This window comes from Dunckerocampus dactyliophorus, chromosome 11, assembly GCF_027744805.1.
Source record: "Dunckerocampus dactyliophorus isolate RoL2022-P2 chromosome 11, RoL_Ddac_1.1, whole genome shotgun sequence".
Lineage (NCBI taxonomy): Eukaryota > Metazoa > Chordata > Actinopteri > Syngnathiformes > Syngnathidae > Dunckerocampus > Dunckerocampus dactyliophorus.
Window position 1 is genome coordinate 7491364 of NC_072829.1, and position 72089 is coordinate 7563452.

Sequence of the window (72089 nt, forward strand, 5' to 3'; positions counted from 1 at the left end):
AGTCCTTGTGGCATCCTGTTGTATTCATACAAGCCGACAGGTGTTGTAAAGGCTGTGTACTTTTTGTCTTCTTCACACATGGGGACATTATAGAAGCCAGAGGTCAGGTCCATTGTGCTGAAGAAAGCATTGCCTCCGAGTGCAGCGAGACAGTCAGCTTGGTGCGGCAATGGATGGGCATCTTTCAAAGTTCGTGCATTCAGCCATCTGAAATCAGTACAAATTCTCAGTCCGCCATCCTTCTTCCAAACCAAGACGAGAGGGGACGCATAATCACTCATGGACTTGCGGATTATGCCCTTTTCCTCCATTTCTGTGAGCACCTGTCTGAGTTTGTCATAGTGAGCCGGGGGCACTCTCCTGTATGGCATGCGGAATGGACGGCTGTCAGTCAAGTGGATGCGATGCACAAAATCCCTAGCCTCGCCACAATCAAGCGAGCGTCTAGAAAAAATGTCCTCAAACTCCTCAACAAGTCTTACAAGTTGAGTCTTACACTGTGGACTGGCATGGCATGAGTCAATGTCAAGGTCGCCCAACCCAAGGTCAGAAAGTCTGGAACTCAAGTCAACGTCAGTGATAGTTGATCCAATAGGCTCACGCGGCACCTCGTTCTGCACCTGACAGGAATCCTGCTGAATGTTAAAATCCTCAACTGCAATACACGGCGAAACATCAGCCAACTTAGAGTAACGTTTCAAGGTGACTGACTTAGAAGACAGATTGGTTACCTTAAGGGGGACCCACCGGTCACCCCACATGGGTGTGACAAGACGACCAACAAGGATGTCTCTCGGCCTGGACCTAGACTGGCAAGGCTCCACAATAACAGTGCTTCCGGGAGACATCGGAGCATGCGTAGGCAGCCTGCCCCACAGCAAGTGTTCACTCCGAGGCAAAAGTGTGACAGCCCGCTGCAGCTTCACAGTGCCGATTCTGTCTGGAACATCACCGCCCTTCCATCTGGTGGTGCAAGACATCATATCCAAGAAGTGTTCACAGTCAACAGGCTGCTCACAACCTGCAGACACGAGCTTCCAATAGCCCACATCATTTTTCATGACACGCATCAAATACTTCAAGACATTGGAGCCAACAATAAGTTCGTCACGCTGACCAGGTATCACCAACACTGGGACACAACATGTGACCCCATAGACGGACAGTGCCACATTGTGCACACACTTGGGTCGAGTCTGTTTACCGCCACAACCAACTAACAAAATCCGATCTGCTGGTTGAGGTTCACCAACTAAAGCATCAGCTACCCTAAGCAACCGCTCAGCCTCCACACTCATAGTGCAGGCCATGGACCCAGAGTCAATCATGCCCTTCAGCTCTACCTTGTCATTCACTCGGACCTGAGTATAGAACAGCTCGCTGAAAGCCGGCACCCCTGGTGAACCCTGAACAACAACTTCACAGTCATCAGGTACAGCTGAACAGGTGTTGACATAAAGAAGTTCGAGATCTGGCTCATCAACACAGAGGGTGTTTCTGTCACAACCCACGCGGCCCCTCTCCAAGCGTGGGCGCGTTAGTTTTCCTGGTGGCTTTGGCTGGAATTGGGTTGGCTGGCAGGATTGTGTCCAAATCTTCGACAGTCTTTTTTCCAATGGCCAGGGGAGTAACATGCCAGACACAGATGCTCCCTTCTACAGTGCATGAGGGTAGAATGATCGGTTCCATTACACACTCGACAAACCTTCTTCTGAAAGGGTCTTGGGGCATACGAAGGTGGTGGGACGGGTGCAGGAGCAGCCGCTTGCACATTTTGACGTGCCATCAGACGATCCAAAAGACCAATTAATGCATGCACACCTTGAACGTCGCTAGTTGGAATTGGGCCTGGTGGTGGAGGGCCACAAGTTAGCTGCAGCGACTGTGGTGAGGTGTCAGTAGTTGAGGACGGAATGAATGGAGCTGCTGTAGCAGACAGTTGGGGTGCTGCATCAGCGGGCAAAGACGCCTGCGCCGGCAAAATCTGTTCTAGTGAAGAATCTATAGCCTGTGACACAAGTGACTGGGCGTGGCTAACTGTCCGCCCCTGTGGAACATGAAAACTGGGCTGAGTACCTGCTTTGCGTTCGGACTGGAACTTAACGATGCGATCCTGGACCTCACTTGATGTCCACTCTTCAGACGACTTAAAACTGAGCCTGTTGGCAAGTACAGGATCTGGGCAATACTTAATGAACATCATGGCTACCTCACTCCCTGGGTCCTCAACACAGCGTCCCTTCCTCTTCAAGCACTCATCTGCCACGTCAATAGCATTGTTTAGTCTGATCCAATACTCCATCACGCCATCATGTGGCAATGGTTTGGTGTTGTAAAAGTCAGCCATGGGCATGGAGGAGTAAGTCTGTCCACCAAAGTGTTGCTTTAGGATGTCAAAGATCAAGTCTGGAGTCTGAGTGTGGTCAAGAAATGGGTCATGGCGCAAAGTAACCTTAACAATGTCTTTAGCCCTCCCCATTAGCCTAGCTAATATTTCCTGGGAACGTAGGCTCAGCGGAATGTTACCTTTCACAAAATACAGGTCCATCATTTCCACCCACTCACGGACCGTGAGCTTGTCACTAAGATCACCCCTAAAAACAGGTGGCTCCCTCACATTTGAATGCACCACAAGTTTCACATCAGATAAATTCAAGTCCGCCTTCGGCGCTGTATGTGCAACTTCTGTCAATACGGCCTCGCCCTCCCTCCTGTCAACCTTCAGATGAGCAGCAATAGACTGGCCAATCTGGTTAGCCAAATCAGTGATGAGGGTACTCAGTTCAACATTACAGGTGCTCTGCTGGTCACGAGGGCAACTTTGAACAGGTGTGGAACTAAATCCCGGGGCACTCAACCCACCCACTTCAGGAGACTGGATATCACCCCTTAGAAACCACCCTCTTCCAAATCCCATATCAGAGCAATTTACATTCCCTCTCATTGACTCGCCCCTTAGCACAGACATGTCTATGGTTATTATCACACTTATGAGACAGGGCAACCAAGAAGAAAAAAAATATATAAATATTCTTATGTCACAGCAAATGAACAGAAAAGTAGCCGACTATGGTGAGCATCCCACGGCGATCAAGACGGCATAGATCTCAAGATGTATCCGGGTCACGGCACCAGTGTAACCCGCCTTACTTTTCTCTGCGTTGTGTTCTGGTGGGTTATGAAGGAAGGAGACTTGATGGTCTTTGAGGTCTTTTATTTCTGTGCGAAACATACAATGAGTGAGCTGTGTGCTCCTCCATGCCAGAAACAGGTATCGAATACTCATTGGAACACAGCACATGGCACACAATACAAGACAACTTTGAAATAATACAAATGTACAACGGGTGCAATGACATACCTGTGCGAAACATACAATGAGTGAGCTGTGTGCTCCTCCATGCATTCCCTGGTTCCCCTGGGAATCAAAAAGGAGATACTAAATGGATTGCACATGTGCAGACATGAAAAGACGGCCGCTAGCCGACCTGTGCTAGCAAAGCTAGCCTCCACCTTGTCAGCAATTAAAGTTCCAAAGTACACGAAAACAACCAGCGAAAACTCTCACTCAACATCCATGATACTACACACAACACAGCACAGTCTGCGACGACACAGTACACCAACTTCTCACAACTCTCGGGGAAAGAGCACATTTTACGTCTCACCTCGTCCATGCCAGAAACAGGTATGGACGAGAGCGCACACGCACCGTGACGTGATGACGTCACCACGCTCCAGCACATACTGACGCAACACTCGCACCACACAAAACCAGTACACTAACATATTTATACATACAATATAACAATGATGCTCTAAGTGTTTTGGTGAAATTAACAATGCTTTAAACTCGTTACACATGCCAAAATGTTGTGTTGCTGCTGGGACGCCCTCCTCGAGTTCTGTCCTTTGCAGTGAACATTTCACTGATGACTGCTTTGAAGGAACACCTTTAGAAGAAGCTTTTGGCTTTAAAGTACAGTATAAAGGCATTTGGAACTATTCCGCCGGTACACGGGAAACAAACAAGACAAAGAAGAACGACCACTACGTCAAAGTTGGCACAGGAGAGTAAGTCATGTCTTGTTTACATAATGTCTTCTAAACACTATTCCACGATAGCGATAAGGCTGCAAAGCATACATGTTGTATAAACATCTTTTCACTGCGATATGCTTACTGTGGGGGCGGCGGTACACATTCATCCTCGACATGCAGCCACATATACAAACAAACAGGCTATAAAAAACCCTTTACGTTCATTAGGAAGCCAATTTAAAACAATAATTGAAGGATAAGCAACTCCAGTCCAGAATGTCTCCATGTCTTAAGGCTTAAGTCCCTGCAAGTTCTCTATGTCATCTCCGAATGTTTCTTCCTCCTAGTTAACTATTGACACATCGCTCAAATCTCAAGCTCAAGTCTCGTACGCCGCCATGTTTGTTTACCTGAGCGATAGTTCCCCGATGGGGTCCCTTCCGGAAATGACGCTGAGCTGCAAGCTCGCTCGTTATGGCTGGCGCCATGAGCTATAAATGTAATTTCTGTGAATTTACCGTTCACTTTCAAAAATAACACATTTAAGCAAAGTTGATGAATCATGTCAGGGACCCTTTGCAATGACTGACTAGCTAAACAATGGTGCCACATGTAATGATTGACATAAAGAGTGACATAAACATCTAAACAATCATGGTGCGGGTAATGATTGACAAGTAGACCCATCAACTACCTGTGCAAATTTTGAATGGGCCTGTCATCAGTTGCTAACCTCTGACTCAAATTCTCTTGTTCTGCTCTTTTGATCGTAAATGCCTGATATTTGATTGATTTCAGAATTTTAAGCCTTATTATCAGGACTGAAGATGGAAAACATATTATTATGATTTTTGTAGAGGACATATTTGTCTCTTAATGGCAGCAATGAAACTATCTAGGTTACACTGCGTAAAATCAAATACTGTAATTTGTAGGGGTGTCACAAGACAAGACATGATACACGAGATTGGGTCGATGAGAACGAGACAGGACGAGATTTTAACATTACTTTTAAGAATATATATATGGCAATACGTTGCAGTCTACTAATTTAATTTCTATGACGTTACACTCTTCTGTACTCTGTGTGTATGCTAGCGGGCCCCGCCTCCACCCACCAAGACAAATAGGCTATACGACTGACAAAAGAGGGCTCAATCCATTCATGCTGTTGTTCTATGGAACAAACGTGCAGAGGTGCTGAAACCAATCCACAGAGTGAACTCACGTCCTGCCTGTTTGGAGGCGAGAGATGATGGCCCGTATTTGCCATGTGTTTTATTGGGGGGGGGGGGATGCACAAAGTATCGGCGTCTGTAAAAAAAGTGGTCTTTTAAACCCTATGCCCCTCCCACCAGAGCACAAATGACCTAAAATCATGAAACAACAACAAATGTATGACAAAATACACACCTCATTTTGCTTCAAACAAAATATTCAAAAATTCTGAAAAATATAGCAAAATTAATATAAAAGTACAGCAACCAAAACGTGTCCTTTTAAAAGTTTAATACAAAAAAGAAAAACAGAACTGGCGATGACAATGACATCACCCAAATGCGCCCACCGATGGCACCATTTAAGCTGTGATGACGGCAACGTGCGTTCTCTTCGACCATGGACACCACGTTAATAATAAGGTAAGTTTCGTTCACTTGTTGTTGGCACCAAAAACCAGGCAGACACCGACTGCACCTTTGTCGTCTTCCCGGTCACGTATGCTTTAGCTTCCATGAAGGCTAAATGATTTAGCTCTTAGCGCCAACCAAGTAGTGATGCTTCATGAAGCATCCAAGCGTTCCAGCCAATTGGTTTGCTCATGGTTCAAAGCTTCATGGTGCTTCGTATGCTCTATGGCGCCATCAAGTGGTCAAGACAGAACCAGTCAGTAGTTTGGAGAATTTTAATATTAGTAATTTGATTAAGAAAATGATATGACTGTGCTTGTGTTACTAGGAACAAAATGCAACAAGTACAATAAGGACCATTTTCTATCCAATAAGAAAACAACACTTGACAAAGGCATGAAAAATAAATGCATTGTGAGGCGTCTCACATATGCTACGTCAAAACAAAAAACCCAGTAAAGCACGGGACAAAGGCAAAAGGGGACGAAGGCTCTTGTCACACAAGTGTAAAAAGGAGTTAACCTGAAATGTCGAAATGTTGCGCGTATGCTACGGTGCCTAAATCCCGCCCTCAAAAGAAACAAAAATAAAAAAAAACTAGGTCTGTCAAAAATAACAAATAATTTATTTCATTAATAAGGTTACATTTTTTAGTGTAATTAACACTTGTGCACCAGAGCAAGCACGCCTCTCTGTTATGACGACAGACGGAAGCACAGTGGAGCGTCCCCACAGAGTCACACAGAGTCTGACGCTCTTTTATAACTTCATTCTGACCCGAACACATCAACAGCAGTACAATTCCAACACCATACACTGTACGGGTCTCCAACTCACACACGTCTCTAGTCCGTTCCTGCTGGGAACGACACTTCCTCATTCTCATTACAAGAACACGAGATACATTCACGGACACTCCGAAAATCACAAAAATTGCTTTATAATGTGTCTGTGTAAATAAACAGGAAGATAAAGAAAAAAATCACTCACTTTGTAACTCTTAATTCGGATGTACACTATGCTACATTTAAGTATGCTGGAAAATACAGTAGTACCTCGCATAACGTAAACCTCATTTTACGTAAATTCCACTGAACGTAAAGAATTTATGTAATGTTTTTGCATCGTAAATTGCATCATTCAATCGCGCGTGCGACAGAGAGAGGAAAAAATTTTCCATGACTAACACTTTCCCCACACTTTTCCATGAGTACACTTGGAGACGCCTTCTGACAATCCACGCACTCATTGGCTGATTATCGGGGCACCGCCTACACTCTCATCTCATTGGCTGACTTATACAGTGCGTACGTGACTTTGTGTGAGAGACAGGCTTCTCCCTTCAACCTCCCTTCCTCTTCGTAGTCGCCCTTAAACTAGTTGATTGTTTTTGTTTTTCAGTTTTATTCATTTACAGTTTATTACCTTATTTTATATTGGAATGTTACTCTACTATGTTTATGCTAACGTTTTCTTATATTTTCCCACCATATTTGGTGGACTTAGAATATTTTGAAGGCCCAAGGGTGTGAGTTTGGGAAGATCTTGGAACGGATTAGGCTATTTACATGTATTTTACGCTTCGTATAACATAAAATCCCCGTAACATAAAGGTTCTTGGAACGGATTATTTACGTTGTAGGGGCGTCTACTGTAAAGTAAAAAACTTGACAAAAAGCAAAATTGGACAAACATTCTTGTCACACATCCTCCATGGCATATGACACTTTATCACGGTGTTGGATGAGAGAGTGTGACGCTTTCTTCATGGTGTTGTATAAGAAGGTGTATTGAAACTTTTGAGTGGTAGGGTAGGGTAGGCTACTTCTTCTGCTGTATACGCCTGTCATTTGCATGGTCACACCCAAAGCAGCCACCCCCAGCCAGTCCTTTCTCATTCGTCCTCACTTACTACACTACACCACACCACACTATTTGTTCGTGTGCACAGGGCTTGGACCGCTTTCTCTGCAAAAATGTCATCCGGCAAGAATGTGGAGCTGGGAGAGGTGTCGACACGCGATGACTCTTTGCCAAAACGGGCACCCCGCCACTTTCCGTGAAGTCCAGTGGCGTTCAATGACGTCGGCATTGGCAAGATGAGTTTGGGAGGCTGCGAAGCAAAAAGTGACGAGAGGTCAGGGCTGAGAATTCTTACATAAAAGCAATCAATAAGAAGAAAAATAACAAGTCACAATTATATTGCACATTTCTAGGCACTTCTACTGTAGATGCTGGTTCGTTATGATAATTAGCACAATTACAGCAGATACCAGTGGCTATTTGTCCACCAGATGGTGCTATTTTTTTCCCATTCAAAGCTTGCAGTAAACCAGTGGTGTGCAATCAGTGCCAGCCTGTATGACGGAGTATTAGGGCCACATTGAAAAAAAAAAATAACAAACAGAGATTTTGAGAATAAAGTCGTGAATTTACGAGAACAAAAGTTGTAAATTTATGAGAATAAAGTCACAAGTTTACGAGAAAAAAGTTTACAATTTATGAGAATTAAGTCGTAAATTTATGAGAATTTAGTCGTAAATTTACAAAAAAAAGTCATAAATTTACAATAATAAAGTTGGAAATTTATGACAAAACAAGTTTAACACTTGTGAGAATTAAGTTGTAAATTTATGTGAATTAAGTTGTAAATTAATGAGAATAAGAGTCATACATTTATGAGAAAAAAAGTTGTAATACTATGAGAATTAAGTCGTAAATTAATGAGAATCTAGTCATAAATTTACAAGAAAAAAGTCGTAAATTAACAAGAGTAAAGTCGTAATATTACAAGAATAAAGTTGTAAATTTACGAGAAAAAAAGTTGAAAATTTATGAGAATTAAGTCGCAATATTATGTGTCATACGTGTCAGAGGCAAAATAGAGCACAGCTCTTCAGGAAGGAAGGAAACTTTCCTCTTGTTTCAGGCAAGATTTTATTTATAACGTGACAGCAAAACAGAGCAGCTGAGCACAAACAGATTAGCATGTCTAGGCCTTGCTCACTTCCACCTTCCTTACCCCGCCCCCTCTACGTGCCAAAAGGTCAAAGGTCACATAAGTCCCCCCTTTTCATAGCTGTCTCAGGCAATGCCTGTTATGACGGAGTATTAAAATAATACTCAATTAAGAATAAAGTCGTAAAGCTACGAGAAAAAAACATGTAATATTACAAGAACAAAGTCGTAAGAAAAAACTCCTAACTTTGTTAGTCATTTTTTCCTCATACATTTACGACTTTCTCGTAAATTGCTGACTTTTTTTCTCGTAAATTTACGACTATTCTGGAAATCTCAAAATATAAATTCTTGCAATTTTTCAATTAGTCTAAACATTTTCAGCAGGAGTGCATACAACTCTAACCGTTCGCTCTTTCAAGTTAAGTTCTTAACGTACTATAATGAAACAGCGTCCTCGTGGCTCTTCCGCCCCGCCCCTCCCCTCCTTCCGCCACTTCCGCCGTGTTGACCAACAAGTCTTCAATAGAGCGAAAAGGAATTTTAAATGTTCATTTATCCATTTCATTTCTCATTTATATTGTAGCAAGCCGGACGTTATGCCTAATGTTGTGTGTTCTGTGTTGTGTGACTGTTTTGGCTTGCCATGAGCCCACCACGGGTGGGGCGTGGGTGTTAGCATTAGTGGAGAAAAAACACTGTTGTTGTGCTGATGTGCGTTGGGGTGGTTACGGCTGACAGTAGCCATTTATCTGCAAAAAAGAGCATGTTTATGAACCTCCTCCTCGTTACTGCAAGTGTCTGTGAAGATGCTACACTGGTGTCAGAAGTGGGATGGTGGTGCAGCGAGGTAAATACGGCGGCCGCCCAAGAGTCAAGAAGGCGGTATATAGGGTCCAGCTGCCACCTAGGGGGTGACGCTTGGCCCATATCGGGATGATGCACGCCCAGAGCAGCTCACTCGGCCTCTGACACCTTCCCAGAAGAACTCAATAGCCACACCCTCACAGCCAACGTCAGTTTCCCCTACCGACTCCCCACATTCTTCCTCCATTTATAGGACTTTTACATGCGGAGTAAATCAACAAGGTAATCAACAAAATAATCTGTAGAAAAAAAATTGCCAAGGGAGCCTTCTTTTGCATGTGTTAGATAATTAATCCTGACCTAAAAATACAACAAAAGCACGTATTTCTTTTAGCCTTCTTGTCATTCTGGAGTAATTCTTTCAGGGAAAAAGTTGTTGAAGTGACAGATAACTAAAGAGATGACGTGATGTACAACAACAGTGTGTCTTGAAATAAAACAGTGATACTACTGACAGTGTGAAAGTCCACAACAGATAGTGCACATGACAGCCCCCAGTAAAAATAACCACAGGTCGTGACTCTTTACTTCCTGGACAGTGATGTCATTGGGAAGAGACAAGGCTGACGTTCTTTTGACTTAAAAAAAAATGTAAATAAGGTGATGTAGTAATGTAAACATCCTAATTCATTTTCCAAAATGAAAAAAAAAAAGCAAAAAAGTATATTGGTAAACAAAATCATCTGTAAAACATTAAATCTGATAAAAATAACTTGAAATTATTATTTTTTTTAAAGTTAGGTTAGGCAAAAAATAAATTAACAAAAAAATTGTATAACAAACTAAACTGCATTACACGATGATGACTAATGACTAATAACAATAAATAATATTATACTCATAAATTATTGTCTAAAAAAAACTAAAAAATAAATAAATTAGTAACAAAAAATATTACCACTAAACAAAACATTTCTGGCTAAATGAAATAAAATCTAAATAAAATAAAATGTTTAAAATAAATACAATAAATCAAAAATAATTTATTTTGAACCAATTGAACATTTGTCAACTCTCACTGTAAATTACATTTTTTTTTAACACAGTTGGTCAGTTCAAAGAAAAAGTAGCCTTTTCAAATTATGCTTTGCAAGTTTATAAACTTAATTCTGAGTGTAACACACACACACACACACACACACACACAAACACACATATCATATGTTTAGCTTTAAATATAGGGATTTCTACAGCACAATTTGAAAAGATGAACCAAACCATAAAATCCAGACCGTAATGCAACTAACACAAATACTGCAAATTGCAAACTAATGTCCCTGATAACGAAGCTCTTTAAATGATTGACGAAGGTTGAATGCTACTAGCTACTAGAACAAATACTATTACAGCCTATTACCATAAATGTGTCACCCTCGCACATGCGCATGTGTCTGTGGAGAGGAAGGAAGCCGGTAATAAATCCAAAAGAAACAGTAAAAGAGATTTAGCCTCATAAAGAATCTGATATGAGCTTGTCTGTGGGTGCTGTGGGAAACGGGGGAAGCCCATTCCGGCCCCCGTTTTCCTCCATCCTCACCCTCGTGACTCATGGAGGAGGAGAGCTGCACATGGGGTTTACATAATCTTGGTCCTCCCTTGTTTAAGCTCAGGTCAATCACCCACCAACTCCCTTTTTTTCTTTAAGCAAAAACATCTGGAAGTGAAGAAAAAGAATTCACAGGCAAGAACTTCTGTGTGCTCGTAACTCAAACTAAAGTTGAACACTTTTGGATACGATTCAATAAAGAGTGGAACCTCTAAGGTGGAGGAACACACTCCTGGAGGAAGGGATAAAGATGTTGGGAACAACCCTGAAAAAGGAAGCAAAGACTTCCTGAGTCTAGACACAAGCAAAAAAAACAACAACAAAAAACCCAACAACAAAGGAAGGCTTGAAAAGAAGCTGCACAAAAGACAAGAAACAACCCCCTAACTTGCGCAACGTGGCTGGACGTAACGTAGAGGGGCCCCACGCGAGGTAACTTCTCAGAGGGAAGTCAGGGGTGAAGCTGCAGGCCGCGTTCTCCACCAGGACACAGTAGAGCGCTTTAAGCAAGCACCGTTTTTGTACATAAGACTGCTGAACATTTGGATACAACTCGGGGTGGGCAACCTACAGCCCATGGGCCGTATACAGCCTGCGAGTGGAGTCTGCATGTTCTCCCCGTGCATGCGTGGGTTTTCTCTGGGTACTCCGGTTTCCTCCCACATTCCAAAAGCATGCATGTTAGGTTCATTGGCGCCTATAAATTGTCCATAGGTATGAATGTGAGTGTGAATGGGTGGTGTACCCCGCCTCTTGCCCAAAGTCAGCTAGGATAGGCTCCAGCACACCACCGCGACCTAATGAGGATTAAGTGGCATAGAAAACGAATGAATGACTGGATTATTTTAAGATCAATTTATATATTTCATGTCTGGCATTTATGAGATGGCATTTTTATTTATGAAATAAAAGGTATATATTTCTATATAGCTTTTATATTATATTATATTATATTATATTATATTATATTATATTAATTATATTTATTTAAAATATGTATATATTTTTTCTAATATTTATTATTTATATTAACATAAAAAAGAATGATGTATGGATATACAGTATATATATTCTATTTTATTATCTAAGAAATTAAATATATACAGTGGTGTGACTAAGTGTTTGACCCCTTCCTGATTTCTTATTTATTTGCATGTTTGTCACACTTAAATGTTTCAGATCATCAAACAAATGTAAATGTTAGTCAATGACAACACAACTGAACACAAAATGCGGTTTTAAAATGAAAGCTTTGGGACTCCAGCGAACCACCGTGAGAGCCATTATCCACAAATGGCAAAAACATGGAACAGTGGTGAACTGTCCCAGGAGTGGCTGACCAACCAAAATTATCCCAGGATCGCAGCGAGGACTCATCCAAAAGGTCACAAAAGACCCCACAACAACATCCAAAGAACTGCAGGCCTCACTTGCCTCACTTAAGGTCAGTGTTCATGACTCCACCATAAGAAAGACACTGGGCAAAAACGGCCTGCAAGGCAGAGTTCCAAGACAAAAACCACTGCTAAACAAAAAGAACATTAAGGCTCATCTCAATTTTGCCAGAAAACACCTTGATGATGGCAAAGGGAAAGTACTGTGATCTGAAGAGAAAAAGTGGAACTTTTTGGAAGGTGTGTGTCCCATTACATCTGACGTAAAAGTAACTCCACATTTTAGAAAAAGAACATCATACCAACAATAAAATATGGTGGTGGTAGTGTGATGGTCTGGGGCTGTTTTGCTGCTTCAGGACCCGGAAGACTTGCTGTGATAAATGGAACCATGAATTCTGATGTCTACCAAAAAATCCTGAAGGAGAATATCCGGCCATTTGTTTGTGACTTCAAGCTGAAACCAATTTGGGTTCTGCAGCAGGACAATGATCCAAAACACACCAGCAAGTCCACTTCTGAATGGCTGAAGAAAACAAAATGAAGACTTTGGAGTGGCCTAGTCAAAGTCCTGACATGAATCCTATTGAGATGCTGTGGTATGACCTTAAAAAGGCGCTTCATGTTGGAAAAACCTCCTATGTGGCTGAATTACAACAATTCTGCAAAGATGAGTGGGCCAAAATTCCTCCACAGCACAGTAAGAGACTCATTGCAAGTTATCGCAAACACTTGATTGCAGTTGTTGCTGCTAAGGGTGGCCCACCGGTTATTAAGTTTAGGGGGCAATCACTTTTTCACACAGGGCCATGTAGGTTTGGATTTCTTTTCTCCCTTAATAATAAAAAGTTTCATTTAAAAACTACATTTTGTGTTCCGTTGTGTTGTCATTGACTAATATTTACATTTGTTTGATGATCTGAAACATTTAAGTGCGGCAAAACAAATAAGAAGTCAGGAAAGGGGCAAACACTTTTTCACACCACTGTACATGTTCATTTTATAGTCTAAATAAAAACGCCATCAAATAATGTAAGAAATTAAATATATACATTGTTTATAAAATATTTTTACATTATATACTGTATATATTTATTTAATGGTCTTTTATTACATTACAGCACATTTGTGTAAACAGAATTTATTTCATGACCAATATAGTTATTACTTATGACAATTTTCTGTTTAGTTACTTTTATATTTGTCATTTTTATTTATATTCTTTTGAAATTTAAATTTAAAAAAGTAATTAAGTTAATTAAAGAAACAGCAGTTTTATTTCATGATGATCACAAAGCCCAACCACTATGGGATCATTATGTACAGTATATACATTTTTTTCATGAACATAGCATGGCCCCCACACGGCCCAACTGATTGAAGTTTCACAATGTGACACATTCTTTGTGTTAGTTTTCAGTGGATGGAGCTTGATGTTCTCATCATTTTTCAACATGTTTAAGAAGAACTACAACCAAAAGGTCCGAAAATAATTTTTCCAAGTGTCACACAACACACAATACATTCCCTCTGTTTATTTTAGTAACATGTCACACACAGCAGGCTTTTTTTTTTTTTTTTTAAGTTTCACACGCTTCTGTGTTCAGGACTCCACTGGTGGTTTTGTCAGTTCTCTGGTGGAGCCCCAAGGAGATGAGAAGGGAAGTGGACCAGATGAAAAACGCAGCTGGGGTCTGAGGTCTCCACTGGCGGCGCCACGCTTGCATTTACTCCCTCTGAAGTTGTTTCGCATGTGGTTCAAGTTGAGGTTCTGGGCCTGCTTGAGGAGGAAAGCTCATTAAACCCAACCGAGCTGCTGACAAGCCAAGCGGGCCAAAGGCTGGATTTGCGTGGGGTGGGGCAGTGCGGGGCGGGGTCGCTGTCAGGCCGCAGTAAAGCTGAACAAACGGCGGCGTCACAAAGCGGTGGTGATAAGTAGAAGTGACAAACAACACGGGGGTAATTATGAAACCAGGATTGGAGACAATGATGGTGAAACCTCCACACAAAGACAAGACAAAACACAAGCGGACATTTAGGAAACCACTCATGCTCCTTAGGGAGACTTCCTGGGACAAAAACCCTACAATGCCCTTATCGGGACAAGACATTTTTATCCCAGAAGATGTTTTTCCTCAAAGCTAACACGAAAAAATGCTTTCCAGTGAAGCCAAGACTCCCAAAAGAAACAAAGATAATCTCAGACCAGGAGAACACATCTGCTGGGATTCCAGGGGAGAGGAAAAAGGAGGACAGGGATAACTTGGATCTTTACACGGAACGTTTGCACAAGACTGTGATGAAAACATGACCCTGCCCGACCGCTCCCTTTCAACACAACATGAACTGCCAGAAAACAAAGCTTGTTCTTGTTTCTTGAGTATTTTGGATACATGAATGAATGACTCTCTTGATGAACAATGCACAGGATTTGCACATCACTTCCCCATTTAAGCTTCATCTTACATCATCGAAATGTGATGAAAGCGCCCAAAACAATTCCGCAAGAAGGCCCCATATTAGTCTATTCTCACTATTTTTCAGTGGTGGGCAATGCATTTGGTACCTGGGCCTTCGGACAAGACAGTAATGATAGTATTGTGTGCCACAGCAGGGTTTCAAACCAGGGTCCCTCGTGTTGAGTTGTTAGCGATACACCATATAGCTATTGAGTACCGAGTCAGTGACGAATTCCGACTGGGGATCAGCATTACCACAATGCTTGTAAAATTGGTGCCAATGTCAGCCATATGTGATGAGCAAAAATAATAGAGCTCGATGATTAAAGGTTCAGACAACTCCATGTGAGTAATGGGCTCACCTTGGCCACCCCAATGAAAAATTTCTGGCTCCGTCACTGCCACTCTGACTGCTGCTTGTTTATACTATAGACCGTCAATAAATTACTACTGCGTTTGTTAAAAATGTCATATTTTCTAAATCACACCACAAATTGATCTATAACCATGTTACATGGGTAGTGCTCCCCTAAACGTATTTTTGCGCACCCATTTTTCCAATCGGATCGGCAAGACTATAAAAAAAACGGATCGGAAGCCAAAAAATTTGGCTCGGGACATCCCGACATAAAACAGATACTCAATTTCACATAATTGGGAAAGAAAATTGCATTTTCCATTTGTTTAGCATCATCAGCCCCTAAACTCAAACTAAAATATTGTGTGTTAAAATAGCCATAATTCAACGATTTGATGTTAAAATGATGGTCGGACTAAACTATTTTACGTGATCTATATGTAAAAGGAACTTGTGTCAATGTTTTGTTTACAGTCCTGTAGCGTTGAGGAGCTGAGGTCAAACCTTCTAATAAATGGCTGCAGGAGTGATGAGGTCATTGGGGAGTGGGCGAATGATGCAGCGAGGGTGGGACATGAGTGCAATGGAAACTATGGGAACACAGTGTTAAGATGTAATGACAGCTTTTGCCTTACAAAACAAAGAAAAAAACAAAACAACCAAGGGTATACAAAAGGTTTAGTTTGTCATTTTTATTTAATAAGCTACTTCATAAATTATCCCACATAAAATATTCTTTTCAGTAGTTACAAAGAGGATAGCATACATTTATAGTCTCGGAAGAAAAAAACAACAAAGGAGAGTATTTTTTACGGTCTCCCGTGACAAACGGGTCCTAGGGGAGGGACCAGACAAAGAGTGGCTCAACAGACCCCTATGAAGAGAAAAAACATTGAACAGAGTTATCGCCTGGACGCGGGTCACCGTGGTCCCCCTCTGGAGCCAGGCCTGGAGATGGGGCACAATGGCGAGCGTCTGGTGGCTGGGCCGGGCCGGGCACAGCCTGAAGAGGCAACATGGGTCCCCCCTCCACTGAGCTCACCACTCAAAGCTCACTGGCCAAAGAGGTCGGGGCAGGGTGAGCTGGGTGGCAGCCGAAGGCAGGGACCTTGGCGGTCTGATCCTCTGCTGCAGAAGCTAGCTCTTGGTACGTGGAATGTCACCTCTCCGGCTAGGTTTAGTCGGACTCACCTCAACGCACAGCAAGGGCTCGGGAGCCAGTCCTCTCAATAGGGGCTGGACGTTATTCCAATCAAAATTGTTGCTCATGCCCTTTTGGGAGTTTAATCCGGTGAATGAGAGGGTAGTTTCCCTCCGTCTTCGGGTGGGGTGACTGTTGTTGGTGCTTATGTGGCAAACAGCAGTTTAGACTACCCACCATTTTTGGAGTCCCAAGAGGGAGTGCTGGGCAGTGCTCCCTTGGGGGATTCCCTTGTACGCTACGGGGGACTCTGCCAGACTTTCCCAGCAGACCCACACAATGCGTTTGGGCCTGCCAGGTCTGACCGGCATCCTCACCCACCATCGGCGCCAACCCACCACCAGCTGGTGATCGGTTGACAGCTCCGCCCCTCCCTTCACCCGGGTGTCCAAAACGTATGGCCACGAGTCCGATGACATGACCACAACGTCAATCATCAAACTGCGGCCCAGGGTATCCTGGTGCCAAGTGCATATCCTTACGCTTGAACACGGTGTTTATGGACAATCTGTGACGAGCACAGAAGTCTTAATAAAAAAGCACCACTTTGGTTCAGATCGGGGGGGGGGCGTTCCTTCCAATCACGCCTCTCCAGGGCTCACTGTCATTGCTAACGTGAGCATTGAAATCCCCCAGCAGAAGGAGTATCAACTCCCACCGCCAGGAGAGCTTCGAACATGTTCCGAGACAGTGGACATTGAGTCCGAGTGGGCCATGTTCCGTGCCTCCATTGTCAAGGTGGCTGACCGGAGCTGTGGCGCTAACGTGGTCGGTGCCTGTCGTGGCGGTAATTCCAGAACCCGTTGGTGGACATCAGTGGTGAGGGATGGCCCATGGGACTCCGAAGGCAACTGTCAGGTACAGGCAAGCCAAGCAGTTTGTGGCTCTGGTGGACGCCGAGGCAAAAACTCGGAGGAGTTCGGGGAAGCCATGGAGAACTACTTCCGGACAACTGTAAAGAGATTCTGGACCAGCATCCGCCGTCTCAGGAGGGGAAGCAGTACACTGTCAACACCGTGTATGGTGGGGATGGTGTGCTGCTGACCTTGACTCGATGTTGTGGACCGATGGAGGAAATACTTCGAAGAACTCCTCTATCCTACAGACACACCTTCCAATGAGAAAGCAGTGCCTGCGGACTCCATGGTGCCACAGATAAGGTGAGCTCTGAGTAAAACCGCTGCTCCACCGCATTGAGAGGAGCCGGATGAGGTGGCTCGGGCATCTGGTCAGGATGCCTCCCGGGGGAGGTGTTCAGGGCACGTCTGACCGGTAGGAGGCCTCGGAGAAGACCTCGCAACTGGCCTGGCCTGGCAACACCTCGGGAGCCGCAAGGACGAGCTGGACGAAGTGGCTGGGAAGAGGGAAGTCTAGGCTTCCTGCTTGGGCTGTTGCTCCCGCAACCCGACCTTGGATAAGTGGAAGAACATGTATGGATGGTCATAAGTAGGGAGCAAATGAGGGGGCTTCACAGTCTCATCACTAGCAATCAAAATAACCATGTTTCTTCCAGTGCATACAGTACACCTGTGAAAAGCATTTCCTCTCTAGTGTTTTCAGTGTTCTTTTCAGCAAAATCTTTTAAAACTAAAAAAGTAAGGACAGCAATATAGTGCTACGAGGGAGGCTTATGACAAAAGTGGCATCTTCTTGGCTCCATTTTCCCTTCTAGTCCCCATGAGCGATCGCAGAGAAGCTACGAGGCAGTGGTCGACGTTCCTTCATTGTTTCTCAACCCCGCTTGGTCCAATCAGTGACAGACTAAAAAAAAAACCCACCAGTCTTCCTTGTAATCATTCAGAATGATGGGAGCCTACTAGCACACCTGCAGCTGAATGTGCTGCAAAAAGTCACAGTAGGACGACGCCGACTCAGACCGATCTTCCACCAGGTGCTGGAGGACAATCGCGCTGGCTGAGGCGCCATCCCTACAGATGGAGAAAGACAATAAGGACTTTTAATTTAAATCTTAGTATCCATATTTGGATTATTTATGGAATATTTCCATAATATTGTTTTCCGCAAAACCTGTACAAATATTGAGGGGTTGTCAAAAATAAAAAAAATATACTCTTTAAGTAACCATGTTTGTACATATAATCCTCACATTGATTATATCTTAACTATAATATTTACATTATTTATGGAATATTACCAGATTTGTTTTTCCTGCAAAACCTAAAAAAAAATCTTGATAGGTTGTCAAAAATACAATAAGTATTCTCTTTAAAATATATGTAACCATAACATTTACATATTTATCCTATTGATTATGTAACATTTTAGCATATGTACACTATTTTGTATTGTATATAATCTTTGAGATTTTATTTCAACACGGATATTTGGGTAGATACTTTTGGTGAACAACTAAAATACAAATTATAAAATGTAATTTTAAAAATAATATTCTAATGTTTATTTGCTAATTTTACAATATAATTTTTTTGACAAGAAAAAAACCCTCATATAAACTTTTTCCATGATTTTTTTTGTGCAAAATTGGATCCAAATTTGTCAGAAAAAAAAAAAAATCACATCAAATATTTTAAACATTTCAAATTTGTTACGTTTCTACAGATTATCAGAAAAAAAGTCAGAAAGATTGCTATTTGCTTGTTATTTGTGTGATCAGTCCTGCTGTGCTGCACAACAACACTGCTTAGCAACACAACAATGGCGCTCAGGAAGGAGAGGGGGCAGCACAAACAATAGATTCCCTGAGGAAGCGGCCGCCCTTGTCATCAATCAGGGAGAAAGAATTACTTCCTCTCAGGAGCTTGCAAGCGACTGTAAACAAACCTGATGATGTGTGTGTGGTGTTTTTAATTAGAACTTGTTTCCATCAAGTGGGGACAATTTTTGGCACTTGCATTTGTGATCCTACTTCAGTACATTATCTTTGTCCGAGCCTGACAATCTGTGTTTTAAGATGCACTTTAGCGCTTACTTGATGACATGCACGATGGAGCTAAATGCTCTGTTGTCCTGCAGCCAGTCCAGGAACGCTCGCACCCTCTCTGACAGCGGTGTTTGCAGCTCAGGAATGCAACTCTGCCAGAAACACCACCACAATAACATCAACATCAACAACAACAACAAGCTTTTCACTGCTGCAGTTGCACAATGCGGCGCAGAGAAATGTGGAATGTTTGGTATGTAGGTGGCTTTGGAGGCATCAACCCCGCCTTCTCTGTTGTGGGGGGAAAAAAACGGTAGATAAACACGCTGACGGCTGCTGTCCGCCCTGCTAGAACATTCTAGAGGTGAAATGGCAGCACCAGCAAGTCTTGTTTGTGGCACATGTTACCACAAAAGAAAGAGGACCACAAAAGGCAGAGCACTTTCTAGCACTGACCATGTTGGGGGGGATTGAAGCCTGGTTGGGGTAGTCCAAAACGTCTCGGATGAACATCTCATTGCAGCGTGTACCAACCCATAGGTAAAACACCTGGATGCAAGAGGGAAAGAGAAACAGATTAGTCGCCATAGAAATGCCAGAAGAGGTTGGACATGGGACAATTAAATCAAAGCTATTTTTTCGACAGTTCATGGTTTCACTGCTTATTACAAAATAGCAAGCCTAATCCTTCCTTTAACAGACAACATGGGATAAATTTAAAAGCAAGACAAGAGCTTAAATGAGCACAGAGGTTTTTGAACACATCACAGTGGAGCTGCCAAGTGGCTGAAACGTACACTGCCGCAGTCCATGAGGAATGCTCCTTCTCGGCTCAGCCTCTCTTCAGACAAGTGCAGCAGAGGAGGTTGCGGGACCAGTGTATCATTAAGGTGGAGCGCCCCCTGCAGGACAAACGTAGCCATTGCGAGCAATTTTCTGAGGAATAATTTCAAGTTTGGTTGTCATGTTAGCTCACTTGGTCAGACATGTTGTCCAGGCGGTACAAGTCGGGGTGAACCATTCGCATCAGCTGCTGCAGCGGCTGCGTCTTGAACTCGCACATGGCGAAGACGCGCTCATCCAGGCGTGTACTCGTCCCTGTCTGAAACGCTTTCTAGGGGGAAAAAAATGAGTTTTATTAAATCAAATCACCATTTAAGACTGATTGTATGACCTGTGAAAGGCAGGCACGCACCTGTTTGAGCAGACAGAGGATGTAGAGAGGGAAAAGGCGCATGACGGCGGGCAACACCAGGCCGGACTGCTGCAGGTTGGACACGTTGCTCTTGTAGGCGCTCACAAAGTCCACCACCGCGTTCACCAGGGCGTCGCGGGCATCTGACAGGCTGGATGATACAGATCGGTCGATTGCTGCAATATTAAACAACAGAATCAATATGACATTTCACACAAAGACTTTAGAGCTCACAAAGGACCACTTCGACATGCAAATATTGGTGACTCACCCATGTTGGCTAGCAAGCAAGTAATGGCCTGGACGTCAGCTCCAGCATACACATCACTCAACTGGTTAACCACAGGCAGACAAAGGGTGTGGACACGGATACGCCTCTTTCCTGCAACATTAGACAGATGTGCCATTAAAAAGGTCCCCTAATATACAGAAGACTTTTTAATGATGTTCTAATGGTAACGTGTCCTGGAGCCTGTTTATGAGCACCAAACCTGAGACAAATATATCTCCCACAGTTGTTTACTCCACTTTTGAGAGCAGAGGCATTGAAATGCTCGCTTTTTGAAGTTTTTCATGAAGGGTGTTCCCGCCCCTAGCTAGATGAGCCAGACCACTTCATGGGGGACAACTTTGGGGGAACAAAAGAAGAAAGAAACGAAAAGCAGGCTTCGCGACTCATCATAAAGCCTAGAGCTCTGCCAATTGTCAATCAGTCAGCGACAGATATGGTAGCTGTAAGCTTGTTTTGCTTCAACGAATAGGCTAACCTAGCATGATGTTGCTGTTACACTGTAATGTTAGCACTGCAGCTCACATAGCTATGCTAGTGTTGCTCAAATTTGTGTCCTGATGTCCCACTATGCTACGTTACATTGTTATATGTGACATATGACATCTATTACATTGGCGGCATGCAGAGGTACAGTGTTTATGTAGTGGAGTCACACACTCACGAGCCCTGTCTAAATCTGCCTAAATTGCAGGACTAAGGTTAGACTTTGAACAACACAATTCAAATTGTATTGTAGGCCCTCTGGGATTTGTATAAAATTGTTGAAAAATATTACAATATGGGACTTATGAAGGTTAGCTTGGTGGCTAATGTACTATACTATATAATGTACTATATAATATACTACACTATAAACGCAATATAGTTTAATTATCGCTCCCCCGCGGTTTTTCAAAAATGAATAAATGATTGCTGTTTCATGGTTGACTATGGTGTATTATGAGTCAAACAAAATTGAAAGACAAAGGTATATGTAGTATTCTGGCCACTAGGTAATGTAATGTTTAATGTAATGTTCCATTATTGAGACATGACATTAGATTACAGCCACACTGCCTGGAGTCCATGGCATGTCCGACACGATAGAGAGAAATTGTTATCCTCCCTTCCTTTGTGGAAGTGGTACGTTTTTGGCTTCTTTGTCCTTCTTCCCCACTCCATTTTAAACCCTTTCTTTAGTTTAGAGTAAATACAGTAAAAATACAGAATACAGTAAATAAATTGGAGGCTAACTAGTTAGCTCGCTAACTTGCTCATAGTCAAAGCCATGGCTGTCTTGTGTCCCTGCAGTGATCCCGTAGCCTGCGAAATATACTGTAGTTGAACAATGTGGGGAAGACGAATAATAGGAGTGTAAAGGTGAATAAAGGGGTGTTATTTCATGTCTACAACACTAAAATAATGGTAATATTGCATTCAGAAAGTCATAAACAGGTTTTCTAATCTCTGAATATGAAAATGTTCCATCTATTAATATTGAATCCTATTTTGCAGAAATTCACTTATCGGATCCGGAACCAATTAATCGTGATAAACGCGGGATGACAGCAGTGTCTTATATACATATAACATGCATTACAAAGTGCTGATAAGCCCTCACCTTAATGATACTTACCTTTGCTGGAGGTGTAGAGTAGCGCTGCTTGGAAGCATGCCAGAGAAGAGTTCACCAGAGAGTCGTCGATCGCCATCTGGACAGCGAAGGCCGAGTCAGGGTTGACATTGGCGAGGGACAGCAGGTCGGTGGAGCGTACAAAGAAGTTCCCGTGGAACGTATGGATGGATAAACCTAAAGGGGACATGGCAGTTAGTGATTTCAAGTATTACCGGGTTATGTTTGGGGATGGACAGCAAACCTTTAGTGCATCGTATTCTCATAACCGCCTCAAAGCCTATCTTCCTGGTGAGGTAGCGCTCCAGATCCTTCTGAAACTTCTCCAGCTGGGCCGAGTTGTGGATGTGATGGAAGGAGGGATAGTAGAAGATGCTGCCAGCCGAGTATTTGGAAATACAGGCTGGAAAGCACATGGGGGTGGGGTGGGACAACATTAAAGACACAGTGAGAGAAGAGAGAGATGAAAGGTGGGACTCTTACCTAGCGAGGCGAGATCAGAGTACTGGGAGCTGAGAAGAAAAAGGTCAACACCGATCTGCTGTCCTGAGCAGTCCAGTGCAAATTTCTTATAAAAGTCTGTGGCGGGGCCAAGGTGCTGCACTCCCTGCGAACAAACACAAGAAAGCTGTTGGTTTTCACGCCCATTAAACAATACTTAATACAAAAACAACCAAAATCTGATTTTACAAAGAAGAGAAGATGACTGCTTTTCTGTTTTTCTTACTTTTGCATTGGAGCGCTGGCTGGGGTCCTCCCTGGACTGCAGCATACCGGCACCCAGCGTGGGGAGCTGTGTCTGGAACACACTGACACGTCCTCCAGTGGGCGACATGAGCTTGAAGGCGGCCTGTAAGGCGGGGCCGAGTGCACTGTGGGTCTCCCTGCTCTGGCTGAACATGGCGGGCAGGGAGGTCAGCAGGTCCTTCACAAGCTACACCACAGGAAGACACAAAAATACAATTCATCCTCACGTACACAGAAACAACTTACACAAAAGCTTAAATGTCTACCTCTTTACTCTCCTTCCTGTTCACCATTAGGCTGTCATGAGATGGTATGAAGACATCTGCAAGGAAAAACAAGAAGTGGGTGACAGCCGTGACACCTTAAGGCAGGGGTGTCAAACTCCCTTTGGTCTGCGGGCCGAATACAGCTTAATTTGAGATCAAGCGGGCCGGACCAGTAAACTCATTGCAAAATTACATAGAACTAACAATAAGCCCACTTTTTTCCTTTGTATTAGTCACTAATACTAATAATTAGTGCAAAGAATGAGTCAATTATCAAAATGTTTATTAACAGAATTTTCCTTTTACATTATGAACAATATATTATGAACAAGAGAATAACATAAGAACATAAATAAAGTATGTGCAATTTTAACAACCCTTTTACACAGTTAAACATATATTTAAGTGTGTTGTACATAAAACTGATCACAGAAATAGTAACAATGTTCCAAAAACATTTAGTACCAGCCTTGTGGAACTTAAAAACACTGTTTTTCAACATCTGGAAAGCAATTTGAACAAATGAATAACTTTCACAGAAATTATTCGTCTTGCTTGGAATTTGCCCCTGAAACTTGACATCGTTTATCCTGCACAAGTGCATCAATATGAGGCATCATGTCCTGAGAAGCAGCCAATTTCAGAATCTCATTCAAATGCTTATGTGTGAGCTTTGAGCGCAGCTTTGTTTTATTAATGTTCATTAGTGAGAAAACTTGCTCACAAAGGTAGGTTGTCCCAAACATGGACAATGTTTTAGCAGCTAGTGCTGTCAATGTGGGATAGCCTGGTAGGAGGTACTTGTAAAACGTGTCCAAGCTTACAGAGGCAAATCTGTCCTTCAGTTCTACATCACACTGCAAATCAATGATTTCAAGTTGCATGGCAACGGGCAAATCAGAAGCTTTGACTGTGAATGGTGAGCGAAAAACTGCAAAATCTGTTTCGAGTTCGCTAAAAACCTGAAATCTTTTCTCAAACTCCATCAACAGCCCTGAAATCTTCTCTTTGTACCGTTTCATGTCAGAATTAACGCTTGCTGCGCACATATCTTTTAAACAGGGAAAATGAGCAGGGTCACCGCTTGCCACCTGCGTCTCCCATAACCCGAGCTTTAACTTGAATGCACGTATGCTGTCATAATACTGTGTTACGATTTTTTTGCGTCCCTGCAACATTTTGTTAAGAATATTCAAGTGCTCAGTGATGTCAACCATAAATGCAAGGTCCTGCAGCCACAGATGGCACTGTAATTCCTTAACAGGTTTACCTTTTTTCTCCATGAATTGTCCGATTTCATCACGTAAATCAAAGAAGCGCTTTAGCACAGCACCTCTGCTTAACCATCGTACGTTCGTGTGATAAGGCACACCATGGATAATGTTACAGTCACTGAGAAAGCTGTCAAATTGACGATGATTGAGACCTCTGGCTCGGATGAAATTAACAGTTCGGACAACCACCTCCATGACGTGATCCATTCTTAGCGATTTGCTGCATAATGCCTCCTGATGCAAAATGCAATGAAATGTCCAAAAATTACCTCCCCCATTTGCGGCTTGTACTTTATCTCTGAACTTTGTTACAACACCTGCCTTTTTACCGATCATTGACGGCGCACCATCAGTAGCCAGGCTTACGGCGCGTGACCAGTCCGCTCCGACTCTGTCCAGCGCTCCAACGACGGAGCTGAAAATGTCCTCAGCTGTTGTGGTGTCGATCATCGGCACCAGCTCGAGAAACTCCTCTGTGACATTCAAAGTCTTGTCAACTCCACGAATGAATATGGCCAGTTGAGCGACGTCCGTGATATCAGTACTCTCATCAATCGCAACAGAAAATGCCACAAATGACCCCACTTTGCGTTTTAGTTGGTGGTCCAAATCTGCAGAGAGTTCCGAAATCCTGTCTGCCACGGTATTTCTTGTCAAGCTTATATTGGCGAAAGCATGTCGCTTCTCTGGACACACAATTTCAGCAGCCGTCAGCAAGCAGTTTTTGATGAACTCTCCATCACTGTACGGCTTTGATGCCATTGCTATTTGGCTCGCAATTAGGTAGCTGGCTTTCACCGCAGCATCACTGGCTTCTCGGCTCCGGGTGAAAACAGATTGCTGTTTCTTCAGACGCGCCATCATTTCATTTACCTTCTGTTTTCTCAATTCTCCATGCAAACTGTTGTATTTTTCACCATGCTGAGTTTCGTAATGGCGCCGAATATTGTATTCTTTAAGCACCGAAACTTGCTGCTGGCACACCAGGCACACGGGTTTCCCATTCACCTCCGTGAACATATAAGAACATGTCCATTTTTCTTGAAAAGTCCGACACTCTGTGTCTACTTTTCTCCTTTTTGACAAAGACATTTTGCTGATGAGGGTGCGAGGCAAACGGAAAAGTAGATAATGCAATTGTCGCCAATAGACGCTGTACAGACGTTCAATTTTACCAGGTTAAGGTGGTCCTAGTTCCGCCGCAGTGTTGCTTTCATGTTGTCTGCACGTACTAAAACACTGCGCCCCCTAGCGGATAATACAAGAACTACAAATTTTAAAGAAAATTAATATTTTTTTTTATACAATGCAGCTTTCTTCCCCGGGCCGTACCAAACCACCAGACGGGCCGGATCCGGCCCGCGGGCCGTATGTTTGACACCCCTGCCTTAAGGTGATGTTCACAGGTGTGAGGTGTCAGGTGTCAGTACCATCTAGATCTGTCACCACCAGCATCTGTGGCTGCGACAGTCCCTCTTGGAGGTTGTAGAAGTGGATGGTGCTGTCAAAAGTGAGGAAGCCCACCTTAGTGCGGGAGTCTCCAGGCAACCTGAGAAACATCATTACAGCCTTTTTAACCCAACCTCTGGCAGCTCTTTTTAGGCAGAAAATGCCACTACATTTTTGACACTCACTTATCCAGGTTCTCCAGGAGCAATTTGCAGAAATACTTCAGGTATCCCGACTCTACAGCGTTGTGGGAAACATCCAACACAAACAGGTAGACGGCAGGCTGAGGGGGCCGCAGCTGAACGTGCAAAGATGCGTATTTATTAGTGGAAGTGGCCACAACATTAGGTACACCTGCACCCTATACGCCAATGTACAGAGTACCAGGCATTTATTAGAGGTAATTCTAATACAGGCTCACTGCTTCAGTCAAAAACAAACATTTCGTGTGGAAAGTGTCCTACTACAACAATTACTTTATCATATATACACAATTTAAGCTTTACTGTACCATACTGTTTTAATAAAATTCAAGTATATGTTTATTGAGAACAAAGAAAGGGACAAAAATATAGCAGCTCTCAACAATAAACATACTGTTACATTAATACTTTGCTGACGCTGAGCATTATTCGCCTTGTAAAATATCTAAGTGCAACTCTTGCATTGAATTGCGAAATATCAGGTACTGAATGTTGCGTCTGGTGAATGCTAAAACAAGACTGCCCCCTAGGGTACAGACTGTCACACAACAAGCAAGCTACAAGTCAGTTCTGTACAGTCATCCCTTGCTATTTCCCTGTTTAAATTTCGTGGCTTCCCCCTATTACGTACATTATTGCTGTTTCATTGTAGACACATTGTAGACATTGTACAGCCTATTAATAGAAAAAAAAATCGCATATTTAAGCACATTTTTCGTATTCTTGGCCTAAATTAAGCATTTCAAGTATAAAAAAGGCTAAATGAACTAAAACACAAATAGAAGGCATTTAGAAGATGCACTCAAAGCCGTAATACAGGTATGTAGTATTCTACACTAGTCACGAGGTGTCAGTAATGTTGCATCAATGAGACATTAGCAACAGCAGGACATGAGTGTGAGTTTAATGTCTTGTTGTCTGTTATTAAGTCTACTATATTGAGTAACAGTGACTATGGGGGTGTTTTTATATCTAGAGGGCTCTAATAGTGTTAAAAAAAATTATTTAGAAGGTCGGAAACATGTTTTCTATGCTCTAACAACGAAAATATTCAATTTCTAAATATGGAATCTTTATTTCAAAATGTAAAATACAGGTCTGGAACCAATTAACCACAATAAATGAGGGATTATTGTATACAGATTATTACTGTATTTGTTATGATAGTAAGTAGTAATTGTTATAGCAGGCGTCTCACCATGTAGTCTGAAGAAGCAATGAACTCTACGGTGGCGTTTTGGACCTCTGGCCTCTTGTTGGGTTCGCCATAGGATCTTGTCACCGGGTTGTACATGAACTCATCTGGTACTGAAAAACAAAATGTAAACACAAGAGTGGCTCATGCTGCAAAGCTACATGAAAACACACGTTGTACTGAAGAGTTTTGTACCATCATTGACCCGGTAGCAGAGGTTACACTTCCACTGGCGCTGGCCTAGGAAGGTGACGAAGGGGTTGATATAGGTGCGGCAGTAGCGACACCGCACTATAGTGTTGGACGTGATAACTGGCAATTGCTGCAGAGACATTAAAACACCATTTTATTTTAAATACACATGTTCCACTTTCATCGCGTTATGTTATGTGGTTTAAAAATGACTGTTTTGACTTGCATTTTTTTCTATCTTCAATAAAGATACTTGAAAATAACACATTTTCAAGCTGTAATAATAATACAGTGAAACCGTCAAACCGTGCTATTTTTGCCCAAGGTTATCATAGTCAGAAATTCATACCGGCTCATACCTACCTAGCATGTTGACTGTAAAGTTAGCACTGTTTGTGGCTAGTGTTGCTAACGTTTATGTCCTCCTGTCTCACTCCTTAAAGTTATGCTTTTGTATATATGACATTTATTGTGAAGTGTTACAGTTGAAGCTGAACTTGCTTGGTTTTCATTTAATATCTTATATAAGTGAAGCTGAATGGGTTTTTAGGAGCTCAGATCAAACCTGTAGATCTCTGAAGGGGTGAAGGATGAGGCCGAGTGGGAGTCTGGCCTTGTTGAGAAGAGCCTGAGTTTGAGGGATGCTGGTTAGGGTACATCGAAACGTCCTGTTTGGGAGAGAGAGGAATTGTATTGAATAACTTATTGAATAAATCTTTATTATCATTGCCCAAGTGTCAGAACAATTTACATACTGTGGACTGCAGTTGACTTTCTTCAACTCTGAGCTCAGGTTGGGTTCAGGTGCCTCTAGGGGTCTTGGGGGCAGCAAGTTCCTCTCCTGCAGCAGGTTGAGAGGCCTGAGAGCTTCCACTTCCAGCTCCGGTACGCCGCTTAAGCCCCCCAGGGCTGCAGATAGCTGGGACAGGCTTGGGAATGGCTGAACACACACCCACAAGTAAGTATTATCTATTTTGGAGATTGACTCTAAGATATGAAAACTTCGTATTTGAACTGAAGTGGGGTGCCTAACCTGGTACCCCGAGGGGCCGAGCTGGTCCTGAGAAGACAGCGGGTCCATTGGCGAGGTTGGTCCCTGGTGATAGTCTGGCTGCGTGCTGGGGTAACCATAGCTATTGTCAGGCGGGGCTTGATTGGTCATGTTGGTTGAAGGTGGCATGGAATCTGTATGGGACAGTTGAAAATATCTACATATAATATATGCAGGCTCGTTCAACAGTGTACCATCTATTGTTAGTCTCCCCCACTGGTCCTCAAATGGAGAAAAATATATGCAGTGGGGGAATGATATTTGACCCCCTCCTCATTTTGTAGGCGTCATTTTTTTTGCAATTTTTTTTGCCCCCCTAAAAAATCCTACAATGATAAGGGGTTAAAGCATAAAACAACGAATTAATGTAATTGTTAACGCCTGTATTTGTGCTCTAAAAATGACAAGCTTTGAAAATGACAATTAAAGCACCAAAGCTAGCGGTGGATTAGACCTTTTGCACAGTACTATACTGAACAGCCTGTTAGTGTACAAGATGTACCTGGATAATTGCCTCCTTCCAGGGAATCACAGCTGTTGGGCACCGGAGACGCAGTGCCAGTAGTGGAAGAGGACGTGTCCCAACCTGAAATCATCACAGTTAAAGGACACTGAATGATTAAAACTCAGCAAGAGGCCAAGAATCATGCAAGGTAAAAAAAAAAGTTTAGGTTGATAGGAGGATGTTGTCACTTCTTATCCTATTAGAAACATCTTGGAATGTTATCAATATTGGTAATATTTGTTGCGTAGTTGTGCATCCTTTGGAACCTTTCATGTAAAAAAAAAATAGATGGAGGGGGCTCCCTTCCATCATGAAACCAACAACCAGCATCATCCAGTTTCAGTGGCAGATATGCCTATCACGATAATCAATAAATCGTTTAATTAACAATTACAGTAACTATTAAAAAACAAACAAAAAACAGGTCGATAATTATGCCACCCTCGATAAATTGACATGTGCATGTATGCGTGTCTGCTCGTCTGTCTGCGACACACAGGCTGGATGACGAGGGTTCACTCTGCATCTGTATGTGTGCATTGGTTTTCTAGTGGTAACGGACAGAGTGGGCTCGCATCTCATTCAACCTCTTTGTGGAGGCGGGGAGATTCTCCCATTCCTTCAAGTAACGCAACCTTCGTGCCTTAAAAACGATTTGATACGTTATTCTCCATCTTTTGGCTGTATTAAATGGACTGTTTCCCCTTCCAATTCTCATTGCCTTTGGGACAAAACTCTACTCTGCACCCTGGCTCAGCACTCCCCTATAGCAATGCATAGTTTTACTCCTCTAGAAAGAGATTTTAATTTTAACGGCATATCCCATACCTTTTTTCCACTAAAATCCATGGTCATGATCCTTTACTTTTTTTTTTTTCTTACTTTCACTATGCTCTCATCACAAAATATGAATCATAAAAGAGAGTGACTTTGGACAAGTTTTAAAATCATTTAACATTTTGCTGATTTTTTTTTCCTGATTCTTTTTGTTTGTGTTATGAAATAGAAATAACCTCTTTTCTAATACAGAAATATATTTTTACAAAAAACACAGGAATAATATGTAATATAATATGTAATAATATATAAACATTTTCTCCATATGGGGGTTCATTTGTAATTCGGGTAAACAAAACAAAACAAAAAAAACATATTTTTTTATATTTGCAAGCAACCGCAAATTATTTAGTAGTCTAGTCGCGGTTGTTTGTTTACATACCCCCCACGGCTCCCTATGTAAAGCCGTTATGACGACAGAATTTTAAAAAATGATCATACCCGAGTCCTTATGACTAAGCTCAAGCACACGTGTTGTGCGAGGTTGCATTTAGTGTGAGTGGGTAACAACCTAACAACAGACTTAACAACTCACAAGTTCTCACATAAGTCATTGTCCGAGAAGTGTTTCTTGTGAGTGGTAATATGGCGGCCGTGTGGCTTCACAAGTCATTGACCAATGGTGTATCCAGACTTATTAGTACAGATCAGTGCTCCAAGCTCGCCACTACCTATGGCGTATGCCTATGGCTACTACCCTAGGTGCAGTTAGATCAGTGAGCCAACATACGCTAAGAAGAATGACAGCACAAAAGTGAACGCCACAGTCACAGTGTGGGAATATTTCGGTTTTAAACAGATGAACACGGTGAGCGCATGAACACCGACGACCGACATGGACAGTTTTCTCAACGGGGAAAACCCCCCCAAAAAACACTGAAGGAGGTGCTCGGGCAGTGCAGCCTTCGTTCCGACAGTCAACGCTTACTGAGGCGTTGGGTTGGCAAATATAAACAAAACAGTTCAAAATATTGGGCACCCACAGAGTAGACATTGCAAAAACATACACCCAGGCGACATCTGTGTCAAGCTAATGTGGCTCACACAGGTACACCGGCGTACACTATACTTGAGTACCATGTGGTGGTTCAAATGTGAATGACACCTCTCATGACTACATCCATCCATTTTCTATACCGCTTCTCCTCATTAGGGTCGCCAGGGCATGCTGGAGCCTATCTGACTTCATGCGAGAGGCGGAGTACACCCTGGACTGGTTGCCAGCCAATCGCAGGGCACATATAGACAAACAATCATTCACACTCACATTCATACCTACTGACAATTTAGAGTCACCAATTAACCTAACATGCATGCTTTTGGAATGTGGGAGGAAACCCGGAGTACCCGGAGAAAACCCACGCACACACGGGGAAAACATGCAAACTCCACACAGAAATGCACCAGGGGAGAATTGAACCCCGGTCTTCCCGATCCAGACTGTGACTGTGTGGCCAACGTGCTAATATCGACGACAATTATAGACCAGCAAAATTTGTTATTGTGACAGACATAGGGGCAGATTACTATCACTGCCCTGCTCCACCGAAAGACTGACCACATCATTCCTCCCCCACGCCATGTGGCTTTTCAACACAACAGAGGGGCAGCAAAAAAAAAAAACAAGCATACAGAACTAGACGTATTATCTGATTATGTATTATTATTATAATCTTTTATTGCACTACAAATTTGACGTGATCTGGTCTATATTTATTTATTCTATTTTCTTGTTTCTCATGTCTTGCCTTGGTTGTTTTATATTGTGATTTGGTGGTTGAGTTCATTATGACATTTTTGCAGAGCTGCTGGAAATGTGAATTTCTCTTGGAGATGAATAAAGTATCTATCTATGAAAATTAATCTTAATACAGTGCTATCACAGTCTGCTTTTCCTGTTTTCCCCCAACAACAATCCCATACGACAGGCAAAGAGAAGCTCCACGGATCCAATTAGCACTGCACTAAATCGGACCCACAAACTTACTGTAGCAGATTATGTGATGTAGGAAAACACCAAGATGGCTGAACCTCTTTCAAAAACAGCTCATCAAAGATGTAAACCAATAATACGCACTGACTTGAAAGTCATTTGGATGCCATCTATTGGTGTGCAGTAAGAATGGCATTGTTGCAAAGGCAACATTTCCATTCATCAGCGTAACCTTAAAAATCTATGAGATGGACGCCTATAAAGACCATGCGATACAACAATTCCAACCTGGAGCCAACTTCTCGAGTTGGCCCCACAGCCACATGATCTTTACCCAAAGATTACCAATGATGACCTTTTGCAGCTACACAAGCAAAATAGAACATGGAAAAACTGCGACATTAAGTCAATCCTTTCTCGGAGGAAAAGTTGATGTCTCTATGGGGGAAAAATGAGCAACAGGTGAAGATGGGAGGTCAGCCGGATGGACAGTGATGTACAAACGCCAACAATGGAGGGGTTTGGTAGCTGAAGGTGGGGATGGATTAGGAGGGGGTTGCGGCCAGGAAAAATCTAAAGCAGACCTGCTTCCTCATCCTCGTCATCCTCCTCATTGTCATCATCCTCATCATCAGAGCTGGATGACGAGGGGACAGCGGCCGGACATGAGGTGGCGGCAGAGGCAGAGCTATCTCCACTAATAGCAGCAACATATCCATACTGGGCGCCTGTTGGGAGACGGGAATGGGGGACGGGGACAGAAGATGAGCAGATGTGATCAGGCACTCAACTTCTTGCTCTGAGTCTTTACTTTAAAAGGAAACAATAACATTTTGCCGTAAATTGGTAAATTAAAAATTTGGCACTCAAGTTTTTATATCAAACACCTAACGTGAAACTAACTTCACCACGGTACACCACGGCATGGTGGTGCTGCGTTTTCTTCTCGCGGGTGGTGGGAGTCAAGTGGCAACCAGCTTTATGACGCATTACTGCACCTACGGACGTTATAAGGCAACCGGATCGGCCCGATCTCGTGGCGGATGCCGATCCCTAATATTCAACCACAAAACAGCATGATTTATTAATATATTTTGGAAAAAACGCGAAATTCAAAGCTGGAAGTATTGAGGTAAACATGTAAATGTAACATAAAAACGACACTATCATCAATAAATGTCTCAGAGTATACAGAAGTTTTTAAATCTGTCAGTAACAACGTTAAAACACTACTGGCATAAAGACTACGCTGTAATAATCCTAATAATGATATATAATAACAGCAAAATTGTACTGGTCACAAAATTTGAAAAACCTTGCAGGAAAGTAGAATAAACTTGAACCTCTCGTGAGCGCTCATGAGCATGTTTGGAAGCGGACGTAGTACGAGTTATCATACAAATTTATCCATTTCAAAGTGCAGCCCGGTTGTACGCCATTCACACATCGAGCACAACCTCGCCACTGAATGTCAAAAACAACAGGGACAATAATTGGGGGGGAGAAGCATCATTTACCTTGAATGCGGCCCGGTGAGGAATGGACTGACGCAGAGGATTCTGACGGCGGTCGCTCTCCGTTTACACCCCCGCCGAAGGAGTCATTCTTTAGAGAGGCCTGGTTGTCGTAGTGTTGGTGGGCTACGTTTTTGAGCAGACAAGATAAAAAGGACTCAATATGAGTTTCTTGTTGAGTTCATTGTAAACAACAGTGCAGCAAGTGTAACAGGTGTAGGTTTTTGTATGGAAACACAAGTTCAGAACATTCACAACTGACAAGAAATCATCCAATCGCATTAAAAATACTATTTAAATGAATGGTGGATCCAATTACATGATACCTGCGCTTGCTTGACCATTCTGAGTCGGAGGGGCGGCGCTGTACCCAGGATGCAATGCTGCTGCTGTGGATGCCTGCGGGGCAGCACTGTACTGTGTTGCTCCAGGCGTGGCGAAAGTCTGTGTGGAGATGAGAGTGCCGTACTGGCTGGTCCCTGCCGCAGATGGGTAGGAAACGATAGGGTAGGTGGGGGCCCCGGGTCCGCTATGTGGGGCCGGTAACAACGTGGGCTGCTGCTGCTGGCACTGAGCTGGGAGCACATGGTGTGGTGGCTGTCCATAGTAGCTTCCCGGAGTGGCATAGGGTGGATGTTGCTGCTGGAATGGCTGTCGGGTGTAGTGGTAGTTGGAGGGTATATTTGAGCTGGGTGCTACTTGGGGATGCTGATGGTGGTGCTGGTAGTAGTTATTAGCACTATGGACACTGTTCATGATGTGAGCTTTTCTGGTCAAGTGTGAAGGGATGCCAGGGTAGTTCTGCTGCTGAGGAGGTGCTCCATAGTAACCCACGGTTGGGTATGTGGGGGTGTATGTCTGAACGGGACCTGGGAAGGGAGAATTCTATTTACTTAACATTAATACGGAGGGTCATGTGCACTTACTTATCACTATCAGTTGTCCTTATATTATGAAAAGGTCCCTTAAAATCTAGTTCTACACAAGTAACAAGGGAATAGCTACGGTGTCTTCAAATAACTTCACAGCACACATCACTGTGAAATTTGAGTTTTGGAAGTGCCGGAACCATTTTTCTATTAAATCCCAATGTTTTTTGCCCACACTACAGACTATTAGAGAACCACAGTCCAGTGGTTGGGCACCCCTGTTATAAAAGAAGCAATCATGGCAAATATGATCCCTCTTCGGTTAAAGCTGCAAACAAGCTTCATCAGCAGTTGTTGGCTCAGTAGGGCGGTGTAATTATGCTACTACTACACACACACCTAGATAATAGATTGTAATGGTGCACTTGTGGTTATATCATCTCAAGTAAATCAATTAAACATTGTGAAAAAGCATTGCAAGACATTATTACTTGAAAAGGGTCCAATCTATGCTAAGCTAATGCTAGCAGCTATAACATCTGATTTGTGATCTTAGGTTGGCTAAACCTACAAATCTATTGTTATTTCCACTGTAAAGTTAAATGCAAAAGACGGGTGTTTGTGTTGAATAATGATACAATACATAGTCGGAGTGACAGGTAATAAAGATAAAAGCCGTAGCATTAGCAAGCTAAAGCCCGGGGAGCTGGCTAATCGCATCATCCGGCCTCCTTTACCGTTCTGATGCGGGACGGCAGCTTCACCATTCGGCGTCGGCTTTTGACTGTAGCCGAAAGAGCCGTTCACGTTGGAGAACCCCGGCGCAGACATCACTTCGGCGGCTCCGTCACAAATTTCATGAGTGTTACCGTCTCGGCTGGTCAAAGCTGACCCCCGACGCCAACCCCTAACTTCCGGCCCGGGCTAGCAGGATTGTGTGATGCGTGGATGCGTTCCCCGGCAATCGGAATTTAAAGCTTCTTAGTCAAAGACGCTATTGAAAACCGACTGTAAAGCAAAAGCAACATCAATTTCCAAGACAGTCACGCCACAGTCAAAAGTAAGCGGAAGTTGTACAAATACACCTTTTTTTAGTATTATTGACTGGAATTTAAAACAGATCAATCAAATCTATATAGTATAGTAGCATATGTGAATGATAACTGTTTTTTATGATGTAAGTGTAATTAGTGTGATATTAAACATAAACTCGTGATATTGCTAACATTGTAAAGCAGGTCTGAGAATATTGTCATTTAACCAGGTCACTGTACTTTCAGGGCAGCGAATCAACTGCAAGTGTATTGTGGAGGTTGTCTTAGAATGACGTTTCGACTCTCATTTGAGCAGGCTTCATCAATTCATGCTTAAGACCACAGAGGATGAACTGATGAAGCCTGCTCTTTAAAATGATGCTTTGGACCAGGGTGCACACGTAAACATTATGATTGTGACTGGACTCCACATTACACACAGGCCTTATGGAAGGACAGCTGAGAAGAGAGGAGAACAAGTGGCCAACTTTGTGCAGTCATTGTGGGTGGATGTAGATGTTAACATCAATACATGTGTAACCCGCCCTGTTTCGCACTGCCCGCACCGGGGCTTGAACACAGGACCCTCGCAATGGGAGACAAGAGCGCTGACCACATGGCCAAAAGCCCGGGCTGTCGACCGCGTGTTCAGCGCAGCTCTTAAGGCAGAGGGAGTGAGGTTTACCAACGTACACTTGCGCAACCTCACAGGCTGGCATCCGTTACACATGCATTTCAATGTCTGGCGGGAACAACAACGCCACACCGGTCATCATCATAAATTTCACCAAAAATAAAAACAATGTGGCATTGCTGAAACAGAGTAGAATGCAGAAAATGTATTAAAAATAAGAGCAATATATTTGGTTACAGGCCTGGACTCAGAATTGACAAGGAAGATGGAAGAAGAGCCTGGAATGAAAGTACACAGAGCAGATATAGCAGTTGCCACCCCCATCAGAAAGGTAAAGTCAAAGATAAGCTTCTGTAGAAGTGAGAATTAAGTTTGTGTGAGTGAAATAATGCATCTATTGTGTGTTTGACTCTTCCAGTATTTTTGGAACTGTTGCACAACTTTGACTGTGCTATGTGTGAGTGTGTGTGTTTGTGTGTGTCAAGAAGGCCTTCTATGAGAAGCTGAGGATGCACTGAAAATACACTGATATAACAGACTAAATCTAAAGGTGTAATAATATCCAACATCGTCAAGAAAGCACATGACTTACTAAAGGCATTTGGAGCGCCAACTGCAAAATCCACATCAGGGGTCACCATTGTTTTTTCTTGCAAGAGCTACTTTTAGAAAATGAAAATGGCCACGAGCTACTCATTTTTGTAGAAATGATTTTCATACCTTATTTCAACCCAAACAGATCAAATATGCTTGTTTTACCAAAACATTCACAAAATGCTGGTATCCACAACTCACATTTTATGATTCAGAATACTTTTCTTTCTAGTGTTCTCACATTGTTAACTGAAAACCTGAATGAAAAGCAAGCTTGCGGGCACCTCATGTGGTCGTGGGGGGGCTACCTGGTGCCCGTGGGCACCACGTTGGTGACCCCTGATCTACATCAAGGGAAATGGAGGACCAGAAGAAGCCAAAGCACCTTTCAAAGACATCAAGAAACTGAAGATGACATCATTTCGACTACAAAGAAATAAAACACTTGACGCAGCAGTAATCAACACTATATAATATAAAACAACACTACAATAATAACATAGATTATGCCACATTCAACAACAATAAGCAATACATTTCATTCACTGACCATCACCAATAAGTTATTACATCATTTATACCCCAAAATTACTTACAAAATGGGTTAAACTTTTTACTCTATTATTTACATTATCCTCATTATCTTTGTTTAATGCCTCCACTTAATCTAACTTATTTTCTATTTATTACTAACAAACAATATTTGTAATTTACTACTCAAATTAAAAGGTACTGTTATTGTTCCCCTTATCTTTCACATTTTGTATTTCTTTCTTTTCCTTAACACTGCACGAGCTATTTACAGTAGTGTGTTTTTAAAGCTCCTATTTGCCTATCGGCATTTCATTTTTTTGAGGACCTTCCGTCCTTTTCTTTACACAGTAAGTGAACAAACTTACATTTTTAAGTGTCAACAGGTAAAATGTATGATGTGAAGGAATGATCTGGAATAGACATGTAAAGGGGTGTACGTTCTGTTCCTTCCTACTCCTTTTTGGAGAAGTTGAATTGTGCTCCCCAGCTCCCCAACACCTGCTGATAAACTTACTGCTGTATAGGTTGGTTCAAAAGCTGTAGACGGTCACCTTTTGTTGACATAATACGTGATACCAGCATACGTGACGTCACATTACATTTTTAGGTGTTTGCCGACGACTCCAATCGTCCAAGCCCAGGTTTTACAATGCTGCCATCTTCCGGGCATGGACTTCAATTACAACTACTGTATTTATTTTGGAAACACAAAGGCTCAAAGTATCCAACGAGTCCTTTCTTAACCACAAATTTAAATACAATAGCAAAGAAAAAACATGTACATATATATAATATAGTCTAGCATAGATGCAAGACTGCAAGAAAGAATCCAAAGAATAAGTAAAAAATGTCAAATTGTACTCACCTTTAGCGACCTCTGCTGGTAAAGTGACATAATGTCAAATCAAATAAAATGACAGTTTAATACAGTACAATACCCTATAATATCTAGGCCTGCATGTTAGAATAGCCTCACAGTCAGGAGTTTCGAGTTTGGATCTCTGTTGGACCATCTCTGAGTGGAGTTTGCATGTTCTCCTCGCGCTTGCGTGGGCTCTCTTTCTAACACGCATTTTAGGTGAATTGGAGACTCTAAATTGTTCCTAGGTGTGAATGGTTCTGTGATTTACACCCCGCCTCTGACCTTAAAAGCCAACTGGGATAGGCCGCAGCTCATTCGTGGTGATGTCCAGACATTGGATGGATGATCATATAGCAATAGAGGATCACATGATTTCCTTGCAACAAGTGACCCAAAGTGTCAAAATTGGATAATGCTGAACACGAGCATGTAATTACTAACCTAAGGCAGCTTTTCTCACATGCTGTTCATTCTTGGCATATAAAAACTAAATTAACTGTACCAAAAACCTGAATGTAGTATAAAAACACAGCCGTGTAAAGGCATTATGGCTCGGGGACCCACTTCAGGAGCAGTAAGGGGCATTACAGTTAATGGCCCTCTCTGCGTGGGGCTGGCTTGTGTGTGACCTCACCTCCATTCAAACGCTCTCATGTGTGCATGAATTATTGCCAGCTAAGTCATATATGCAGTGAAACTCCTGTAGTGCACGCGGACCTGCGCCAAGGCCATTGTAAATGTTTAAGAGACAATCAGCAGTGCTGGCTGGCACTACTTCGTCTCCACAAGGCTGCAAGGCCTGAGGCCATCATAAAAAATCAACACCTATAGGGTGCAGGAGGGTGAAGGATAAGTGCGATATGTAAGGTTTGTGTGTAAATTGTGAGGGTGGCGTGGGTGGGGGAGTCTGCTCAGTCAGAACATGAGCTCATGGCTGCAGCATTGGTGTAACATTAATGTTAAGTGCTTGTAAAAGCTTCTTTACTTTGCATTACCTCAGAATGAGGGGCCAATGAGAAATGTAGTAAATAACTGTAAAGTAGCTGTTATTTTGTAATGTTTTTTTTTTTAATTGAATGACACGGTTAACCTGAGAGGAACACTGCACCCCCTAACAAATAGACACAAAAATGGCATCCAGCTGTGAAGTTCCTCCACCCACAGTCATTGCATCTGTCCAGTATTCAACCTTTAGTAACATTTAGTACTAAATTCTGTTATGCAGTTTTCTTCTGGGTGGTGTTGCAGCAACAAACATTGGATTACTGCAGCAAGAGGGGGAATAATGGCAAAAGTTGAAGTTTTTGTGCTATGCAAAGTGCGGCCCTCGGGGCATTTTTGGTTTGGTTTTTATACTGTATTGCATTCATACTGAAACAAAATTGACTTTAGAGGCATATTTTCAAAGCTGCCCCTCCCTACACACAAAATACAAGGTGTGTGTAGGGCACCACGGTCCATTGGGGGCCCCATTTCACAGAAGGGGGCGCATTTTGGGCTAATGGATGCGCATCGCGCACCGAGCCAAGAGAGGAAAAAAAGAGACAAGTAATCTGACTCTGCGCTCCAACAAAATCGGAGAATAAAATGGCAGAAAAAAAATGTATCGTCTCACCTGTCAGCCCCTGGTGGTGTAATGGTACAGCTGCTGCCTATAAAGGCAGAAGGTGCGGGCTGGACCTCAGTCCTAAAACAGTTAAAAAAAATCTATTAATTTGTTATTTTGCTCTAAAAATTATTCATTGAACAATAAAATTCAACTTAGGGCCCCACAGTTCCACTGTGCTTTCTTTACATTAACTTACATTTAGTACTCTGATAATGTCTTGAACACAAACCAAAAAAATATGTCCAGGAAAAAGCAGCTTGGAAAAATAATTTGCTCTTCAATGGGAAGGTCATTAGTCATCCAGACATCAGCGAGCATTAAATCTTTCCCTGGGAGAGAAGGGTGGAAGAGCCATCATTCTTTAAAAAAGCATTTTCCTCCACAAATATTATGACAACCGTGTCATTTTTCAGCTTGTTTTTAATACCGCTAAGTCTTAAATATATTTTTTCCTCGAAGGGAAAAGTCTGTTAGTGCAGCTTTGACCATTCCTCCAGTTTTGTCTGTAATAACTCTTCCTTGCTCTTATTTTTTTGCCATTTATCCATTTAGGACCACAGGATGAGGACCAATCATGGTATCCAATACAACAGCAGTATCGAAAACCTATAAAAGATAAACAGAATACATTAAGAAAAGGGGAGAAAAAACAAATCCCTGCTGCTTAAACTGTGGAAACTCTCCTGAGAATCCCAACACTTGTCTTAGAGTGTTTGGCGTGATTGTTGTAACGTTAGCTTCCACGACCTCCCTGAACACTTAACGGGGGAAATGACCACCACACTCTGGTTAATTTGCGCCAGTTAGCCGCCATGGCAACCGCTGATGTCGGCGTATCGGGTGTCCTTTAATCAGGCTGCAGGCGTGCTCTCAGGTAATGCAGGGAAACACGAGAAGGTGTGCGCACCTACGCGGCGTTTTGGAAATTACCGTTTGCATTCCAATGATTTATTTCAACATGACCTCACTTTTAAGTCCAAAAAAAAAGGGATTCCACTCCATTTGCATGTAGAAGTTGAGCCCCAAAGGAGTTTAGTAGGATTTAATATGAAAAGTAATGCAAGTTCAGTACAAAGTCGACGAGTCTAGTCAAATTGTTCCCCTTGGAAATAACGTAAAGTGAAGCAATCGGTTCCAGGCGTAACTTCCTCTTTATTAGCTGTACAGGGAATATTTGAAGTAACACTATGATATTCTTAAGAGAAGGTAATCACTGTATTGTTACGTGGGAAGCGGTTGCTGCTGGACTTCTCAGCATGCCTTGCGGCACTTAGATTTATGTTATTGTACACCGCTGAAAAAAAAAGGGGAACGCTCAATTGGCACTCAGTCAAAAGTGCCGCGCCATTATTCAGACTGTCCGCTTAGGAAGCAACACAGATTCACAATCATTTTCACGATCTGTTGAGCAAATGGAATAGACAGCAGGTGGTGTGTTTTTCCACTTCAATTTTGAGCGTGACTCCAAACCCAGACCTCTATGGGTTAATATATTTGATTTCCTTTGATCATTTTTGTGTGATTTTGTTGCCAGCACATTCAACTATGTAAAGACAAAAGTATTTAATAAGAATATTTCATTAAGTCAGATCTAGGATGTGTTATTTCAGTGTCCCCTTTATTTTTTTGAGCAGTGTATGTATTGTATGTTATTGTATCTTAGATGAAGTTGTTATTCCCAGTGGCAGTTGTTGTGTGTGTGCTTTACTTACCTGTTATTTTAGTTTGCATTGTGAGTGAGGATAGTGTTCTGTGTAGTAACCCTTCTGCCTGTTCCAGTAAACTGACAAGCTCATGAATTAAACAACCTCTTAATACAAACAAGCTGAAGTGCCCCTGCCTCTCTTTTGAGACTCAAAACGGCCACGGTATATTATGATTAAATACAACTAGAACCAGAATAAGGTCAAACTGCTCATCCCATGGCACATACAGGATAGTGTTTGCAAAGAAGTACTGTCACCTACTGGCATTTTATAGGTATTGCCAAGATTGCTTAGTGTCGCATATCTGTCAAAAAAAGCTTGAGAAACAGCAAAAGACATTTGTTAATCCTTTAGAAGTCTCTCAAGATGTCCTCACGTTATACAAAAAGGAATTATTATGTTTCACGCCGCACAGTGGCCGAGTGGTTAGCATATTGGCCACACAGTCAGGAGGTCGGAAGATCTGGGTTGATCTGGGTTTGAATCTCCGTTGGGCATGAGTTTGCATGTTCCCCTCGTGCGTGCGTCGGTTTTCTCTGGGTACTCCGGTTTCCTCCCACATTCCAAAAACATGCATGCTAGGTTAGGTTTATTGGCGACTCTAAATTGTCCATAGGTATGAATGTGAGTGTGAATGGTTGTTTGTCTATATGTGCCCTGCGATTGGCTGGCGACCAGTCCAGGGTGTACCCCGCCTCTCGTCTGAAGTCTGCTGGGATAGGCTCCAGCATACCCGTGACCCTAGTGAGGATAAGCGGCATAGAAAATGGATAGATGGTTATGTTTCACTATGACTTTGTGTTACCCCAGGATGTGAGGGCATGGTAGCTGGTGCAAATCAATAACATCCTTTATTTGACCTTTAAGCTTTGCAAGCATAATAATGAATAAATAAATAAATAATAAAGAAAGGCTGGGAATTACAACTGGGTCTAACATAAAACTCACCAGGGATGCACAGAAAAAGAGAATAAATGCAAGGAACAGCCCTGTAAGTCCAAGCACAAACCAACGTAAGCAAAATAAAGCGGAAACTCGCTGAAGCCAAAATAGAGCCCTAAGCAAACAGATGCGCTACGACGGTAGCTCTCTCAACAAAAGTACAGGTGAATCATACGGTGCCAAACAGAAAACAGAAATAACAAAATAAAAGGTAACACTGACAGAACAGCATAAAAACCCAAGAGTCCAACCTGTCAGAACCAGAACGTGACAATTAATGCTTTTAATTCCATTTTTTGTGTTATAATAATCCAGATTCGTGTTTGTCAGTAGTTGAAGTGCAATGTATGCCAATTTTATGGCAATACTGTATATTTTATTCCTATGTTTGTGTCGTGGGGAGGAACCAAATGTCAAAGTTTGGTCTTGAGCTGAAAAATTGTGGGAAGGTTCTACGTTTTTATTTTTTTAAATTTGCTCCACTGTGTTTGTGATTGTGTGTTAGTCATTAGTGGAAATGTGTAAGCTTTTACAAACATTATTAACTTGACACGATTCTGTGCGCTCCACTGAAGCCGGGATCAAACAGTGAAAGTTCCTTCTCGCCCAAAAAGAGGCGGACGTGCATCGTAAAAATGCTCTCAGCGCCACTGCCACGGCTCCAAATGAAAACCGTCTTGGTGTGGCTTTCTGCTGTTGTCAGGGGCCGTTGCTGGCTCTTGTGATCTGTCATTATTTTTCAAAAACACATAGGCATGCCACAGGAAGCAACCGCTTTATGGGAAACATGGTCTCAATTTTGAGAAACCCAAATGTTACAAGTACCGTGGCAGCGCTACGATACAGTATGTGTGGCCAACTTTAAAACCATTGTTCTGACGCAGTAAAAACTACCCATGTGGTTTGTACCTGGAAGTATGCCGACTCCAAAAATCCCCACGCTTGCAATGGATGTCTGGCTCAGGGAAGGAATGAGTCATGCTCTCACTTGTCTTAGCATTGTTTTAATATTAAGACATACATGTTTACCTCAGTGAATAATCACTCAGTCGCTGCTAATGTGACAGCTTAGCTTAATGGTCGTCCCCTGGCATCACTTCTTGTTGGAGAGAGTGACAGAAAAAGGGGAAGAGAAGCTGGAAGATGGCCTGTTTCCGAACGATGGAACACTTCTTTTGGACACGACTCGCCTGAACCATTGATACTTTTTCTGGGAAAGCCTATGCTAACACAACCAAACCGCAGGATACGGGTCGATTAGTGCTTCACTTGTTGCTTAAAACTTGGATTCATGCGATGGCAAAAAGTAATAAATTTAAGGAAGTATGTAATCTAGAAAATAAAGTTTTACATTCATACTTGAGTTCCATTTTTTTGCCACCTATTTATGAGAGGGCGAAACGCACACAAAAACCAGAGTCCAACGGAAAACAGCACACTTGGGAGAACGTTTTGCGCGATTTGTCATTTGGTCTAAAAATAATTTGGTTCATCGCTGTTTTATATCAGGAGGACCAACCCATTGCACTTTTTGAACCGTGTTAATGCAGTCTGGTCTCACGCCTTAATGGTGAGTCACAGAAGTATTCCTTGGCCAAATCCCAAATGTCTGGACTCAAGTGGGACATCACAGACTCAGAACCACCCTCGCACTAAGCCTCGACCTTTACAATAAAGGATTCATTCTCATGCACAAATGATGTGACACAGGCTGATACCAATACTGATCACATGGATTAACTGTACATTTTTCAATTTATTTAAGATGAATGCTATTGGCCAAGGCCGCCATTAGACAATTCCAAGGGTAATGTTCATGAAACACACAAATAGTGGCATTTGCTGATCACGTTTTTTACGGAAATCGGTCGATACTAATTGGTGGCCGATCTTTCGGCGCATCCCGAGTTGGAATCCATTGATACTTAACCGTTTTAACATGGAAGCGGTACAGTTCAGTTTACCACAACCCAGTCAGTTCAACCCAACTATATTGCTTGGTCTCAGCTCCCCAGTATTTTTGGAAAAGAACTCTATGTTCGTACGATGGCAAATACAAATGGTATTGATAATTACCTTAGTTTACAGCTCTCTGCTTGCCTTTTCCTTGACTTTGTGTTCTTCCAGAACCTCTCCTATAGATTGTGTTGCAATCCATTGATACTGCGCATTTTTAACATGGAAGCGGTACAGTTCAGTATAACATAGTACGGTTCAACCCAATGTAGTGCTTGGTCTCAGCTACCCAGTATTCTTGGAAAACAACTCTACGTTTGTATGAAGGGTGGTACAAGTGGTATTGATCATTAGCTTAGCCTATAGCTCCCTACTTGCTTTTTCCTTGACTTCTTGTTCTTGCAGGGCCTCTCCTATAGATTGTATTGTAATCCATTGCAGTTTTAACTTGGATGCGGCACAGTTTAGTTTACAATAGTATGGTTCAAGTCAACCGTAGTGCTTGGGGTCAGCTACCTAATATTCTTGAAAAACAACTGTACGTTTGTATGAAGGGTGGTACAAGTGGTACTGATCATTACCTTAGGCTACAACGCTCCGCTTTCCTTTTCCTTGACTTCCTGTTCTTCCATGGCCTCGCCTAAAGATTGTGCTGCAAACCGACAATCCTGTTTGGTACCACACAAATGTATTGGGCGGGTCTGCTGCCAACTTGATTTAACACTCGTAGGGAATGTCAAAATGGGAGCAGACCATTCTTCCTTTCTGGATGAAAACATGCTCTCAGTTCACACCATGCCTTCATTCTCAAAGCCATGGGGCTTCCACAGGCTGCCATGGGGCTTCCACAGGCTGCCATGGGGCTTCCACAGGCTGCAATGGTCCTCCCCCCCACTACAATCCTTCATGAACCCCTGGGCTGTGTAGATTCCATGCCATCTCAGATGTATAGTTTACATTAAGTATAGATCTGTCCCACAAGGCAAAGAGAAATGTGGGCATTCCATCTCCGCCCACAGAATTCTTGACATATCACAGTTTTTTAATATAGGCCAGAAATAAGAACCGCCGGACCTGTATTTCATTGGATACGATCAAGTTGACGTATCCCCTCAAACTTATTTTTAAGTCAGAATTTGTGGGAAATGTCCAGCTTCTGCTGTGATGCGAGCTTGTCTTGCATCTGGGGCCGTCACATGAAGATTGATGACAATACGACCACAGCCTTGATTATGTGCGCTACAAACCAACATCCTAAAATTGCTTTGTAAGTAACCCAGGTCACTTTACACCACAGTAGAGATTATGAGACCAAACGAGTAAAAAGACGTGGTTCATCTTGGCAGGAAAGAAAGTCAAGATGTTTGCCCGATGCACTAAACATGGATTTAGGATATCCAAGCAGAGGATTACAAGGAGATATTCTGTGGAAATGTTAAATTAAAAGAGACAGAGGCCAAGAGTGTGTGCTGGTTACAGAGTGATGAAGTTACACAATATATTGCAACGGGATCGCAGCTAGACAGCGTGCAATGACCACAATAAGCCAACGTGGCTTATCGGTATTAGCACTTTGGATCATGTTTGTCAGGTTTGCATAGTTAGGCAAGTGACTTGTTAGTCCGCCGCCGTCTCGGTCCAACTGGCATCTTCCCTCTCTCGCTAGTCCATTGTGTCTGCTTTTCGGCGCTACGTGAGCGTTCAAGCTTTGATGCAGAGTGACACTGTGATCCCGACTCATGGGCATCTGCCAAACATTTGAGCAGACTCTCAAATTCACTCTGGCATAAACGCTCCCACTCCCCGAGAGTTACTGGAGAGCTGGCTCAGAGGAACATGTGGAGCATGGAGAACATAAGTTTTTGAAATGAAAGTGGTTTTGTTCCGTGCAGACACAGTTGTTCCTGATTTGAAAATTGATCAGATGTCTTTGAGGAGGAACAAAATAGGATCATACAGCATGAGCCCAGTTTGGCATGTTAGTGTCAGGTTTATAGAGTGAGAAGTCATTACGCTTTATTTAGTTAAATCATAGCATCTAGTTTTAGCATGCAAAATCTGAACATCATTCGAATCCTGTGTGCCAATAAAAAGCTACAATACAACACAATTTTGGCACACCATTGATGCAAACTAAGCGGCATGTTTCAGTTCTCTATATTTAACCAGAAAGAAGACAGGAAAGAAACATTTTATGGGGTATCGTAAAGTAAAAATGAAGACATAATCGTCTTGTTTTCTTCAATGCTACCATTGATAGCATTATTGACGTGCGGTGAGGTTTATGGCTGGTCAGGCACCGACTCCTTATGTTGACACAGATTGCTCATTAAGAAGATAACAAGAAAAGAAGAGAATTCACTTTCGTTAGAAATTTGGTTTTCAAATACTTCTTAGTCCCAATGATTTATTTTATTTTTTATGAAGTGACTCTTACCTTTTATTTTTATATTAAGTACAGGGTCAGGCAAAATGATCTGACACATTTATAGGTTAAATAAAGGCAAATAAAGTAAAGAAACAAAAAAGTGTTTTTATTTTCGAAGTACATATATTGCCATTTTTTTCATATAATGCCATTTTGCTTTGTTTCTTTATAATGCCATTGTTTGTCGTTTCTTTATCAGTTGCTGACATGAATTGGACCGGTGAGCATCGCGCTTTCATTGTGGAAACGTTTATCAAAACAAACGAATCTGTAACTGCAACACAACGAGCGTTCCGTCTGCGCTTCAATCTTGGTAGACACGATCCCGTACCAGCTCCAAACACCATCTTGTTATGGGTTACCAACGTCAGAGCTACTGGATCTGCATTGAGTGTGTGGACAATAATGGATCCCATTTGACTGATTTCATTTTTAAAACATAACGAAACAAAATGGCATTATATGTACTTTTCGAAAATAAAAACACTTTCTTGTTTCTTTACTTTATTTGCCTTTTATTTAACCTGCAAATGTGTCAGATCATTTTGCCTGACCCTGTACATGCACATTATCCTTCTCCAGGAAATACTTTGCTGTAAAAGTCTGATCACTTTCTGTTGTGCTGGAAATATAATCCTCCATCTTGGCAGTCAAATTCATTAATTCATTTAGCGGAGCATAAACATATCTTTATTTCATTTGATTTGCGAAATCTAGCTCTAGATGCCGCTGCCTTTTGTGTATTTCATGTTATGAAAAAAACCTGCGTAACACGGCAGCAACAAGCACCTTCAAATGCACGCCCCTGCTCCTTCAGGATGAAGAGAGTACTGCAAGCGCCTCCAGGTATGACATTTCTCTGCATTTTATTGTCTGATTAATAATGATGTCACACATACATTAAATACATTACACGGGCTGTAGAACGTCATGGTGTATAATAAATGTTTATGCAAACATTATATTGACGACATTCTTACAAACAGAAATTGCCATCCAACTCAGTGCACTGAGCTCAGTGCACTCAGATGGTAGACTCAGCTCACGGACTTATTTGATCAGGAAATCTACCCATTCAGTGATTTTTACTAAGGAAAATACTCATTTTGTGTTATCATTATTTGTTTTTTATTTTTCAGAGGGGTGGCCAAGTGGTAAGCATGTTGGCTACACAGTCAGAAGATCTGGAAGATCTGTGTTTGAATCTGCGTCAGGTATCTCTGTGTGGAGTTTGCATGTTCTCCCCATGCGTGCGTGGGTTTTTTCCGGGTACTCTGCAAAAATGTGCATTTTAGGTTAATTTTCAACTGTAAATTGTCCAATGGTATGAATGTGAGTATGAATTATTGTCTATATGTGCAATTGGGTGTACCCGCCTCTCACCCAAAAGTCAGCTGGGATAGGCTCCAGCATACCCCTGCGACCCTAGTGAGGAGTGAGCGACATAGAAAATGAATGAATGAATGAATGATGAGAGGCACTGCATCACCTGCCTTCCCTGACCGCATATCACTGTACTATCGTGACACAGGAGGACACAACTGCCCCAAAAACACTAAAAACACTGCCCCTAAACACACTCGTCCTTTCCCCTCCCCCCAGAAATAATAATTGGTTCCGTTACCGTTTGCACATGAACTTAAAAACACGTAGCATTAAATAGTTACTTAACTGCTGAGTCCATTTAAACGTGGTTACAAACCAAAACATCACTCCGTGCTCGTTCTGCAGCGTGCTTTCATTTGGGTCTTCAGATTCTGCCTGCCTCCATCCAGCTGGATATATTCTTTCAATTTTTTGGAATTTGATGAAAATTAATCCTTTTATTTAGTTGTAAAGTACAATTTCACTTCAAATCATAATGGTAATGGAAATAGTTTGGTTTCTTTCGAACATGCTTAACAAAGTTATGTTGAAGAACATTACATTTTCACTGCCACCCATCTATCCATCTTCTTCTTCTTTATCTGAGGTCGTGTCGTGGGGGAAGCAGCCTAAGCAAGGAAGTCCAGACTTCCCTCTCCATCGATACTTTGTCCAGTTCCTCCTTGCGGTTCCCTAGGCGTTCCTAGGCCAGTTTTCACTCCCAGTCTGGTGTAAAATATATAATGCTGCCCCCCAATAAACACCTGAACCCTAATACAGTAGCTCATTTATTTTTATTTTAATTACTTCCAGACCTGACCGTAACAAATTAATTTCAGCAAAGTAGGATTCCTTCTGTATGAATTGAACATTTTTGTAGTTATGACATAGAAAACCTGTTTACAATCTTGTAAATATGTTTTTTTTTAACATTATTAGAGCCCTCTAGACATGAAATAATACCCATAAGTCACCTTTACATTCATATTACCCACTTACCCAATATAGTAGATATAATCAGAGAAGTGACGTCAGGGAAGCCCATGTTTTTATTGTTATTATGATTATTATGATTATATTTAAACCAGCAATAAAAGCCTGTTGTTCTGGCGATCACATCCGGGTTTGTCTCACCAAACAATTACTGACACCTAGTGGCCAATGTACAATATTACAGTCACAATTTGAATTGTCTTATTAATGGCTTATCCATCCATCCATTTTCTATACCGTAAGCTGGAGCCTATCCCAGCTGACTTCAGGCGACAGGCGGGGTACACCCTGGACTGGTCGCCAGCAAATCGCAGGGCACATATAACCACTAGACCACCCTGCGGCCCTGTATTCTAGTTCATTTAGCTATTTTTATGCCAAAAATACACGCAATACATACAATTTTCTTAAGTATTTTGTTGACTAATAATAGTCTGTATTCAACCACAAAACAGCATGATTTACGAATTAACATATAATTCATATATGTGGTGAGGGACGAATGTAGATACCTGGTTTTCTCTGTGGTTGAGTAAACAAATGGCCACCATAAGAAGAAATATGTTACTCAGTCATCAGTAGACAGTAGACACCGTCCTGTTTATTTATTTCAACACAGCTACTATCCTAAAACAAATGATCGAAATCCAGGTTTTATTTGCATTGCACTTCAGGTGTCTAGTTTTACCACTAGATGTTGCTGAATTCCACGGTGTCGTAGCACAAAGCCTCAAAATATATTACCCACTAACTACTGAACAATTAGTTTTTTATCTTTCAAAGCTATTAAAACTGACAAAGAAAATAACAGACTGCCAATGTCATGTAATGGAACACTGACATTGACTGACACTGCTTCATTTCAATTTCCATACCCAAGTCATAGTTTGGATGCTCTTGCCCAATTCCTGCGCAATGTAGGGCACTGGCCGAGCTTATCGCTTGTATTTATCCGGCGCTGATCAACTGTAGCTTTGCCTGGAAGCTGTAGCCTAGGCAGGAATTCAGAGTTGTGACAAGGTTTATATTGGCTCAGCCTGCCTGAAACTGGAGCCGAGCACTGCAATGCAGTCAAATAAATCACGTAAAGAGTCGAGTGGTGCATAGAAACACAAACAAATAGCTTTTTGCAAAACAGTGTTTCCAACAATGTGTTACATCTCGCCAAAAGATCAATGCAATTCCACATTAAAGCAAGGACGGTGTCCCCCAATTCTAAATATATGTCAGATACACTTACATGCAAAGAAAACATGTGAATAGTGTGTTGTTATGTGGTCATAGATTTCATTCAAACATTTAAAGCACCGTTTTGTGAGACAGCCAAGTGTTTGAACAATAGTTGCTTCTTGAGGACTTATGATGATGAAGGGCGGCGAAATCAAAGACAGACAATGGCAGTCAGATGGAAATGTTGATTGGACGCGGACATTTTTGAGAGCCTATCACAAGCGGCAAGACACAACAAAAGAGGGCGAGCATATAGACTTTGTGGTATAAAATACTTGATACACTCAGTTATACTCTTGTCAAAGTTGATCATAAATAGATGGACTGGAATAGGTGCGGTATAGATACTGAATTATCCTTATGGAAGCCATATGCAGTACAAAGGGTGTGCCACAAGGCTCAATCCTCAGACCACTGTTTTTTATTTGTAACTTTCTAGTTCATGGAGATAAAAAACTGGGAAAGATTGAACAGAATCAGTGTTCAATAGTGACTAAAACTGTAAAAAGAGAAATTTGTCTTTTCGTGTCTGAATTGGGATTTGTACCAAAGTGTAAAGGGACTGTATGCCACGAGTTCCTCCAGCCGCCCACATGGCGCCGACATTCGAATGCACGGATAGAATTATATCCCGCCTCTTCTTACTTTGAGTACATATGATTTAACGCACACAGCTAGTTATGTTTGTTGTTAGCTAATAATAGCTAAGTTTAGCTACTAACATTAGCTGTCCTTTAATGTATAGTAGTATTATAACCACACAATGATTCCAAATTGTCGGTCGCTTCTCTGAGACTGCTTTTGTGTATGTGCACATACTAAGAACACGTAAGTGTATGCCAGGCATGAACGGCAGTTATTTTATTTGTGCTGAATAAAAATTTATGACAGTGTTTATGCAGTTTAAATTGTAATTTTGAAATATAAAGGCATTGTTTTGTACAATTTGTTCTTTTAAACGACTATTGGTGACATGTAATTAGGGACGAGCTCCTTTAATGCAGTGGTTCTCGACTGGTTTGCTTGCAGCACCCACCATCGCCCCTCATACTCTAGTCACACTAGAGGTACAATGAGCCACAATGCCGTCGGAATGAAAATTTGTGGTTTATTTCTGGATATTCTAAGTGCATTCTAAAATTTCTGACTGCATTCTGAGTGCATTCTAAATATTAGCGCCAATTCTAGTGGCCGGCCCGAATGTTTTGAGCATGCTAAAAACTTTCGAGGTGGATTCAAAGTGGAAAAATATCGACCGGCATTCAAAAACTATTCTAACTTCACTCTGACTGCATTCTAAATATTCTTACGGTATTCCAACAGCATTCCAAACATTCTGCTCGCATTTGAAGAAACAAACGTAGCCAACTGTCGCTGAAACGTCACTATGAAGTGAAGCGTCGCCTTACTCACATCAAGGAAAAAAGGAGCCAAGTGAACTCCACCAGTGGCCGCCAGCATGGACAGTGCAGAAGTGCTGAAAGAGGTGCTGAAACCCAAGAAGCGCACTGAAACGTCACTCACCATTGACGCGTCGCCAATTCACATCACGTCATGCCGCCAAGGAAATAAGGAGCCAAGCTCCACCACCGGCTGCTGCCACATCACATCATGCCGCCAAGGAAAAGAGGAGCCAAGCGTACGAATTTCAGATCCTTTCCTGAATGTGGTGCGAATTTTGAAACTTTTTCATTCAGGCTGGTACTGCTTGATTCGTGCTTAGTGTGATGAGAGCTTTGCTGTGGTGACCAAAACTGCAAAAAATTTGCCACTCAATCTTAAATTTATTTATTTTTTTAACTCATAAAAAGTTTGAATTTGATGTAGTGCAGTGGTTCCCAAACTTTTTACAGTGGCGTACCCCTTCAGACATTTGACCTGAAGCCATGTATCGCCTACTCCTGCACACTTAAAAAACATACACCTTTTTTATTTTAATTAACTTGAAATATTGAACAGAATTACTTGGTGAATTAATTTTATAGTAATTCCGGGTCAGAAGTGTGTATTTTGCATGGTGACATTTGGATACATTTTGACATGAGCGCTGATAAATAGATAAGTAATCATCCTACATATCTTTTATTCCAGTCTGATGTTAGCATCCTTCCGTTTGAACGGCTTACATTTGAGCTTCACTGTTTTTGTCCGCTCACGATGGCCACGCTTTAAGTCTGCATATTCATCTCAGACCAAATTGACGAAAGTTTTTACAATCATGATAAACAGTACCTGTCCGAAAGTCCATTAGTTTAACATTGATGTCTGTTATAAGTAGAACATTTTGTAACATTGTGTTACTATTATGAGCAACAAGTGGTTGTTTTTGTAAATATCACGTGGTTTGGGCTGCATGTGCATGTTTGGGTGTGTCCTAGAATGTAGTGGCATCTTGTGCCGGAGGAGTTACTTAATGCACCTGTATGCACCATTCTTAGAAGAAAGCTAGCTCAGCACTGACAGCAGTTTGCAAGTTTTGATCCTGCCTGTTGAGTATGAAGTGTCAACCTTTTAGATACACACACTCCTTTGGACAAAATGCCTCCTTTGGACAAACCCACGCTCCTCTGGCCACACACATATACTGTATTGCTAAAACAGCCTATCCACTTGCATAATAAAGATGATTAAATTATTATCTGACCGGAATCTTTCCATGATGTCCCATTGTGTCCCCACAGTGACAAGTTTTCACCGCTGCGCCATGCGAGGATTGGAACACCAATATAAATGAAATCTTCAAGATTAAACCGTCTTAATGCACAAAATAATCATCAAACTTACTTATTTGTTCATATAATGCACACAGAGCAATGAACAACCTCACGCTCTGACTTCTTCCTGCTTCGGTCTCCTCGCGCCGTGAGGCGTTCAGGCGCACTCGTAATTGTAAGCATAACACTGCTAACTACACTAAACAAACAGTGATACCTCATGTTTTTTTAAGAAATAGTTAATTTTTTTTTTACCTGTCCATATGGCATTTTCATGTGCGTAAAACAGCATGATGTGATTGTCAGTCACAGTTTAGTCAGCCATTTGCAAATGTTGACATTTGAAGCTGTTAAAACTGATTGTTAAAATGGTTTTTACGTGACAGTTAAAAACATCAAGTGTTAGACGTCACTGTCGACTCACAAATCAGTCGGTTGCAGTAAAATATGCACAGCTGTGCAGAAAATGTATGAAAAATGTGCTTTCGTGGAATATTTGTGACCCGCAAGATGGTGGCTGTTTCATAGTTGAGATGTTTTAGGTTTGAGGTGACGTTTATTTGTTTTTTTTTTTAATCCTTGCACAACATTCTTCACACCCCCATGTCTGCGTTACACCAGGCAGTTAGTGCTCATTTTTACCTTCCGGCATGTAGTCCCCCGTGATGTCCAATGAGACAAATAGGCTGACAAAGACAAAGCTAGTCCAATCAACCAGACATAACCAACAATCTAGGGGGTGATATAATCCAGCTGTAATAAACAATGACACAGTTTCGACACAAAAGCAAAGGGCTGGAACCAGTTATGAGGTCATATCATTGAAATGCATTCATTCAGAGGAAACAGGTGGTCTCAGGCCACGACTGGAGCCACACTCATTTGTATGCGCTGTGAAACACTACCAGGAAGTTATTCACATTTTAACCTCCTCCTTCTGTTACTGTTCACTTCCTGACACCTCATTTAACATAACTTTTGCTGTTCAATCTGCCTCCGTTCTTCCTTTTTTCCCATCTCGTAAACATACCATAGTCAAAGTATGACACATAAAGGCAAGCGCAAATTGAATGGTTCCTGTTGACAATGTAAGGAACGCCACCGCGAGCGTTTCTGTGGCTTCAGACATAAAATACACAGACAAAATCATTCACGATATCACACTGTATGCATTTGCTTCAATTCACTAGCGACATTTGTGCGTAACCAATAAAAGTTAATAGAGAGAGTGGAGTCAGTGTGCAGGGGGAGACTGCGCTTCGAAAATGTGTTTCCACTGCTGTAAACTCAGTTGCGTTTTGATTTGTAGGCAGCATTTGGGGCCTCGGGATGTGGGTTAAAGGGAGAAGGAGGGATGGATGCAACAACGACAATGCCAAGGCAACGACAGAAGCGACTGCAGGCTCACTGACTATAAAATCAAATGTAAATAACATAACATGAGGGGGAAGTAAAAGGGTAAGCAAATATTGTAAACAAATGTGTGTCCATGAGATTATTTGCCCACAAGGAAGCACATTTGCAGGTCGTCATGTGAACGCCAAAGCAACAGGCGCCACTGTAGGTCACCCATAACCGTAGGGGGCGTTAAATGGAAGCAGGTAATAATTAAAAAGCATCAGTTTTTTTCTAAATTTGAAAACACGTTATATATAACATTATATATAATCATATAATATAAAAATTTAGGCTGCAAGGTGGCCTAGTGGTTAGCATGTTGGCCACACGATCGGGAAGATCTGGGTTCGAATCTCCGTTGGGCATCTCTGTGTGGAGTTTGCATGTTCTCCCCGTGCGTGCGTGGGTTTTCTCCGGGTACTCCGGTTTCCTCCCACATTCCAAAAACATGCATGTTAGGTTCATTGGAGACTCTAAATTGTCCATAGGTGTGAATGGGTGTTTGTCTATATGTGCCCTGCCATTGGCTGGGGACTTCTCGTTTGAAGTCAGCTGGGATAGGCTCCAGCATACCCGTGAGCCTAATGAGGATAAGCGGAATATAAAATGAAAGTTTTTACCTTTATCAATGGTCTGGAGTGCATGAGAAAGTGAGACAGAAAATTCAGCTATTGACGACATGGTCAGTTGTTAAGAAGTACAGGTAGTTTTTGGGTTACGCATGAGTTCCGTTCCTAGGCTGTGCTGTAATAAACAAGTTTTGGTGTAAGTCAGATCTTATACCTAAATACCAAAATGGAGTGGGATGAAGTCGAAACTTATCTTGTCCCACACCGTCACCTTGCATGAATCATCAATAATTTACCTGATTCAGTTAATAATAATAATAACAATAATCATAACAAACGTGAATCAAACAAAACAACCAAAAATATATGAAAACAAACATTAATGAATTGAAGAATGAATAATTAAATAAACAGAGAAAGAAATAAAAAAGAACAAAAGGAACTATATCAACTTTCAGTGACATTTTCAGTGAAGTTAACTTCTTCTCACTCACACTGGACACAGAACACATAAAGACATAAACTACAGTAATAAAAAGATTAAAAAAAACATGAAGAAATGAAACAGTAACAAAAAAAGAGAACAATTCATTAGTTATATCCCTGTGGTTGTCTTGTACACTCGGGGGGGGGAGACAGGCTTATTTGTGTGTAGCAATGCGACGACTCTGCCAGTCCCGCACTGTATCAGTCTGCCGACATATTACTCCACCGTGTGCATGCAAGTAGTTCTTTTTTTCTTTTTTAACAGTATTAATAATGGCAGTGCGCATGTAACTCGGAACGCCGTAAAACAAGGACCACCTGTATACAGTGGATTCTTGCACATTCGCGGTTCAGCATTTGTGACCTCGCAAATCTGCGGATTTTTGGCGACTCAATTAATTTTTTTTTTTTCTCCGAAAATAAGTCTTTTTTTTCCATAGGAAACATATCTCATTCACAATAAATCAGTCGTCATTTACACAGACAAGATAATACAGGTCAAATGTATCGTATACATGTACCAGTCCACATTTTTTAACAAGTTTACGTCTTTATGCTTCACTGATAATGTTTTTTTGCCAAGTGTTGAGATGTCGCACTTTATCTGGTGGCCCTTGAACACACCGAGACCGTATGGGCGTTTGAATTTCTCATTTTTTCACCATTCGCTGGTAAGTCTGGAACAAAACCTCCATGAAAAGCGTGTATTTACTCTATTGCACAACACAGAAGCAACAATACCAATGTTGTGAAAGAGGTAAGGAGCAAAATGTTCAGCCAGCATTAACTCATTCAATCCCAGCTATTTTTCCAAAAGTCAACCCCTTCAGTACCGGCCATTTTAGACATTTTGACTAATTTTTCAAGGAAAATTTTCACCTAACGTTTTTGTGACAGCTGAACTATCTTAACAACTGCATGAACAACACAAGTGTTGTTTTACATCAAAATAACAATTTATTTACAAATACTGTATAACACCATGGACTATTTACAATTTTCACATTTGGAGCTAAACTGTGTGTGTGCGCGCATGCGCGCGTTTGCATGCGTTATAATTTCCCTACAATGCGTAACCTTCTGCCCGCTACAGTCCTCCACACTCTCTCACTTCCTACTTGCTGTCAAGCGCGTTAATACATGCAAAAGATCCATGCCGAGCTCTTATCAAATGAACTTCTGCCACCTTGTGGCCGTTTTTATGGAAAAGTGGTGTCTTTTATTGTGCACCTCCGTCATCACCTCCTTTTGCCTCTCATGCAAAAAAACGTTAAAGACGTAAAGTATAAATACGTCTTTGGGAGCGAGCGTTCGGGTTTAAAAAAACGTATAAATATGTCTTTGGTATCGAATGAGTTAAAACCACTGTTGAGATGATTGCAAACAACAGAACTCAGAGTGTCACATGGATGAGTTTTTACACCAACAGCTGCGTAGCAACATGTTAAAGCGCATGCAGAGGTAGATAAAGATAAAGCTGCTGGAAGCTTACCAGTCATGGTACTTCAAATGCAGCCACTGCCATCTCGTGGAGTTTAAAATCATCAGGAGGTTGCCTACAGCCGCAGATGTAAGGCTGAGGAACTAATTAGAAACCCCGGCGGTTGTTTATTATTTATTTGACCCACGCGCCCAGAAACTATAGGAGACATTAACCCCACAGTCGCAACATTTGTATTTCTACTGCCTTCAAATCCGCTTCACAGAGCGTGACATTGTGTTCAAAGCTTTACGTACAAGTGTTGCAAACTGCTGTGGTCACTGGAGTCGTTGTAGGTTTCTCACCTGCTGCAAAGTTCAAGTTGTGAACAAAAAAAAAATCCCATAAGTGTTGCATGAATGCAGTTGGTAAGCAGGGGGAGGTATGGTGGAAGCGAGGCTGATACAAGATCTTTTGGCCTGCGCTGTCACACAAGCTACCACAGAGTTTTCTTCTCTTGTAGCTCTCACTTCAAGCCATTTCTGTCTAACTCAAACCATTCCCCCCCTCGCCGCCGGCTACCAGAGAACATAATGGTGCCCTAGATTGTTGCACATATGGACACACATGCACACACACACACACTTGCGCACACACACAGCAGAGTCCAAAGTAATTGAACTTGTAAAGCGTCGGGTATCCAGGAGAGAACGTCGGGAGAAAGTCTGTAAAATCTTCTCTCTTGAGCATCCTAAAATACTTTTATTGACTTGCAGGAGGAACATGAATAGTTGGGTGATTAAACTCATAATTTGTAATTTGAGTGGTGATCGAAAAGTAAAACGAGACGCTCGTTTCCACCAAATGGTACACTTCAATTTGGTTTGCCATGGTTTGGTGTGGAATCAATTTAATGGAACAGATGATGAGATATTTATGAGAACCTTCTATTCTATGTATGTTTTGAAATTTTAGTGGTAGGTGAAATGGATATTCCATGGTTGTAACTATTTGGTCTTTTCTTGATTGATGATTTCATCCTGGATGCTGGGAAAAAAGGACCTGACAAGAAAGTCATGGTTTTATTGATTGGCTCTGATATGAACTTTAATTGCATCCTGTAAAATGATTTGCAGTGGAAGTCATGATTGACGGGCTTGCAAAATAAGCACACAATTTCTGCTACACACATAATACTGATGAAGAACAGAAATCCAGTAACAATTTTTATCTTTTGTGTCTGCCTCCGTCATGTGCGTTAATTAGCGTGGAAAGCGCCTTTGTTTTGCTTCTAACTCACACCAGCTGCAAAGCAAGAAGCTAGGAAAGAGTTAATTACTCCACATGAATGAAAGGTTATTAAGTTCATTGTGTGAATTCTGAGAAGCATTGATGGCTCAGGAGGTAGAGTAGTTGTTCCCCAACCCCTTAGTTGCTTGTTCGATCCTGTTGTAATCTTTCATCTTATTTATAGATTTCAACATTCACTCTGCATTTTAATTTTCCAACATTTAAAATTCTGCCAATTTTAGTCTGCGAAAAACCAATAGACACATTAAATGTGAAAAATATTGTCACATTTTCAATTACTGTAACATTCCACTTATTCTACAGGTGGTAGATTAGTCTTCTCCCAACCCGATGGTTGCCGGTTTGATCCTCAGTCCTTGTGTGAACGTTCAACACACATTTCACAACTGCTTCAAACCTTTCCAACACCATCTCATTCAGGACACGTGGGCTATCTATCAGGATTTCTTGAAAAATTCCCACATCTTCCATAATTCGATATTTCCTGTGACATTTTTCCTATTGAAAATGACCTGGGTTCGACCTGATGGTTCAATCCTCAGTTGGTGAATAGATTTCAACACATTTCTCGAATATTTCAATGTTTATTCTACATTTCAGCATTCACACACAATTTCTTCATCTAGGTACGTACTGATATCTAAAAATAATGTAGTGTCCAATCAGCACGATTGTTATCACTGACGTACGCTGGTGTGAAAAAGTGTTTGCCCCCTTCCTCATTTCTTATTTTTTTGCATGTTTGTCACACTTAAATGTTTCAGATCATCAAACAAATTTAAGTAGTCTGGAAAAGGGCCTCAGTTAAGGTCAGTGCTCATAACCTTAACCTAAAAACCTAAAAACGGCCCACATGACAGAGTTCCAAGACAAAAACAATCACTGAACAAAAAGAACATTAAGGCTCTTTTCAATTTTGCCAGAAAACATGATCCCCAAAACTTTTAGGAAAATACTCTGTGGTCTGACACGACAAAACTTTTTGGAAGGTGTGTGTCACATTACATCTTGTGTAAAAGTAACGCCGCATTTCAGAAAAAGAACAGCATACCAGCAGTAAAATATGGTGGTGGTAGTGTGATGTTCAAGGGCTGTTTTGCTGCTTGAGGACCTGGAAAACTTGCTGGGGTAAATGAACCATGAATTCTGCTGTCTGTCAAAAAATCCTGAAGGAGAATGTCCGGCCATCTGTTCGTGACCTCAAGGTGAAACTAATTTGGGTTCTGCAGCAGGACAATGATCCAAAACACACCAGCAAGTCCACCTCTGAATGGCTGAAGAAAAACAAAATGAAGACTTTGGAGTGGCCTAGTCAAAGTCCTGACCTGAATCCTATTGAGATGCTGTGGCATGACCTTAAAAAAAGCAGTTCATGCTGGAAAACCCTCCAATGTGGCTGAATTACAACAATTCTGCAAAGATGAGTGGGCCAAAATTCCTCCACAGCGCTGTAAGAGACTCATTGCAAGTTATCGCAAACACTTGATTGCAGTTGTTGCTGCTAAAGGTGGCCCAACCGGTTATTAGGTTTAGGGGGCAATCACTTTTTCCCATAATGACAAATTTGCATTTAAAAACGGCATTTAAACTGCATTTATTTAGTTTGATAATCTGAAACATGTGTGATAAAGTGTGACAAACATGCAAAAAAATAAGGAATCTGGAAGGGGGCAAACACACTTTCACACCGCTGTATACTGCATTTCAGTGAGTTCAGTGAAGGTTTACTTGCTACAATTTTTCATGAACTTAACCTTATACAGTTATCTTTTTACATGTTTTTATGATGCTATCGAACATTGCAAAAAATAAGTTCTGAGTGCAATCCCCTTGAAATGTATACATTATGAACTATTGGATAAAGCCCGATGGGATACATTGTGGATGTCTATGACCATGCGTGGATTTTTAGATTGATATGTAAATTGTTCATTGTCAATTGTTAATTATTTCCTCATGTCAATAATAAGCTTGTTGCCGTGAGAATTTAGTAGGATTTTGTACAAAAAGTATTGTATGTAGCAGAGTAGCTTAGCACAACTCTTTTATAATAACATTTACAAAATAAAGCTCTTGTTGCAAAGTATAATATAAGACTGTTTCGTGGCAGAATGATACTATATAAATAGGTTACATATTATAAAGTACAGAACATTATGTGCTTTTTCCCACTAAAGTCTCCAAAGACCATGTTTCCATATTTTGAAAAAGCTTAGCCTGGCCCCACCCATCCCTCAAACATTATCTGGAATGTCCATCGTAACATCAAGCCATATTTTACACTCATAACACTTCTCTTTCCCAGTTCTTCTCTGATCTATGTTTGGAATGCAATCCTCCACATTCTGTAGGAGATGCTATCGCACAGCCGCCCTCCCAAAGGCTCAGATAACAAACCTGCATGGCCGCCCCGGTCCAAGAAATACAAAAATCAAATCGGATGCTGACGAGTGACTGTGAGTGTTTGCAGTATTTTATCATGTGAGAAAGATGCATTTTAACTTTTCAACTGAAGGGAAGAGAAAATGTGTGCTAACGTGTCCCCCCCCCCTTCTTTTTATGCACATCAAGTAGTTCTAACTAAGGCCATATGACGCCACACGAGGGGGCACGTCTCCACCACATGCTGGTGTCATCTGAAGGAGGTTTGCTAAACTCATCTATGCAGAATGTGAAATCAAACACCCTCATCTTATTTCCCCCCCCAGAACACCCCCTGGTCTCTTCTGTTTGATGTGAAAGCAAAGCAACATGACCTTCCTCCTAAACACGCCTTAACAAACTGTAGCTTTAGGTTTATCTCGTAGAAAAACTGATATATTAGAAGATAATGATGTTAGGAAGTTATCTCCAGCTTCTGGAAGGCTTCTACATTAAAGCCCATTGTACAAAGGGCAATCAGTAATCTAGAAGTCAAAGAAAAACCTGGTAAATGCAACAAAAAGACCTGGAATCAGCTAATCTCCATTCAAAGTTGCATATTTTTATGAATCACTATCAACACATTGATGTCACTGATACATTTGTTTCAGCCAAAAACTCAAAATATGTTCCAAAAGTCAAACAGGAATCCAAAATCCGACCAAACACGGGGGAAGACAATACATTGTAGTCATATGTTTGCATTTTTGCAAGCATAAGTATCATACAGAAGTCCTGCAAACTGATTTAGTAAAAGATAAGGATGTTAGGAAGTTATCACCAGCTTCTGGAAGGGTTCTACATTGAAACCCATTGTACAAAAGGCAATCCAGAATATACAGTAGGAGTCAAACAAAAACTAAATGCAACAATGAGATCTGGAATCAGCTAACCTCCATTCAAAGTTGCGTTTTTTTGTGAATCACTATCAGCACATTACATGTCAATAATGTGTTTGGTTCAGCCAAATAATACTTAAATAAGTGTTTAAGAATTCTACCTTAAGCCACATGGTGCAAAAGTCAATCAAGAATCTAGAACTCAAACAAAAAACAGATAAGATGCGACCAAGAGACCTGGAAACAGCTAATCCTACTTTGTCCAAAGTTATGTTTTTTATTATCACAAAGCAAGTCCTATCTCCACTGTGAAGATGGAAGATGCCACCAGCTGAACTAAATAATCAGAAAACAAATGAGCATCAGGTGCAAGAAAATGAGAATGTAAAGGTGGCAAAAAACCTGGTTGAAAAAAACAGGAAGTACAACAAAGTAAGGGCATAGAAACCGGAACTAAAGGATTTAAGGGGAAAATAAACTGACCCACAGGGCGTGACAATATGATTTGTATTTTTTTGAGCATAAGGCTCTGTCATGCAGATATCCCGCAAAATTGGGGAATCAGAGCTGTAGTTTGGCATTTATTTATTTATTTATTGATTGATTTATTTATTTATTTATTTATTATTTGTTTAAGGACAGCGTTCACTGTACATTATTCATATACCATCGATGGGTGCACCAGGGTTAGCATTCAGCTAATTCCCAGCTGTAGTCCATCGTGTTCATTGTTTTGAGTTCCTACTTCAGGGGTCTTCAAAGGTGCAGCAGCTTGACACAAATAAAGAAAAATCAATCAATTGATTTTTACATCAAGGGAGTGAACAGCGTCTGGGGTGAGCAGAAAACATCACAGAATATGCTCCAGAAAATATTCTTTTTGGGGAGCAGGGGTCGGTAGGGGTCGGCATCCTTAATAATAACCATACAAATCCAAACACTAAAGAGCATCATGTCTCACCTAAATATGTCAGACTAACAGTCTAGCTACAACCTGATCCAGTGAACTATACATCACTTTTATTAGTTGGGGGCTTAGTTCGAGGACCCCCTGATGGGTCCCCTGGCTCCTTTTTGACGATCCCTCCAGCAGACATGGGGGGTAACGCTTCCCCTGACACTTAAAACCATAAAAAAAGCGTATCGAAACGCCATAAACGGGTCGATGACTTGTGTCGGGTTATCAACACATAGAGTGGAGGCGAGTGGAGTATTGGTCCAGAGAGGTTTTGGATTAGACGCTAAGTGGACACAGGTGGGGATCTTGACACACACACACACACAGTGTGTGTACAGTATTTCCTTAAGCAGTGCAGTGCCCTCAATTAATCACTGCATGCGTCCACTTGAATATACAAGCTAGATTGTTTATTCTACAGTTGCAATAGGTAACATTTAAAGTGACTGGTGCTTCGTGGTTTTAAAGATAAAAGTCATGTTTTAAAAACTTCATTTAAAAACTACTCATTAGAAAAGAAAGAGTGATGTTGAATAGAAAGTTTGAAGAGTGGTTAAAGGGAATAGTGTCCAGAAAAAAAAAGAATAAGAAAGAAAATAACAAGGTCGCGGGTACAAGCGGCCGAAATGAGTTTTCTCCATAGGGTGGCTGGGCTCTCCCTTCCAGATAGGGTGAGAAGCACTGTCATCCGGGAGAAACTCAGAGTAGAACCGCTGCTTCTCTGCATTGAGAGGAGCCAGATGAGGTGGCTCGGGCGTCTGGTCAGGATGCCTCCCGGACGCCTCCCGGACGCCTCCCTGGGGAGGTGTTCAGGGCACGTCCGACCGATAGGAGGCCTCGGGAAAGATCCAGGACGTATTGGAGAGACTATGTCTCTCACCTGGCCTGGGAATGCCTAGGGATCCGCCGGGGGGAGCTGGACAAAATAGCTGGGGAGAGTTAAGTCTGGCTTTCCTGCTTAGGCTGCTGTCCCTGCGACTCGATCTCGGATAAGTAGAAGAAGATGGATGGATGGATGGAAGGAAAGAAAATGACAGAAATGTACCCTGAAGTGAGTGAAGAACGATGTAAAATAATATTTAATTAATTTTCTATGCCATTTGAACTCACGAGGGTTGCTCAAATGGAAATACGAACTCAGCTCTTCCAGAACTCCTGACTGTGTGGCCAACACACTAACCACTAGGCCACCGTGCGGCCCGCTACCACTTATATGTATTATAATATATTGTATATTATAATAAAATATACAATATTTAATCACATTCATTAATTTGTGGAATAATTTTTTTTCATTTTTTTTCAGTTTCAGCTTTTCCCTGTTTAGGGTTGCCACAGTAAGTCCATTGCATGAATGGGCACTATGGGAACCCCCCAGGCATTATATGAAGAAATACCAGTGATGTGTGGTCAGGGAAGGTATGCCATGATGAAAAAAAAAAACGCAAATAATGCAAACATAAAATAAATATTAATATTTGTCCATTGAACTGCATTGTAAATGTTCCGTATGATTCCAGTCATTTTTAACATTTTCTTGGTCTAACAATGGCTGAATTTGCACATTTCCTTTGGACAGAAAGCTAGGATGAGGCTGCTGCGAGCGTCTCTTCTCAGCTTATTGCGCTAGCAGAGCCTACCGTCAACTCCGTGCATTCAGTGAGTGCACGGAGTTGGACCCTGGCGCCTGCCAGTTTCTGTTTGTCAGCAGTTCGCCAATAATATAATGTTACAGAAACACTGATTGTACATAACTTTCTACAGCCCGTGTAATGTCTTTAATGTAACGTCGTTATTCCTGCTAATTGGACAAGAAAACACAGGGAAACGTCATACGTGGAGACGCTTGCAGTACTCACTTCATCCTGAAGTGGTGGTGGTGGGGCGGGGGCATGAGCTGGAAGGTGCTTGTCACTGCCGTCCTTTCATAGAGAGAAAAAAAATGTTGTTTGACAGCAGCACCAGCTGGAGAGTAGCAAGTCAAATGCATTAAATATATTTTTATGCTGAATGAATGAATGAATTTCACTGCCAAGATGGAGGATTATATATCCAAGCTCCCGAGAAGGTGGTCAGACTTTTACAACAAAGTATCAGAGCTTTTCCTGGAGAAAAACAGGGTGCATGCACTTCATATACAGACAAATGGTCAGAACACAAATGTTTTTCAGTTCATTACAAAAAATAAATGGAAATAAGAAGTATTTGAAAAAAAGTGAATTGTTCTCTTCCTTCTTCATCGTCATGCGCAAGCTGCATTCACATTAAAGAAACGCCAAACGTGCCTCACCAGCCATGAATGTCACCACACGTCAGTGGGAAATACAGGCATATAGGTCGATGACATGTGTGTTTAAATGCAGGAATAAGTACAATGTATATGAGATTTAAGAGCTAACATGGACTTACAAAAGCATGCATAGACACGTATAGCATTGCTGTTCACTTCCACATCTGAAAGTAATTTTTGGTCCTTGTATGTGTGTGTATATCTGTGTGCGTGCATGTGTGTGTGTGTGTGTGTTTAGAGGCCCGCCGGATTCCATTGCAACCTCCCCAACAACAACCAGGAAGGCGGGAGCATGAAGGTAGGTAAGCGTTTTGGGAAACATGGAAGGAGAGGGAGCGCCCAATTAAAACCCCCTTTTCCTCTGTCCGTTTGATGGAATTCCCGGCGGAGGGCACTCCAAGCGGGATTAATCAGCGGCCCCTCGTCCCCGCTTGAAACCTTCATCGCTCATTCCTTCTTCTTTCTTCTTCTCGTCTTTACAAGTGTGCGTCATTTCCTCATTAATATCCTGGGAGAGGAAAAAAAAACTGGACAGGGCCTTTGTAAACTTTTTCTTTTCCCTCCTGACTCTACGAGCATGTTTGGACAATTTGATTTAAAGTTGAGTTTAAAATGTAAATCTGACCTTACAGCCGGAGAGTCAAACTCTTTGTGTGATATGAGCCCTAATTTAGTTTACATTGTGTTTGTGCTTGATTACATGGGTTTGTGCCTGCAGCCACACGGCTCTTAAAACGTATCATTTTGCCCCAAAGTGCTGTTTTTTTCAAAGTAACATCCAGTGAAATCTAATAACCACTTACAAAAGGGACAATTTTGCTGCTCTGTTAAATAAACGCTTGTTATTTAACTTGCTTGGAGGAACAATTTGGAGTTCCTCTCTCCATCTGTCTTTCACTTTTGCTCTAAAACAACAAGATGGACGAGAGACGTGTTTGGATGTGCGCGCATCTCATCACCTCCATTAATGAAGGCGCTGACTCATTGACTTGCATTGATGTGCGATGCTATCAGTCATCTCCTCTTCTTGGCTCGTCAAGGACAAGCTCTCCTCCTGTTACACAGCTGTAGTTGCCTAATAAGACCACTTGCGGGGGGAAAAAAACAACTTATTTTAATTCCGGGAACATGGAGGAGGGTTTCATAAAATATCAGTGCTTGTTATTTTCCGTAAACGTGGAGTCATTTGACACAGTAAAGCCCTTTTCCGTCTGTTGATATGACTTATGGATGTCCTAATGCTTCTACCAAAGAGTCAGCAAATAGATTTAGGTTTGTTTACCACATTTTGACACGTTTAAATGCATGTTTTGATTATAAAGTGAAACATGCGAGATTAAAATGATACCGCACTAAGCACGGCTTATTATGTTTTGCACCTTTCACCATTTAATGGAACAAAATGTTACTATCAGGCATGGCAGTTCTACATACTATTATAAGGCTAAGCATGCTGGTTGAGTTCCAATTTTTTTTAGACGTTCAGACTTTTTCCCTTTGAAAATAACACAAATAGAACTGTGCTTCCCACAGGAATGCAATGTATTTGTGGTGGTGTGTTGCAGTGGGGTGTGGTTTGGCTAGATTGCATCATTGTCTAATTTGCATAATTGGCCATGACACTGTGGGAGACAAAGTGAAAAGCAGAAGAAATATGTTTAGAAATACAAATTACATTTCTTCTGCCACTTCTTTTTGTGTTTTTTATTTCAGTGCCATAAGCAAGACCGATGCATGTGACTGATTTTAGATGACGGGGAGCAGGCCCACAGCAGGACCTGCTGCTTGTTGAGAAGAGCGAGACGTGCTCTCATGTTAGTCTCAAAAAGTGTCCAAAAAGACCAGAAAAGGTCACCAGGTTTGTCACTAGTTGCTGAAATCTAGAGGTGTATGAATACTTCAGTGGTGTGCAGTCAGAGCCAGCAAGGCCTTCTCTGCTGGCCTAAACATCAACAGAAGCACTTATGTACAGTACATTTCCAAACTTAAATTGTAGTATTTGTTCCATTAAATGATTACGCAGTCTATTGTCTTCAATTTGTAGCGTGTTTCTTTGCTGCAGTGCTTCCAGTAGTGTATGTGCATGTTCGATTTTTTTGTCCAGATTTTCAGATTTTAGCTGCTATGTGTTGCCGCATCAATATAATCTGTCCAGGGCCTTCATAATCAGGAGTGCTGGTCCCCATCACATATACACTATTGGCAATGGGCTTTTTTTTTTTTAGCCAGTCAAACTTCTGATTTGCCTCTCGGGGCCAGACTGGTTAATCAGAACAAAACTGTTCAAGGTAAGTTACGCCCACAATGGCAGACTAAGGACAAATTGGCACCTTTGGTGAGTAGATGTATTCTACTTAAAAGGTTTTATATGTTTGTCATGTTATTGGATAAATATTGATGATGAACTGTTTCAGATGATGTTTGTTGTAGATGTTTGTTGTATAATGGTAAAATATTGTAGCTGCTGCAAGCTTACGGCAATTGCGGCTACCTTACTTAATGTGTTGGAGTTTCCCCTCTCTTTAAATACCTGTGTGGCTAGCGATTATATAGCTATACATGGGCGACCATGGTTCGACACCCCTTCGTGGCACATATTTACAATCATTACTGTGGTGTTCTGGCCGGCCCGCTGAAGGCCCAGGTACCAAATGCACCGCCTTCCACTGGAATACTCACTAAATATATCAAAAAAGTTGGCAACACTGAGCCCTCCTGCTACGTCTTTTTATTCTCTGGCAGATGAGGTGCATATCAGGTGTCTTAAGAAGCAGAGTTACAATGTCATCTACTGTAGAGAGTTGGAACAACAAACGACATTCACACGGTCCCATTCTCATGTACAGTCAAACCTGTCTTAGCGGCCACCTGTATGTAACGGCCACCTGCGTATAGTGGTCGCTGAAAAATCCCCCGCAGAAAATTTACGTGTTATAGACCCTGTGTATAGTGGTCACCTGTCTAACATGGCCAGCGGCCACCCATTTTGTATCCCTTGGTCAATATCTGACCACATATATGTGATGCCGACTCAAGCAGAAGCTTCATGCACGAAAAAGTTTTGTTTTTTAAGCAATGAAGCTGTCGTATGTAGACTTTAATTACTGAGTCCTAGTTCGACATAAAAAAGCCGTCTTCTTACTTTGCAATGCCGCCCTGAAGAGATTCAATGACGGCCAAAACGGTAATCTTCCCACTTTGCAATGCCGTGAATAGATTCTAAAATAGCCAAAACACCTGAATAAAACATCTAAAATATCACTTAATTGCCGACTAATTAGAGATTAGAAGCCTATTCAATAAGAAAGGAGCGATGGTATTGTTAGTTTACGACGACCTTCGCACCTCCTCCGCACTCAATTGTTCACGCACACACCCATTCATGACTGCTTCACACGTATCCTGTACATATATCCTCGGGCTCGTTCACTAAAATTTTTATTTCTTGCTTTTAAAATCGTGTTTTAAAAAAAATAAAAGATGGAAATTTGTGACGTTCTGCAGGGCAGGAGCGAGCGTCCCCTGTCCTGTGCTCTTATTTGGCGGGCTGTGCCTTCTCCGGCGAGGAAGAGGCAGTCGCTTCATGCCTGGTGGTCGCGCAGCTGCGGTCAATTAACATTTGTGGCGGATAAAAGGCCAGCGCCGTCGAATGTGCGGCGCTGGTTCATTGTTGTTATTGATATTACTCGTTTCCTCACCGGAGCTGTTACCTAGATTTACCTACCTGTTTATGTGTCAACAGAGCGTTTTCCCCTATGTCTCTTGGTTTTGCTCCAGTCTTTTTGTGAATACATGTTAACATGTGTGCGCACAAATTCAAAATAGCCGCCAACCTGTTGGCATTGCGGCCACCTGTCTATAGCGGCCACTTTTGCCATTTCCCTTCAGTGGCCGTTATAGACAGGTTTGACTGTATTTATGAACGAGGTTGAATAGATAGCGCCAAGTCTTTTTTTAGCAGTCCAGATGTATTCATGGCGAGCCACCATAAATAAATGAATGTATGGGAAACACTGTAGAACTAGTCTGTTCCAGGGTTAAACTTTCACCATCATAAAACCTATGTTAATTGTAGAGGCAACGCTTTAAATAAAATGTTCATATTCTTAACTGTCATACGAGTATACATTAAAACACAAGGGCTTAACTAGAATCAAGTCAAGTCAAGTCAAGTCAAACTTTATTTTCAATAACCTGGGTTGACCAACGTGCTGCACAAGAAAAATGTTGAAGTCCAGTAAAAAAAGATCGTTTTTCACCAGGGTTTTAAGTGCTCAGGTGTTTGTGCAGCTCCGATGTGCAGGGGGAGGCTGTTCCATAGATGTGGTGAGTCGGGTGCAGAGGAGCAGTTTATCTGCAGACCTGTGGGCCCCAGGGGGAGTGAGGGTGCAGGAGCTCAGACAGGTACAGTGGGGCCAGCCTCCCAACTAGAGTGACAAAGGCGTGGTGTGATGCATGATGGTGGATTGAACTGCACAGTTTTGTGTGACTGCATGAATTCCAAAATTGTACAATGTCCGACTTTAGAGGTTTGACGAGATCTCAGAAAACGGAATATTATCACTTTGGCAAATGCAGAACGCACGGTGGTCTAGTGGTTAGCATGTTGGCCAACACAGGAACAGCCTGGAGATCGGGAAGACCTGGGTTCCATTCTTTGCGCGTGGGTTTTCTCTGGGTACTCCGGTTTCCTCCCACATTCCCAAAAACATGCAGGTGAGGTTAATTGGTTACTCTAAATTGTCCATAGGTATGAATGTGAGTGTGAATGGTTGTTTGTCTATATGTGGCCTGCGATTGGCTGGCGACCAGTCCAGGGTGTACCCCGCCTGTCGCCCGAAGTCAGCTGGGATAGGCTCCAACAGGCCCCCGCGACCCTAATGAGGATGAAGCGGAATAGAAAATGGATGGATGGATGGCAAATGCAGAATTTGTGTTGCAGCTCATGTAATGGATCTTATTAGATTGTATGGGTGTCTCTAGGGCTATGTTCACACTGCCACGTCAATTCCAATTTTTTTGAGCATGTGTGACCTGTATCTGTGACTCAGGCCTCGTTTGCATGTAGATATAAATCCAATATGTATTCTGTCTGCTGCCGTCTGAGCGGTCAGATCTCATATATCTGACCTATACAGCAACGAGAGGCGTATTTTGCTGTGCGAGACTTTATAATAAACGTACTCACAGAGGTCGGCAAAAGTTCTTCTTGCCATCCAAAAATGATTTCAAATAAGTGAAGTGACTCACGTCCCCACCACTCCTGGCTCCGACATTCACCCACACGGTCCTCGGAACAGTCATCACCACAACATGCCATAGCCAAAATTCTTGCCTTCGTCCTTCTCATTAGTCACTTGGCCTCATTTGGCCTCAAATGCTGACTCCCATTGCACAAAATCTTAGAAATTGCCATTGTTTACTTCTGTAACCACACGGCAACGTGTGACGTCATGTTTTGCGCATGCTCATCACTTCCCAGACGCATCGCGATCACATTTACGAGTCACATTTTTTGGTAATGGGAACGACAATCAGGCTTTGCTACGCATCTTAAAACAAACCCTGGAGGTCTGCCAACTATCCGTCAGTCAACTGCAGATGTGGGAGCTGTAAGTTTGATTTTTTTTTAGTGTTTCTTCAGCGATGTTGCTGTTAAATAAATGTAAAGTGTAATGTTAGCCCTGCAGCTCACATAGCTATGCTAGTGCTATGGTAGTGTTGCTAACGTTTGTGTCTTCCTGTCCCACAATGTTACATTCTTGTATGTAATATTTAACATCTATTACATTGTTGAATAAAAATAGTAAACTACGAGACTTTGAGACTGCGATTGGCTGGCGACCAGTCCAGGGTGTGCCCCGCCTCTCGCCCAGAGTTAGCTGGTATAGGCTCCAGCATCCGTGACCCTTGTGAGGATAAGCGGCATAGAAGATGGATGGATGGATGGATGGAGACCTTTAAGAAAGAAACATCCTGAGCCTGATGGCACACATGTGATATGTTGTCGTAAATGCCAGAAGAATTGAACCCTTCCTGGGTTGCATATTCCACATGCTTCCATTTAAAGGTAATAACTTGGTTTAGAACTTCCAAGAAGACAGACACGTGAATGTGAATAAGCACTTTTGTATCCCCTGCACCTTAAACTTGGTCAAACTGTTCCAGAACACCTTAAACCTCAACTCTTGACAGCATGCTGTAGTGGAAACGTCCCTCAACTGCTTCCTCAGTTGCACACTAAATCCTCCTCCATCCTCTCCTCCTAATTCCTGCTCACTGTGCCCACTATTTAATCTTTAATTCACTTTATCTGATCACAAAGATCCTTCCTTTAAAATGTTTATCCCCTTCCTCTCCAAGGTTCCAATCCTATTCAGGCCTTTGCTAAGATGGCGCTCAATCCTGTTCATCTCCTGGTCTGAGCCTGAGGAAGCGAGCCCCATCCGGAGGCCTTTATCCTTCCCCTCTCAAGTCCATCAGGTAGAGTGTTAGCTAGTCACAATGTTTTACTGTGTGGCATGAGCAATACTTAAATATCAGCACAATTTCATTTGTCCATTAGTTCTTTTCAGAGACAAAAAAAAAGATTCAGTCATAATATGGAGGCCATGCAATGTTCACTGGGAGCTGGCATAAGCATGACTTAAAATGAACAATTATACACATAAATACTGTCTCTATGATATGATATATGACTCATGTTATAGAAGAGTGTTAAAAGTGAGTGGACATAACATTAGGTACAGATGCACAACCTTAACCTTGACTGACAATGGACATTATGTTTACTATTGAGGTTAGTTTTGTCATCTTGTAAAACAAACTGCAGCCACAATAATAAACATATTGTTGAATGAATACCACTCTGACAGCGCCATTCCAAACTGTGCATTATTATATTTTCAAAGGACAACTTTTTGTATGAAGGTGTGCCTAATGTTTTGGCCACCTTTTTACTGTTAATTTTTATTCAACTCATATTTTGAAGGTCTCTGTGTATGTGGGCCGACGGTCAAATAGGACGTGCGCACTTAATGGCGCGTCAAAAAAAATAATGCAGTTTAAGGAAACGTTAACGCGTTATTTTTTAAATACACCTTTATGAATTTATTTGAGTGAACAACAGAAAAGCTTAATGTTGAACAGAGCTAGACAAAACATATTTCCTATTTTTTCCTTTCTAATCTTCTGCTTTGGTGTCCTGCGCTTGAATTTGTGTCTGTTTAATCGTCCTTGACATCAGTGTGAGTTTCACTAAGAGAACATTTCCCATCCTGTCTGACATCTTTGTGTACAAGTTTTAAA

The 72089-nt window shown here is 41.8% G+C and overlaps 1 protein-coding gene across 1 annotated transcript; it reads right to left on the reverse strand.

Annotated features, from left to right (window-relative positions):
* Positions 1-15917: 15917 nt before the first annotated feature.
* On the reverse strand, positions 15918-35438 carry sec24b (SEC24 homolog B, COPII coat complex component). The gene is made up of 24 exons (XM_054792467.1): positions 35226-35438; positions 33946-34488; positions 33623-33745; positions 32690-32833; positions 29333-29416; positions 28813-28964; positions 28535-28719; positions 28345-28447; positions 27783-27909; positions 27591-27700; positions 26375-26487; positions 26171-26289; positions 23467-23522; positions 23181-23387; positions 22937-23060; positions 22698-22856; positions 22457-22630; positions 20821-20931; positions 20550-20725; positions 20331-20468; positions 20152-20256; positions 19811-19903; positions 19403-19506; positions 15918-18380 (listed from the first exon to the last, which is right to left on the reverse strand). Exons 1-24 carry the CDS (start codon positions 35317-35319, stop codon positions 18269-18271), a joined length of 3456 nt encoding a protein of 1151 aa, XP_054648442.1. The 5' UTR covers positions 35320-35438; the 3' UTR covers positions 15918-18268.
* Between the last annotated feature and the right edge of the window lie 36651 nt (positions 35439-72089).

What these genes read in the sequence shown, in the direction of transcription:
- sec24b (XM_054792467.1), bottom strand. Translation starts at nt 35,319, where the DNA reads ATGTCTGCGCCGGGGTTCTCCAACGTGAACGGCTCTTTCGGCTACAGT. An exon ending in GCCAGCGCTCCAATGCAAAA is followed by an intron (nt 23,061 to 23,180) that starts GTAAGAAAAACA and finishes GTTTGTTCGCAG; the next exon opens with GGAGTGCAGCACCTTGGCCC. An exon ending in GAGAATACGATGCACTAAAG is followed by an intron (nt 22,631 to 22,697) that starts GTTTGCTGTCCA and finishes TGTCCCCTTTAG; the next exon opens with GTTTATCCATCCATACGTTC.